Genomic DNA, 72,089 nt, shown 5'->3' on the forward strand with positions numbered 1-72,089 from the left:
TTTCTTAAAGAGAGAAAGAAAATGTTACGTTCTCTAAAAAGAAAAGAAACTGTGACTTTGACAAAGAGAAACATTCTTACAATTTCTATATCATCAAGAAAGCATCAAAGAAAAGTAAGGTAAAGGAGAACAATTGACATGAAAGAACTATACAACGGATCAAGGTAAGTTCTCTTTTACTATATGTGTGAGAATAATGAGAAACATGAAATTCAATATCCTGTATGTTTTCATTTAATTGAAATCATAAAATTTTCTTACACTTACGTCCTTGATGGTTTGAAAATGAAAGATAGATGTTAAACCACGTTTCACACTAGTGTTAAAATATCTAAATTTACCATAAATACTTTAATTAAAACCCAATAATAATAACGTAAAAATTGTTTACATAATCATAAATTATATAATTTTAATTAGTTAGGTTTTGTTATGCTTTTTCATTCGTGTATACTCAATTGTGTGATATTTGTCTTTAAGATTTAATTATATGATTTTTCATTCTATCCCTTCTTTCTCTATGATATATTTTCTATGATATATTTTCTCATTGGTTGGGATAGACTCCACGTAATCATTGTTGGATTGATCTAACTTGGAATTTCAAATTTCTATATTGATAATTAGTGTCATATTTTTTATATATAGAAAAAGACAATATATAATTTATTATAGCTATCTTCAGTCCATTTGCATGAGTGAAATTAAGAAAATTGAAACAAGCATGGTAATACTTGAAAAACCAAAAGTATTACCAAGTCAAAAATTTGATTTACATATAGGAATTTATCAAATAGTGTCAAAATTTGAAGAATTTTCAATCCTATACGTCCCTATCATTTAATTTCTGTGTTTCCTAAAACAGATCGCATCCCTCAAAATGTATATTATGTTTTGAAAAAGACATTGTTTCAATTAGTTATTGACCAAGACAAATATCACAGCTGACTATGGTGTTTTATTCAGGTAAATTGTGTATTTCTTTTTGTTGATTTTAGTGAAATGGGTAAATTTTAAAGATTTCATGTATAGAGGTATATTGTCCTTCCGAAGATTTTTTTATTGTGATAAACTACGTTTACTTTTTTAGTTTTTTTTCTTAGAGAAATAATATTTGAAAGCATTATTCAATTCTTTTATAATTTTTAAATATAAAAGCGTGTTTCAAAGCAAATTTTTGTTATTGTTTTATTTTATTTTAAAGTCATGTTTTAAAGTATGTTTTTTTACTAACAATCTTTTAGGTTGCCCGCAATGGAGTATAAAATTGTTTTTAAACTTCAGTTAAAAAAAGTGATAGAAAAAACGATTTAAAAAAAAAGTAAAAAAAAAATTCAGAAGTATGATTTTAAAATAAAATAAGTAACAAAATTGTATTTAGAAGTATGATTTCTATAAGATAAAATAAAAAGAAGTTATAAATTATAATCTAAAGTATTTTTAGGTAAAACGTAATTTGTTAATGTAAAAGTTATGTTTAAAAGCACGACTTCTTCCGAATATAATTTATTTATGTAGATAAATTTATATTTAAATTTACTCATTCAAATTAGCAACCCATCGGAGTGGATGACATTCTCGGAGAGAATTGAACGATCGAAAAAGAACGATCGAAATGACGACCGACCCTCGGACAATTTCAACCGAAACATTTTGGCGTCCACCATGAAGCTAAACAACATCCCCATGAAACCACGAGAAACCAAACGTGCGCTTGGTCTCGACATCGCTACTTTGGATCAATACCAGGTTTTGCAACAAGAGTAAAAAATTGTAATTATAATATTTGTTTTGAAAGTTCAGACCTACGCTCAAACCTTGTCAGGTTCGAATGACTTTTCATTATAATTTATAAATTATAATATATTATAGCATTTACTTTATTTTGTTTAACTCATATTTTTGTGAGTAAAAAATCCTCCACAGGAAGGTTCAGTTCTATGTTCAACCTTGTTCAACCTTGTTCAACCTTGTGAGGTTCCAATGACTTCTCATTATAATTTATAAATTATAATATATTGAAGCATTTACTTCATTTTGTTTAACTTGTTTTTGTGAGTAAAAATATCTAGGAAGGTTCAATCCCTTACCGCTCGATCAGTTGGACCACCAACGTTTAACCTTGTCAGGTTTCAATGACTCTTCATTACAAAAGAAGATTATAAAATATTAAATATTTTGTTTAAACCATATATGTTTTTGTGAGTTAAAATATTTTGCACAGGAAGGTTCAATCCTTTATCGCTTGGTCGATTGGACCACCAACGTTCAACCTTGTCAGGTTCTAACGTCATCGCATTATAAAAATAAAAAATTGAATATTTTATTTAACGCATATTTTTTGTGAGTGAAAATAACTTCATAGGAAAAAGTTCAAAAAAGAACTTCAGAGAGAACTTCAGACGCCTCCACTCAACGTACGAAGTTCGAAAAAGAGCTCATACTGTTTTCCACTCGGGGAGAAGTTCAAAAAAGAACTTCGGATGTCCCCGCTCAATGTAGGAAGTTCGAAAAAGAACTCCTACCGTTCGCCGCTCGGAGAGAAGTTCGAAAAAGAACTTCGGATGTCCCCGCTCAATGTAGGAAGTTCAAAAAAGAACTCCTACCGTTCGCCGCTCTGGGAGAAGTTCAAAAAATAATTTTGAATGTCCCCGCTCAACGTAGGAGGTTCGAAAAAGAACTTCTACCGTTCGCCGCTCGGGAAGAAGTTCAAAAAAGAACTTCGGATGTCCCCGCTCAACGTAGGAAGTTCGAAAAAGAACTCTTACTATTTGCCGCTCGGGGAGAAGTCCGAAAAAAGAATTTCGAATGTCCTCGCTCAACGTAGGAAGTTCGAAAAAGAACTCCTATTGTTCGCCGCTCGGGGCAAAGTTCAAAAAAGAATTTCGAATGTCATCGCTCAACGTAGGAAGTTCGAAAAAGAACTCATATCGTTCGCCGCTCAAGGAGAAGTTCAAAAAAGAACTTCAGACGCCTCCGCTCAACGTAGGAAGTTCAAAAAAGAACTCCTACCATTCGCCGATCGGAGAGAATTTCAAAAAAGAACTTGAGACACCTATGCGCAACGTAGGAAGTTCAAAAAAGAACTTTAGACGCCTCCGCTCAACGTAGGAAGTTCAAAAAAGAACTTCTACCATTCACTGACCAAAGAGAATTTCAAAAACGAACTTGAGACGCCTCTGCTCAACGTAGGAAGTACAAAAAAGAACTTCAGACGCCTCCGCTCAACGTAGGAAGTTCAAAAAAGAAAGCCTACCATTCGCCGATCAGAGAGAATTTCAAAAAAGAACTTGAGACACCTCTGCTCAACGTAGGAAGTTCAAAAAAGAACTCCTACCATTCGTCGCTCGGAGAAAAGTTCAAAAAAGGACTCCTAGCGCCTATTGCTCAACCTAGGAAACCTTGTCAAGTTCTAATAGCTCTTCATTATAAAAATAAATTGTAAAATATTGAAGCGTTTATTTTATTTTGTTTAACGCATATTTTTGTGAGTTAAATATCTTGTACAGGAAAAAAGTTCTAGAAAAAGAACTCCTATCCGTCACCACTCGGCCTAGAGAAAAAGTTTCAAAAAGAACTCCTAGTGTCTACTGCTCAACCTAGGAAAAAGTTTCAAAGAGAACTCCTAGAGTCTGCCGCTCGGTGCAAAGAGAAATGAAGACTTAAAGCGCGTCAAAAATAGACTCCCTAAATACAACGTATGTGACCTCTCTTAAATTCATAATAATCTCTGCGCACATCTTTCAATAAAGAGCTTGGTTGGGCTTGGGAGACTTATGTACTATATGAAATATACCGATCGAAGTTAGCAAATATTAATGGATCAGATTGTCTTACGCTTTACAAATATACTATATTAATTATTGATTATTGAGTTTGATTGCCTAAAAATATATTGCATTAATAGTTAATTAATGTGTTTGAGTGTCACAAGCCCTATAAATATATAATTGATGTCTAGGTAAAGACATCTTATTCTAACTTGAATCTATTCTAATTAAAATATAAACTTCTTTATGAAACATATCTGACTTGAACGTCGGAGTGTCTCTTACATATCAACAATTCATCGGAGTGGAGTACATTCTCAAAGAGAATTGAACTATCGAAAAATATCAGAGCAAGAAAATACGACCCATCTTCGAACAATTTCAACCGAAACAATATCTTTACTAAAATTTTGGTATTTCATTTTAAGTTGAAAGATAAGGAATAGTTTACGTAATCGACTAACCGAAACAATTTCCATATCCATATTCATGCTTAAACAAATGAATCCAGAATTTGAAATAAAAATGATAGTAGTGTCGAATAATATTCAGACATTTATTTTCCATCACGACCTTGAATCCGGCAGTGTGTGAAGGTGCGAGCAGCTGTAACTAGGAAATGATGAGGTAGTGTAGGACCAGTGAGACTTGTGAGTGTATTGCTTTGTAATTTGGTGAAACAAGATAAACGAAACAAGAGAGCGACAGTCAACTGAAGGAGAGAAACATTATTATGAAAAAATGAATAAATAAATATAAACCAACGAAAAAAAGGAAGTAGGAAATTTACCGAGTGGGGGATGTGGAAAGAAAATTCAAAGAAGAGGAAGAAGTGCAAAATTTTCCACACGGTTTGGCGCTATAAGAGTAAGCAGAAAACGATGCAGAAGTGAGTACAAAGCACAATGGTTGGCAAAATTCGCTTATTGCTTCTTTCACTGTTTTTCTTCTTAATCTCGATCCACGCCAAGCTTGAACTCTACCCCTCAGACTTCAAGGCACTCTTGGCTCTGCGAAAGGATTTCGGAGTCAACGGTCAACTGGACCTAAATGAAGCATGTTACACGGAGGGTGTGTTCTGCGAGCGAAGGCTCTCCACCAAGGAAACCTACGTCCTCCGAATAACCAGGTTGGTCTTCAAATCAAAGCATCTCAAAGGTGTCTTGTCCCCCGCAATAGGACGCCTCACCGAGCTCAAACAACTCCTTCTCTCCCACAACCAACTCGTTGACCGCCTCCCTCCCCAAATCGTTGACTGCCGTAAGCTCGAAATCCTCGACCTTTCCAACAACCTCTTCTCCGGGGAGGTCCCCTCCGAACTCTCCTCTCTCACGCGCCTTCGCGCGTTGGACATATCCTCCAACCAATTCTCCGGCAACCTCAACTTCCTCAAGTACTTCCCCAACCTCGAAACCCTCTCCGTCGCCGACAACCTCTTCACCGGAAGGGTGCCTTCTTCCGTCCGCTCCTTCCGCAACCTCCGCCAATTCAACTTCTCCGGCAACAGCTTCCTCGAACCCTCTCTCCACTCCTCATCAGACCCCGTTCTCTCGAGACGTTTCCTCTTGGACGGTGCGGATGCACCTTCTCCTCCGCCTGCCTCAAGCAAGAGAAACTCCCAAGCCTCTAATGTTTCCCCTGCATCGGCACCTGGTCCTTCACCTAACCATCATAAACACAAGCACACTAAGAGAAAACTCCTGGGGTGGATTCTCGGGTTTTTGGCAGGGGCACTGGCTGGAACCTTATCAGGGTTCGTGTTTTCTCTGTTGTTCAAACTGGCTTTGGCGTTGATCAAAGGAAGAGGAAAGAGAGCGGGTCCTGATATTTTTAGTCCCTTGATTAAGAAAGCAGAGGATTTGGCCTTCTTGGAGAAGGAAGACGGACTCGCTTCGATGGAAGTCATTGGACGCGGTGGCTGTGGAGAGGTTTACAAGGCTGAGTTACCAGGAAGCAATGGCAAAATGATTGCTATAAAGAAAGTTATTCAACCTCCCAAAGATGCTGCTGAATTAGCAGAGGAAGATAGCAAGGCTATGCATAAGAAAATGAGGCAAATTCGGTCTGAGATTAACACTGTGGGACAAATTAGACACCGAAACCTTCTGCCTCTGTTAGCGCATGTTTCTAGGCCTGATTGCCACTACCTCGTTTATGAGTTCATGAAGAATGGTAGCTTGCTGGACTTGCTGCAAAAGGTTCAAAACGGTGAGGGAGAGCTGGATTGGTTGGCACGGCATAGAATCATGCTTGGTGTTGCTGCTGGACTTGAATACCTTCACATGAATCACAGCCCTCGCATCATTCACAGGGATCTCAAGCCTGGAAATATTCTTCTTGATGATGACATGGAAGCACGCATAGCTGATTTTGGACTCGCTAAGGCAATGCCGGATTACAAGACTCACGTAACCACCTCCAAAGTGGCTGGTACTGTGGGGTACATTGCTCCTGAGTATCACCAGATACTTAAGTTCACTGATAAGTGTGACATCTACAGCTTTGGAGTAATCCTTGGGGTGTTGGTGACTGGGAAGCTTCCTTCCGACGAGTTCTTTCAGCATACTGATGAGATTAGCTTGGTCAAGTGGTTGAGGAATATTTTAAGTTCTGAGAATCCCAAGAAGGCTATTGATCCGAAGCTGCTCGAAAATGGGTATGAGGAGCAGATGCTTCTGGTTGCGAAGATTGCATGCTTTTGCACCATGGATGATCCCAAAGAGAGGCCTAACGCAAAGGATGTTAGGTGCATGTTGTCTCAGATCAAACACTGATCAATCTGTTGGATAAGTATGCGTATCATATTTGTGTTAACGTGTGCCTGTTTAAGAATATAGTTCATAGCTGAATCATCAATGTTGGTTCATAAGATAAATAATGAACCCTGTATAATATTGTTTCCTTCACCACTGATTTGCTGAATTTTCAGGAAAAAGAAAGAATAGAAAGAAAAATTCGGCACTGCGATCACCTATCCCGTCTGTGTCACTATTTGCTTGCACTTTGTATTTTTATGGATCCACCCTGAAAATAAAATACTCGTATTTTTGTTACTATTGTTTTTTTTTTCAGTACTGTTATTGATAAGCTAAAAGAGCACTAAAAAAACACCCTTTCTCGTTTGCTATATCTTTGTCAATAGAGCACTAAAAGTTGTAACTTCTGTTTTATCCTGCAAGAATAGGGCAGTGAGGGGGCAACAAATTCAATAAAAAGCAGTTAATAAATTCTCTAAGATGTAAATTTGGACAAAAAAGGTTCACTCTGAACTTATGTAGGCAACCAATCATAATGAGCTTGCCATGATGTAATGCATAATGAAACTTAAATGCATGAATATCCTGAAATGTTTTAAAAGTCTAAAACATCTGTCGAAAAATATCCAGTGAGTGACTAACACATTCTGCCTCTGCAAGACTGCAACAGCATCGGATGACTCAACAATTTTTGTGTCAACAGTTAAGAATATATGCAGCATGCATGTCCAAGTCAATGGACCAGACCTAGTGGCCTGCGACATAATTTACTACGAAAAATGGGTCATTTGTGCAATAATTTAAACGATTGGACAGAGAAAGATTAATGGGCAAAGAATTTAGGTAAAGAAGCATGGCATACCATGTAATAAATCACAGTAACATTGATGATTAATCGTCCAGATCAAGTTCTATAGTTTTTTTCCTTTATTCTTGTGTTTTAACATTTAAAGGACTAAAAAGGGAAGAGAGGAAAAGGGAATTAAGATGAGTTTCTGTTATGGGAAAAGTACGAGCAAAACGAAAGATGTGAAAATAAGAACAATTTTGTTTTGTTTTGTGAAATCCATTTCTATAAAAGGTTTAATAGGTTCGGAGGTCCCTATATTTGTGGGTTCGTTTCAATTGGGTCCTCCAATTTTGAAAGTGATCAATTTGGTCCCTAATTTAACAAAATTGAGTCAATAATATCCTTTCCGTTAAATGCAATGGACGGCATTAACGTTTTAAACATGTGGTATGTTGAAGCATCCTTCAAATAAAACTGTGCAACCTGCAAATAAAAGGATGCCTCAACATGCTACATGTTTAAAAAGTTAACGCCGTCCATTACATTTAACGGAAAGGGTATTATTGACTCAATTTTGTTAAATTAGGGACCAAATTGATCACTTTCAAAATTGGAGGACCCAATTGAAACGAACCCACAAATATAAGGACCTCCGAACCTATTAAACCTCTATAAAACGATGGAGCACTTATTCACGCTCTCTGGTGTTGCTTTTCACTTCACAGGCCAACAATTCTTGTAGCTTATACTGTTGTGATTTCAAACTTAAAAAGACCTGCATTTTATTTTCTTGTGTTTTCTTTTTAAGCATTATGTGTCATGCCATATAATAACTACATTTTTCTATTTGGAAATTTTGAAGCTAGGTTTGTACCTACTCTGCACAATTTAGAAGAAAAATAATTATTTACAATCGATTAATGGTATTTGTACATATCAAACCGAATGGTCAAGACTCTCGATATTGAGTTTGGAATCGATAAGTCAAGACCGAAATAGCATTAGGAGATTAATATGCAAATTATTATGATAAATAAGGTTAAAGAATTATTCGACCATAACTAAACTAGTCAAAGTTCACAATGGGTCTTATAAATAGAAAATGTAGATGAAATATTTAATACTTTTGAACTATCTACATTTATTATATTTTGTAAAACTCAATACTTACTTGAATGTTGAAATATCTTTTGCACGTGACTCACCAGTCTGCGAGAAAGACGAATGAACAAAAACACAAAGGAAAATATTAGTGCAGATTGGACTTTTAAAGAAATACATGGGTTAAGTGTAAACTCAGGCCTACAAGAACATTTTGGCATCCACTGTTGTGTTGAGAAAACAGTTTAATCTCAATGGTGACCACATGAAACATGATGAGCAATGAACTAGTGGTAAAAGAGGTGGAAAAACAATTGGATTAAATGACAATGATAAGAGAACTCAAGAGTGACTTGAAAATCTTGAAGAAGAAAAGTGTAGAGGAATGTCCTTCCTGCTGAAAACGCATATATGAAACAAAAAACAGAAAACCTAATTAGTCGTTGCCTAAGATCGTTCAACAAGGATCGATTGAGATAGCCTAAACAAAGAAGGCGATAGACGAGATGATAGAGGAAAGTAGCTAAGAGGATAGTAGAGAATATCGATCATTTGCTTCGATATTGGTTAACTCGTCTCAATTTTGACATCTATTCATAGACAGGAACATGATGGTACCACTCACCCCAACGAGCAAATCAACATTTTTGTTACTCAAATTAGTTTTTATCTAACGCACGACACCATTTAGTATACAATATTTTTCAAATCCTTAAAAGGCATGGTGTTAGGCTGTACACATTTGCCAGCATGTTTCATAGATTGTTTTGAAACAATCATTCTAAAGTTTTGGGCACGAGTCAACCTTTGACATCGCACTTTTCAAAGAAAGAACTCATTTGCAAAGTTTTCAAAGTTTTAGTTTTCTCTTATTCTTTTTTCCTCTCTATTTTCATTTTGGCCTTTTCATAATTACTGTACTATTTTGTTGCTATATTGTCTATTGTTCAATAATGGAGAGCTAGACCTTTGAAGATCAATTCCCATAATCAAGATCAAACAACACAAATTGAGTTTTTCACTAATCATTTTATGTTATGTGTTTATTCTTTTTCTTCTCTATTCTAATTTTTCTTTTTGTGATATTGATTTGTGTTTTTAATATTAGAATTTAAATTAGAAATCGATTGAAATATTGGAATTTAATTTGTATAAATTGGCTTAATTGATTTAATTGATTAAATTGATCAATTATTTGAACTTGGATGTGAATCTTTAGAGAAATATTATTTTCAAATTCTTTAATTGTTGAATATATGATTGATCCGTTTTAATTCTTTTAATTTCAGTTTTAGACTTCTAAATTCAATTTCTCTTTTGAATTCATAAACCTCCAAATTAATTGAATACAATTAAATATGTGTCTTCTGATGTTGGATTTCATTTGAAAACTCAAACCACATGATAAATACAAATCAACATATCCTATAAGACCAAGGACAACTGCTGCAAAGAGAAATAATTAACTTCATAGATATACTAATTTAGTGTCAAAAGGCCACCTCATATCCCACCATTACCTTAAATAATTATAATTTTTCTTATAATGACGTATTAGAAGATGAGCCAATGGTGGTCATAGTCCATATCACTAATTGGGAAGTTCGGAAAATCATATTAAGGTAACTCAACTGATATGTTGTTTTGGTAACATTTATAAAGAATGACATTCCGCACTACCTCAATAAATATATACAAAGTTATTAATCAGATTTTTTAGGCTAAAGAGTGCATGCTAGAGGATACATATATCTGGTCATCACTTCTGGAAAATATAACGAAAAGAGTCAACATTAGGAGTTCTATGTATATTGGTTGAAGGAGACAAATTCTATAACCTCATGATAACAATCACGTAATTAACCTACTTAACATTATTGTGTGTACTCCTCCCATCATGAAGTTTTATGCCAAGCAAGGGTTGTAATTACTATTACATCAAATCTACCTTGAACCTTTTTAAAAAGACACTATTTGCTACATCATTAGTCTTGTACGGTCTTACCTTTTATTTTAGTTTGGATAAAACTTATCTAGGTCTCATAGGCTAAAGTATATAGTGTATGCTTAGAGAATGGATATAAAATTAATGTTACATAAAAAGCATTTAATGTATATCACTAGTACAAAATGTGCTTTTAAACTCGCACAATAGACCTCTCTTTACATTAAATCACTATCTATTTAGACACGGTGGCAGTTCCGTAATTAACGAGACCTTATAGGTCTCGGTTCAGACTAGACCGGTGCCAAAAAGGGCTACCACTTCAGTTGTGAAAGCAACAGGTGCCTAATTAGCGGTTTCTGACGCGGTTAAGAGAAACCCGAGGTGGAAGGGGTATACTGCATCGGTTGGTAGGAAGGACCGAGGCGTATAAGTCTCTACTACCTCAGGCCCAAGAAGGACCAAGGCATATAAGCCTCTTATTTCCCCAAAATTTTTCCCCAAATTGAACGAAAATCTAGCCCCCTCGCTCTCGCCTCCCCTCGGTCTCGCCTCCCTCCCCTCGGTCTCGCCTCCCTCGTTGTCGCCTCTCTCGCTCCGTCGCTCTCTCAGTCTCGCTCTCTCGCTCCGTCGCTCTCTCTGTCTCGCTCTGAAGACTACTGCTCCAAAATCTCCTACGAATACGTCGCCTCTAGAGGAGCAAGCGGTGGTGGTGCGTCAATGGTGGCGGCGGTGATAGTGGTGGTGGTAGTGGTCAGATTAGGGTTTTTCTGATGTTGATGGTGGTGGTGCGAATTAGGGTTTGATGACGGCGGAGGAGAAGGAGAAGCGGTGGAGGAAAATGCGGAGGGCGGAGGAACGATGCTCATGAGCGCCGCTTCGGGTAGCTGCTTCGGGTTTCAGGCAGCTGTGACTGTCGCTGGAGAGCTTTTGACCGTAGCTGCTTTGGGTTTTGCATTTGGTTTCAGTAGAGTTTTGCATCAGTAGTTTTGCATTTTGTTGAATTGAATCTGAGAATGATCTTTTGAATCTGAGATTTTGTTTTGATTTGTTGAATTGAATCTGAGAATGATCTTTTGAATCTGAGATTTTGTTTTGATTTGTTTTACTTGCTTCCTTTGTACGTTTGTTTGGTCTGGTTTGGTCTGGTTTTGAATCTGAGCATGATCAAGTTCATTGGAGGTGCTGTTAACTTTGTCAAGGAGACCGACCCCGAGACACCAAAATTAAAATTATATGACTGGCCAAAGAAGAAGGAAAAAAAAATAAAAAAGGACCCTACTGCCTCTGTTCAGCCTCCAACCGAGGCAGTAGAGGGAGAGGAACAATTTCGATTCTAATAACCGAGGTCGAATCGTACCATTTTTTGTCTCGTTTCAAAACCGAGGCATAAAGTCTACCACTTTTTACCTCGCCTGAATATGTCTCGGTTCAGGAACCGATGCCAGCGAAAATAACTGGTGCCATTTCCTTTAACTGTACTAGTGTATCTACGAATTAACATGGATAAATGCAACATGAAGAAAAAAAAGACTTATCTTTGTCTCGCAATAACTAGTGGACAAAATGCATCATATAGATTACTAGCTTTGAGTAACTTTTAAAAAATACTTGCTCATTAGACATTGACCTTGAAGAAGTGTTTTTTAAGTAATCTTAATAGTCAAAACATCCTAAAGAGGAAGAACCATAATATACTACAATGCTATAGAGGAAGATGTTTTTAGCTTGTTAGATTTAGTTATAAAAAACTTATATAAGCCCCACTGTGTTAAAAAAGCAATGTAAATTTCTTTGCATTGTATGCTCCAACAATTATAAGATAATAGATTATGTTATAATATGGTAATATTGAATACACAATCTCTTAAAAATATTTTATAACTGCTTACATTTTTATACCAAAAATTTATGATTATTATGTTATTAATATATTATGACATTATATATTAATTAATTAAAATAAAATATGAAAATAATAAATAAAATAAAATAAATGAATTTAACCTTTATATTTTACTAAATATTTTATTTTAATATTTTGAAATATACTTTTTTATTTATTAATATGTGATGATTACATTTTATTTTAGTATAAAATATATTATAACTCTAGTTTATATTTTAAAGATTATTTCTATATCAAATTATTTTTAAAAGAAATTATTTTGTAAATTATTTTTTTAAATATATAAAAAAAATTATTCTATTACATCAATTATATCTGTTATAATATTTCCAATCATTTTCTAATCTCTTTCTTTTGATAGAAACAATATATTTTCATTATTTTTCTCTTCCTTTATTTCTTTCCATTCTCCTCTAGTTCAAACAAAACCTATGGATCCTCAACATAAAATAAAATAAAACTAATATAAAGTATCTATGCTATTAAAGATGTTGTTTCTAATTATATCTAAAACTTTGCTTTGATACTATTAAATTAATCATATTTTATTATGGTAAAACTTTAAACATGAATTAGAAAAAGTGTCCACCTTACTAAAGTTAAGTTTTTCTCCTAATAAAATGCACAATGAATGGTGGTTGTTACCATTACGCTGCTTTCTTTGAGTACTATTTTAGATAATGATAAATATAGATGATAAGCCCGAAAAGAACGTCCTTTCCTTCCTTCTTTTTTATATCTTTGACAAATCAAATTAGTGCTAGTACTCGAACGTGAAAGAGACTCAATATTAAATTCAAAAATATTAAGAAAAAGTTGATAATTTTGCTCTAAGTTTTGAATTTGGACCAAAAATATGAACCCTTTCTGCGTGAACCATCCATGTACTTCTTGATATGTGGGTCTGTGATGAAATTTACCATTACTAGTGATTCATTTGTGCAAAATTCAAACAATTTGGCACATAGAGTTGGTGTATGCAAGAAAACATTCTCCACAGCCAAATGTATTCTTTTTAAAGCATTCCATGTTGGAAGCCCACAAGAGATAAGATCAATTTATAATATATAAGTTTGGTGCAAACCTCACCTTACAAGCCGGTTTTATAGGGTTGAGTTAGGCTTAAAAACTCATTTCTTAATATGGTATCAAAGTCATGGTTATAGCCTATTCTAGTGAGTTATAAGTAGGCATTTCTGTTTCCACCCGTTGTTGGGCCACTATCGAATCACCCAATTTCTACTATCACACACGAGATGTCTATACTTCGTCGTGAAAGGAGTGTGTTAGAAGTCCCACATCGACTAGAGATAAGGCCAATTTATAATATATAAGTGAGGTACAAACCTCACCTTACAAGCCGATTTTGTGGGGTTGAGTTAAGCTTAAAAACTCACTTCTGATAACAGATATATTGTTCGCTCTTGTATTGTGCTGATTGCTCTTGTATTGACTCAATGCACCGCTCGGTTGTGTTGATTCATTACACCATTCGGTTATATTGTTGTGATGATCGCTGTATCTCTTCCTAGAATAATGAAAACTTGATATCTTTCTCTGGCTTCTCTTTTCTCTTTTCTCTTTTCTCTCCTTTATCAGCTTTTTTTTTCCACTATTGCATTGTTATTCTATGATGGTATCAGAAGAAATCTCCGCTATTTTCTGATATTTTGCACTCTTGTTCTTGTTCTTCCTTCCTTCAATGGCAACCACTGAATCACATCCCTCAAGCCAAGATTTTATCCATTCATATATTTACCTTCACCCCAATGAAAACCCTGCCATATTATCCCTTGTATCACCTGTTCTCAACACCACAAACTATCATTCATGGAGCAAATCCTTCATTACGGCTCTTTCTGCCAAGAACAAGGTAGAGTTTGTTCTTGGATCAACTATTCAACTTGCCAACACTAATGCTTCCTTCCTTGTTTGGCTCCGCTGCTATAGTATGGTTATTTCATGGCTCCTGCATTTTGTTTCTCCTTCCATTCGTGAAAGCCTCATATGGATGGATCGTGCTATTGATATATGGAATGACCCGAAGAACCACTTTGCCCAAGGTGATCTTGCTAGAATTTCAACATTACAAATGGAAGCTACCACCCTGTCCCAAGGCGAGCTCTCCGTCATCGACTTGTTCACCAAACTCAGAGTTATTTGGGATGAACTTGACAGTTTCCGCCCAGATCCCGTCTGCATTTGTCAGCACAAATGTTCTTGTACCGTTTCTTCGATTCTTTCTCAACGGAAACATGAAGATTGTGCCATGCAACTTCTACGAGGTTTGAATGATAACTATACCAACATTAAATCTCATATTCTTCTTCTTGATCCTCTTCCTCCCATTTCCAAAAATTGTCACTTGTTATTCAACAAGAACGTCAGTTAGTGACCGACCATGTCACTGCTCCCGTGAAATACACTTTATAATCTAATTTCTCATCCCCACTGAACGGTTCTACTCCTGTTACTTGCACTTATTGCAACCGGGTCGGCCACCAAGAAAGTTATTGCTTCAAAAAACATTGCTTCCCCAGTCAACATCATCATTCGGTCAAAACCGCAAATAACAATACTCGTAAGATCCGCACTTATTGTCATAAAACTGGGCACACCATAGATGTTTGTTTCAAGAAACATGGTTATCCTCTGGTCATAAGCCTTTCAACAACAAGATCAGCCAGATTCACAATGTTGTTTCATCCACTCATGGTGATAATCAACCGAATGACTTGGATTAAGAACGACCTTCTACCGAGACCATTCAACTCACGCCTCAACAATATCAGATTGTCGCAGAATTATTCAAGTAATATGAGCCTAACGGTCCTAATGTGCACATCAATCAAATCGGAACACTCTCCACAAACACTTCTCCAGGTAATATTGTTTCAGCTCTTCAAGTGCATTCTGCTAATACATGGCTTCTTAATTCTGGTGCCACCGACCATGTTTGCATTTCTTTAAAATCTTTTTCTTTCTATCAAAAGATTACTCCTATTCCCATCACTTTACCCAATGGCAAAATTATACATGCTCATTACAAGGGTACCGTTCGGTTAAATCCTAAGTTTTGTCTCTCTAAGGTCCTCTATATACCTGACTTTTCTTTCAATCTTATCTCTGTTTCACAGCTTATCGCAAACCTTAATTGTACATTAATTTTTTCTTCTTATGGCTGCATTATGCAGGACACACAAAGTCAAGAGAAGATTGGTTTGATTAGACACCACAATGGCTTATACCTCTTTGACTCATCTGCTTGTAAACATGATACTAGTTGCAGTCCTTAATTTGCTCTATTCAGAATCCAAATTTATGGCATGCTCGTCTTGGGCACCTTTCAAATGACAGGTTACATCTTTTAAAAAACAAACATGCTTATATAAAAAATGATACTCAGGTTCCTTGTTATGTGTGTCATCGAGCTAAACAAAAGAAACTCCCTTACACTGCTAGTAAATCTCATTCATTGTCTTCTTTTGATTTACTGCACATTGATATATGGGATCCCTGTTAAAAATCACATTCTTACTTTTCTTTGCAATATAGAAACTCAATTCAATAAAAAGGTAAAAACTATACGAACTGACAATGGTGTTGAATTCATTATGCATGATCTTTTTTCCAACAAGGGCATTAATCATCACACTACTTGTGTTGAAACTCTTGAAAAAAATGGTGTTGTCGAATGTAAACACCAACACATCTTAAATATCACTCATGCCTTACTTTTTCACTCACATCTCCCAACTGTTTTCTGGTGTTATGCAGCCCAACATGTTTTTTTGATCAATCAGATGTCCACACATGTCTTACAGAATGATACACCATACGAACGTCTTCATGGATCTCCTTGTGACCTCTCAATGTTGTGTATCTTTGGTTGTCTCTATTATGCCAACACCATTAGTGCTCACAGAAAGAAGTTTGATGATCGTGTTGTCCCTGGTATTTTCTTAGGTTTTAAACAGCACATGAAAGGTTATCTCTTTTTAAATCTCAAAAACCATAAGGTTGATATATCCCGTAATGTTATTTTCCATGAAAATATTTTCCCATATAAAAATACTCATAAAACCGACAACTCTTTATCTCTACCTTTGCCCAATAATTACACCAATAACTATGATGATCTTTTACCGATCGGTTATACTACTGGTGACACTTTATCTAATCCAATTATTCCTTGCACTAATGACATTCCTCATAAGACATCCACAGATATCACTCCAATTGATGATAGTGGTAATGATACTTCTGCTACTATAAGACAGTCTTCTAGACCACGTAAGATTCCTGCTTATTTAAATGATTTTAAAACTAACAGTATTGTTCGCTATCCTATCAAGAATTATCTTAATTATGATCGTCTTTCTACTCATTTTAAGCATACCATTTTATCTATTTCATCTAATATTGAACCAACATCTTATTTTGCTGCTTCAAAACAACCCCAATGGGTTACTACTATGTGTGCTGAGCTTGATGCTCTACAGGCTAATAATACTTGGGTTCTAACCACTTTACCACCTAATGAAACTGCTATTGGTTGTCGATGGGTTTATAAAATCAAATATAACTCTGATGGCTCGGTCGACCGATATAAAGCACGTCTGGTTGCCAAAGGATATAACCAAATTGAAGGGTTAGACTGCTTCGATACTTTTGCACCTGTCGCCAAACTCACTACTGTTCGGCTTCTTCTTGCCATTGATGCTTCCAAGAATTGGTCACTCAAACAATTGGATGTTAACAATGCTTTTCTACATGGTGATCTTCATGAAGATGTCTATATGAAAGTTCCTCCTAGCCTTACCACTTCAACTACAAATCAGGTTGCAAACTGCAAAGGTCTTTATATTGTCTTAAACAAGTTGGCCGACAATGGTATGCTAAGCTACATCATTTCTTACTCTCAAATAATTATACTCGTTCCACTTCTGACAATTCTCTTTTTCTGCAACATGATGATGATTACATTACGGCACTTCTCATTTATGTTGATGATATCATCATAACCGGCAACAATAATGGAGAAATACAACGTATTACCAACGTTCTCCATTCTACCTTTCGTATAAAGAATCTTGGTAATTTAACTTACTTTCTCGGTCTTGAGGTTGCACACAACTCCAAAGGAATCCATCTTAGCCAACGAAAGTATGTTCTGGATCTCCTTACTGAAATTGGCTTGCTTGACTGCTCCCCTGTCCCTACTCCCATGGTTAACAAACAACCACCTTTACCTACCCATCGGTCATTGGATGATGTTGTCGTTGCTTCCTATCGTCGACTCATTGGAAAACTCATATACCTTACCACCACTCGTCCGGATATTACTTTTGTTGTTAATCACCCCAGTCAGTTCATGTATGCTCCAACATATGCTCATCAACAAGCTACTACTCGTATTTTACGATATCTCAAAGGTACACCTGGTGCTGGTATTTTTCTCCCACATAATTCTACCATTCAACTAAAAGCCTTCTGTGATTCTGATTGGGCCACTTGTCCCGATACTCGTTCATCGGTCACTGGATTCGTTGTCTACCTCGGAAGTTCATTCATTTCATGACACTCCAAGAAACAATCGACTGTTTCTCGTAGCTCTTCTGAGGTTGAATATCGCTCGCTAGCCAGCACAGTGTGTGAACTCCAATGGCTCACTTACTTACTTCATGATCTACACGTTCCTTACATTTCTCCTTCTCTTGTCTACTGTGACAATCAATCTGCAATACAAATCGCCTCTAATCAAGTTTTTCATGAACACACAAAGCATATTGATATTGACTGTCATCTTGTTCGTGAAAAGGTTGCTGCTAGATTGATCAAATTACTTCCTATCTTCTCAACCATGCAGATAACTGACATACTAACTAAACCTTTACCTCCTCCTGCTTTTCAACTTTTGCGTTCCAAGCTGGGTCTTCAAAATATTTACGCCCAGCTTAAGGGGGCCTGATAACATATATATCGTTCGCTCTTGTATTGTGTCGATCGCTCTTGTATTGACTCAATGCACCGCTCGGTTGTGTTGATTCATTACACCGTTCGGTTATACTATTGTGACGATCGCTCTTGTATTGACTCAATGCACCGCTCGGTATCACTAACCTAAATCGCTCGGTTGTGTTGATTCATTACACCGATCGGTCTCATTGACCTATACTGCTTGGTTTACCGTTAGGATTATAGTTTCTGTTATTTTGTTTTAGTTTATGTCATTCTGTTTCAGTTTCCTTTCCTATATATTTATTTTTCTGTATCTCTTCCCAAAATAATGAGAATTTGATATCCTTCTCAGCCTACTTTTTTCTGGCTTCTCTTTTCTCTTTTTTCTCCTTTATCAGCTTTCTATTGCATTGTTATTCTATGAACTTCTTAATATTTTCATACCATAATGCCATATAATAAATAGTATTAGTTTACTAGTGCAAAATATATGCAGTGCAAATATATTCTCATTTTTCTTATAAATTATTAATTTAATTTTTAAAATAAATTATATTTAAATAAATAATAATTTATTATGGTAAATCAAAATAACACCTATCACTAACTTCTTAATTTTTTTTCTTTTTCTCTAAATGTAAAAGGATTATTCATGGGAAGAGAGGAAAAGGAAAAAAGTTTGGGTTGTTAGAAGAAAAAGTAGGTGTAAAAAGAAAATGAAAATAAGATTTAATTTTTTATTTTAGGATAAGCAGTGGGGACACTTCTTTAGATTGTGTATTACTTTTCTTTAAGCACACGAACCAAAGCGATGTTTACTGTATAAAAACAAATTTTCTAGCGTTCTGTCATGCCATGTTTGGGAGAGTAATTTTTTTTTTTGGAATATTATAAAAAATTATGAACTATAAATGGACGTGCTTTTGCTTCAAAATAATTTTTTTTTTCTCTGTAACTAAAGCGAGTCCCAAAAGACTCAATGCTCATAAAGCGCGTTATAATTGAAAGACTCCAACAACCATGTCAAATCATTAATTAAGTTAGTTTTTTTATTGTGTTAAATGCTTACTTCGTCTTCTTAGGTGAATTTCTGTTTAATATCCGATTTTAAAAATGAAGACATTGAGTCCCTATGTTATGAAAAGTGTATGAATAAGGTCCTGTCCCTTAAGTTGACAGCAATGACATTAAGTCCATGCTGATGTGGTCATACTTGTTCTCTTCTCTCTTCTGTTGTCCGTTAAATGCTGTTGTCCAGCTTTTTTTTTCTCTTGTTCAGCTTTTTCTTTGATGATTTGTTAAACTTGTTTTTTCCTTTGTGGACCTTATACATATATTTTTTATAACATAGGGACCCAATGACTTCATTTTTAAAACCGGGTACTAAACAAAAATTCACCTCTTAATATGGAGACGAAGTAAGCATTTAGGCCTTTTTTTATGCATGTTGAAACTAATTAATAAAAGAGAAAAACATATCATCAAAGTGATCTCATATAAATTACTCCTTTTTAAAATATTAAAAAAAAGTATAAACTTGTAATATTTAAACCTTAGATCGTAATTTGTGTGTGAAATGATAATACAATTTTAAATATGATAAAAGAAATTATGTCGATTATTATTAATACTTATAATAAGTGATTATAATAAGTGAGACTAATGATAATTTCGAAATAAAATAAAAATTTAATATATTATTTTTAATTTAAAAAAGAGATACTATGATTAGTCATTTAGGTGGCATAATATATTTGATTTTGTTATGCCTTTCCTCTTTTTAGTATTGTTCCTCATCCTTCTTGTTACATCTCACTCTCTTGTTTTTCTCTTCTTTTGTTTCTATTTCTTTTCTCTCCTTATCTAATCTCGTCATTTCGTGCTCTCGTGCTCTTGTTAGTCTCCTTGTAATGCTTTGATCTCGTCAACTTGTTTTCAGTCTTGTGTCGTGGTCTTCTACATTTTTCTCTCATTTAGGGTTTTGGGAAAAAGAGAGAAGGTATTAATGGAACCCTAATCTTTGCTATTGTGATTATTAGCTATATTTTACAGTTTGATTAATTGCAACCATTAACAAAAAATTGCTCCGAACCATTGATTGCACACCATCCTCTCTCTCTTTCGTTTTATATCTATGGGTTCCTTCTTTCTGAGAGTGTGAGAGGCTCCTTCTCCATCATCCCCCATTCACGCAAGTTTCACTTCAAACCAAAAGAATTTATAAGGTACATTCGCATGAGGTATAAACATTTACATAATTTGGATCACTACACACTCATACAACAAACACATATGTCCAACCCAATGGAATCAAGAAAAATCAATACAAAGGCCATAACACAGTTCAATGAATAACACTTAAAGTATTTACTACCTCTATTCCAAGATGACTATCTCTTTGCCTAAGAAACCTGTCAAACATAGCGAGAAGAATAAATATAAAGTATGCTTTTATAAATTCAAATGCAATTATGCATATCCAATTCCATAAACAAGTCTGAAATTGTGAGACAACATGAACAATGCACCCTAACCAACAAAGACAAAGGACAAAACCTAAAACCACCATTTCCACCTACGAATGACAACAAAATAAGCGTGACAACGCTATCAACCAATCTGTGATGCAGACAATGATTCAATTAGCATCCTAAACATTGCTCAACTGAAAATTAAAAAATAACATACCTAAAATGCTACGCCTATTCATTGCACAAAACAACAACGAAATGTTAATGTCATTGCACACAACACAGGGGCTTCAATTTGGGAAAAATCCACACAACATTGAGGATTGAATTTGGACAGATTGCACAAGGGTTTCAATTTGAACAAATTCCATACTAGGGTTTCAATTTGGACAGTTATTATTGACTTGCACAGTAGGGCCTCTCTTTGGATTCCCCCGATCACAGTTGGCTCGACAATAGCAGCCTCTATTCACCATGGCAACATAGGAAAACTCCACTGAAGTTGAAAGCAACGTCCCTCAACAAGTATATCTCAACGACAACATCCTATTTGGACCACCACCCGTTCTCTCACAACAGAACTGTCCTTAAGTGGCCTTAGAGCAATGCAGGTTGAGGACGACCTAGGGGAATTGAGGTTGGCAAAGAGAACAACATTGGAGTTCAATATAAGAACATAATCGGTGAAGGTGAAGGCATAGTCCATCAATGACGAAAATCGAAAGAGGAAATCGCAAAACTCGAAGACAACATCAAAAGGGGTAGGACAAGAGAAATTCACACCTTTTTCCTCCTATTGGCACCAACTACAGCCACCACAAATAAAAACCCAACCACAATTTAGGGTAATCCAGCTTCGTGACAAGCAAGGGTTACGAACAAGGGCAAAGGTGTTCGTGACTGACCTAGGGCACTACACCTAGTGGATGAACTAGGGCAATGGAGTTCAATAACATCAACAACCACCAGAATTTCACGCTGCATGCATCCATGGTCAAGATTCCTCAAAAAGCTTTGGAGAACGAACCATGAAGAAGACGAGGAAAAGAGGAGGGAAAAGAGAAATTGTTTTCCTTTATCATCGAAGAACATACCGAAGGTCAATGATACGTTATTAAGTTAAAATATGATTACCTTACTAACAAAATATTCCTTCAGTAAATACCAATCAAAGTGTCCGTCGATAAAGCACATTTACCGAAAGACAGTGGCCAGTCGGTAATTATCCATCAGTATTCAACGATTTTTTTGTAGTGTCTGTGTAACGGATCTTTCTCGAAGAAGGCGATTAAAGAGGACTCGAAGAAAAGATGAAAAAAATGAATTGATCTTTGAATCTTACGTTGTTTCTCTTGAAGCTTCGATCGTCTAATGTTTTCTTTGTTTAAGAAAAAGTTTTACAACTATATGGATTTCATTGTACTAAAAACATACTCTCATCGAGAGCTTTGATATGTACTTGTTTTTTCTAAAACACTTTTATTGTATTTGTAAATTCTGAAAAGAATCAAAACATTTGGTTGTTTAGTTCAGTTGAGTTAAAAGATCTAGTTAGGAAGACTAGTGTTGACCCAGGAGGATAAACTCGTCTATCCAGTTGGGTAGTTTGTAAACCAAGAATGATAATACTTATTGTAATTTTTTAATGATCAGTGAAACTCCTTAAGTTTGTTTAAGGGAGAATTGGACGTAAATCAGTTTGAGTTAACCGGTATAAGCATAAGCTTGTCTTGTTTAGTTGTGTTCTTAAACACTTTGTTAAACAGTGTTCAAAATCTCAAATGTTTAATACTTATTTGCAAAAAAATTTTAAAAAGTATACTCAACCCCAACCCCACTAGAATTTTTCATGTGTTTCAAACTCAACTCACCAAGAAAGGTCATACTTTTGTATGGACAGAAAAATGTAAACTCAAGAAAAGATTAACTATTTCTCTTGTTTTTAAGAATTACTTGATTCTATTGGATATATTTATGCTTCAAGAATACGACTAGTGTGTGTTCTTATGCAAGATAAAAGGATATATAGTAGCATAAGCAGCTTGTATGAGCACATGAGTGATCTAAAACTAAAACTAAGTGTTATTTTTTTTTTGCATTCAAAGGAGACATTATATTTATAGTGTTATATATTTGAGGTTTTTACGGATGACAATAGTCTCAAATACTTATTTGATTAAAAGAGATTAAATATGAGATAAGGATGATTTTTTTTTTAAATATTATAATTTTGAGTTAATTACTATCAAATAGAAAAATATAGTGCCAAATGTTTTCAAGTAGAAAATCTTTACACGTGTCTTGTTTTTATTTTTCAAAAAGGTTAGTTGTCTGAACTGGTTATATCAGACACATATTTGGATTATATAAACCTGATTCTATTAAATAAATTTATCATAAGTGATTTTTAGTTTTGACCTTTGATTAAGTTACCATAGGACAGTTGAAGTGTCGTGTGAGACAGGTCAAAATAGCAGCAGGCTTCCACGTATTAAACTAACGTAATTTGTTCCAAAAAAAGCTTCCTTACCATGATATTAGGGTGAGACTTTAACATTATATTATGAGCATCCATAGTGTACATATAATCAAATTATATTAATAATAAAACAGTAAATAATATATTATAACAAAAGAAGTATTAATAATATTTGGGTTGAAATAATAATTAGTATAACAATACAATATTAAATGCAATTATAAAAAAATCTATTTGTGATATTTAGTTTGAAATAATAATATTTATAATAAAAAAATTATTCATTAATCAGTGTCACATAAATTTAAAATTTAAAATTAAAATTTATTAAGTTTACAAATACTATAAACACCCTTGACATAATTATGTAATTATTTTTATATGTTGGATACAAACATATAATAGCATCTCCATAACGACCGCAGTCACCGTCGGTATAGAGCCATGATGACCGTAATTTAGAATTATGTGTGGTTTATTAATAACTCATGCTAATTGCTACATCGGATAACGTAATAATCATCCATACCCATTTCAGTGCCTTGGTTTGAACGTTGAGTTAACAATGAGAATGAAGACATGTTACAAGCATCTTAGGCACAGCCGTCTTCAACTTTCTCCATGCATATATAACTGTCGTCTCACAATCCATGGAACATAAACAAACACATTTTTCCAATGGCCGACGTTGTTGTTAGTCTGTTTTCACTAGTCCTGCTTTGCATGGCAGCAGGAGCTCAAGGGAGAAAAACACTTCGTCTGGGCCACCAATGGCTCACATCTTATCCAGTTATTGATGATAATGTTGATGGTATCTGCAAAACTATGGTAGAGACACAAGGTTACACATGTGAAGAACACAAGGTACGTACACATGCTACCGTTCTGTTGAATCTACTTGGTGATGATTGTGAAGGCATTTTGATCAGTGATTGTTTCTGTTGGAGGCAGGTTACAACTCAGGATGGCTACATCCTAAGCCTGCAGAGGATGCCAGCTGGGCGGTCCGGCAAGAAGGCCGATCAACCGCCGGTGCTATTGCAGCATGGCATCTTTAGTGTAAGTTGTGTTAATGCAGAGATAGACACGTAATAGTAGTAGCAAAAAACATTGTTTGTTTTCTATGCCTTTAAAAGTGTAGAACAATGTAACATTTTTGTTCCTGAAAGTAACTAAACTATAAAAGGTTAGGTTGAGAGACTAATATGATTGAATTGTATACTTTAAGGATCAGAGTGGTGATTTACCCTTTTTGAACGTACAGTTAACAGTGATGATTGAAAAGAAATGAGAAAACTAAACAATATAAAGAACATGAAAATCTGAGAAGTGATGTTATAACATTGAGTAATTAACTTGTGAGGTGTGGTGACAGGATGCTTCAACATGGCTGGTGAATTCTCCAGATGAATCATTGGGGTTTATCTTAGCAGATAATGGGTTTGATGTGTGGCTTGCCAATGTTCGTGGGACAAAGTACAGCAACGGCCATAAATCACTTGATACTAATGACCAGGTTCTTTCTCTTATGAGAATAATAGATATATACATATGCATTTCATGTTTCAGACTATGTGATGGATAATTTGCTTTTCTTCATTCTTATGTGTAGGCTTATTGGGATTGGTCTTGGGATGAATTGGCCGATTATGATCTTTCTGCTTTCGTCCAATATGTCTACAACTATACTGGTCAGACAATGCACTATGCAGGTCATTCCTTGGTGAGTTCTTAATTTGTTTCTGTTTTTCTTTTTAGATTCTCTTACGTAATATTGAACATAGTTGTAGTTCCTGTATAATGTTGTAGAGTCTAAAAATGTCATATTTCTAGTTTGTATGAGTTTAACATAATGACCTGAAATTTCAGGGAACCTTAATGGCTTTAGCTGCTTTGTCGCAAGGACAAGGGCTGAACATGTTAAGATCAGCTTCACTTCTTTGCCCAATTGCTCATATGAATCAAATTTCATCACTGGTGACAAAGATTGCAGCTGATACATTTATAGCTAATGTGAGAGATAGAAGATGATTTGTCTTGGAATTAAAATTTCTACTGAATACAATTTGATTGATGAAAATATTTTCCTTTTTCTTAATATGACAGGACATGTACTGGTTAGGAATCCGTGAATTCAATCCAAACGGGTACCAGAAAAAACCTTGATCTTTGAAATTTGCTATCTCTTTTTGCAAAGTGTATGAGTAGTTGCAATGTTTCCTAATGAGCAGGGGGGGTGCTGCATCAAATTTTGTGGAAAACATCTGCAATAAACTGAACTTGAACTGCTCAAACCTAATGTCACTTGTCACAGGTGCTATAAATGTTACTAACTTGACCAGAAAATAAATTCACTTTATGTATATATTATGATTCTGATTCATGAAAATAATTACACTATATTTCTATATTCTTACACTCAAACTTTAGGTCCAAACTGCTGCCTAAATTCATCCATGACTGATGTCTCTTCTGAGCCAACCGCAACCAAGAATTTGATCCACCTATCTCAAAGTAAGTCTATTAGTCGGTAACATTTTTGTTATGTGATTTGATTTTGAAACATTTCTTTTATGCATTCTTGTAAGACCCATTTCAATAAATTTATAGATAAGAACTTGTATGAAAAAATAAGGAAAAACAAAAAAGGAAAAGGAAAAACTCCATAAGTTAAAACTAATTTATTCATAAACTAAAACAAGAATACTTTTACAAATTAACCTTATATAAACTAATTTTAGTTTATAGATTTTTTGTATGAAGACTTGATATTTATAAAAGACAGGCTCCTTGGTTCTACATGAATATGTTGTTGTTGATATTTGTTCCTATTGATTTGGAACAGTGATCAAAACTGGAAAAATAGCAAAATATGATTACGGTGATGAAGGAGATAACATGAAGCACTATGGACAAGCAGTTCCTCCTCTTTATGACATGACAGCCATTCCAAATGAATTCCCTCTTTTTGTGACCTATGGAGGGCAAGACCTGCTATCTGATGTAAATGATGTGCAGGTTTTGCTCAATGACCTCCAACATCATGATGGGAACAAGCTTGTGGTACTGTTCAAAGAAGATTATGCTCACCTTGATTTTGTTAGGGCTGTCAATGCTAACCAAATTATTTATGATCCCATCATAGCTTTCTATAAGGCTAATTGATTTCCTACAACTCTTGTTAATAGTACTTCAAGTCATGTAAAGTTTTTTTTTTTTTTATCATGAAGTTATTTCAAAGTTCAAGAAACTAATTCACTGCGAACATTCAAGTTGTTTAGCTATGATTTTCCATGATAAGTAATTAATTTGTACCAACATCATGTTCACAGCAAATCACTAATCCACTCTTTAGAATGTATAAGAGAGAAAAATAATTTGAATGTGTTTCGTTATGCATTGGAGATAGGTGTATAAGAATAAGTTTGATGTATAATACCATTGTCATTTTCAATGCATAATGCTTTAAGAAAATTCTTACTATATTTACACCTCTATCAAACCTAAGCCTTTTTAATATTTTTATTCAAATTGATTTTCTACTTCAGATTTATATTTTAAAAACATTTTAACAGCCTCGTCTTTTGATTTGAAAAATAAATTTTCGTATATCTGGAAAAGGCATCAGCAAAAGTTATATTATATTTTTTGCCACATTTACTCATTGTGTTTTTAAAATCAGCCAAGTCAGAATGTATCAATTCAAGCAATTCAATGCTTCTGGAAGTGACAGATTAAAAGGTTTCTTTGCATATTTTGCTTCAACACAAATATATAGAACATTCATTTTCATCATACGCATTTATAAGATGCATATTTTTCAATCTTTTGATTGAACCAAACTTCACATGTCCAATCTTTTATGTTTAATAATTTAAAAGATATAATTTAATTATTATTTATGATAAGGTTGTTAGTTTTTATGTTTGTTATTTTAAAAGATATAATGGTGGTAATTAGTAATCAACGGGTAGTGTAAAACTGTTTTACATTATCAAGGAATAATAATTACAGTTTATATATCTATTATGAGAGATTCTCCTTTTTTCCATAGTTATTTTTTAAATTTATTTTCTGAATTAAAATAATTATTTTATTAATTTTATTATTTTTGTAAATGTAACGGTCTTTTTTAATTTGATCAATTTTTTAAAACCTAACTATTTTTTAATTATAAAGTTACCGATAAAATAAATAAAACATATTTACAATAAAATTATAAAAATTATTTATATTTAATTTCATAATTAAATAATTACATCTATTATCTATATATAAAGATTTTTTTTAGTGTTCATATTTTTGTTTTTCTAATTTATCTTGTAAATAAAAATAACTTTAAATTGAGATAATCATTTTTTTTCAATTTTATTAAAGTTTTTCTAAATTAAAATAATTACTTCATCAATTTTATCGTTTTTCACATTTAATCATTTTTTTTATTTTGATTAATTTTTTTTAACTAAGTTGTTAATTATAGAATTAATTATAAAATAAATAAAAATATTTATAATAAAATTACAAATATTATTTATATTTAATTTTATGATTATAATAATAACAATGATAATAATAATTTTTTTACTGATTAAAGATAAACTTGATTTTTAATATAAAAATATATTTGAAAAATATGATAAAGAATTATAGATATATAAAGATAATGATATTGACAAAATATATTTTCTTTTCCGGGGAAAAAAGATAGGGAATTTAAAGAGAATAATAAAAGATGATAGTTAAATTCTATATAAAGGGGAAGAACGAAAATTCTCAAATCCATCGAAGAAGAGATACCTGAAACATTGAACAGTACCCTAAGATTTCAGCATCAAAATCAGGTTCCCACGTTCCAATGTCTTCACGAGCGATTGCTGTTGCGATGCTTCTTTTGGCACTGACGATAACAACTTCAGTGAGCATACCGAGCCCCATAGAGCAGTGCCTGAGGCAACAACTGAATCCAGTGCCTCCACCACCGCTGGATTCGTCCCTTTATGGAGTCTTCGATTTCAATCGTATTGTATGCAAAGACATGTTTCGAGGCGTCAACCATGCGCTGCGGATAACAGGTGAATTGCCTCTGGATTACATCATTGCTCTATGTGATATCTTCGCCGATGACGAACACAAGGTGCAGAGTCACGTCAATCTCATTTTTTATACTCAAGATTATAACACTCTCTCCGGCGGTCGCTCTTGCGCCATCATCCGAACTAGGCAACGCGCCAACCCTCACAACTCCTCTCTCTGGTGAACCAATATCCTATTCGTCTTCAAATTAGGTTTTCTTTTTTTAATTTGTGATAACTCTTTGTTGAAATTGGTACCTCTGTTATTTTTTTTATCTTTAATATTTAATTTACTTTCATTTAGTAATTTTTTATACTGGAAAGTATATGAATTTTGTTTCAGTGATTTAGTTTTTATATATTGAATTAAAGAATTTGATCTCTTCTTGTAAAATGTTAATTATGTAATTCAGATCAAATTTATTAAACTTTCGTCGTTTACGTGATTCAATTTTTAGGTTTTGAAACAAGTTTGTTTCGTATATTCGTGTTAAACTATTATTAATTTGTGCTAACAAATATTCAGATTCGGTTTATTTTCGAATTTGATTCAAACCAGTAGGTATATTTAAACATAGTTGAGTGTCTAAGCTTTTTTCAATGCAACGTTTCAATTTCTTTTCTTAATTTTTCGGTCAGGTTTTTCTTTTTTCTTTCAGTCAGATGATATAGGTTCCTGATTATTTTTTATTTTGAAAAGATTTAACAGGGAGACTAATCTCTGTTAAAGATTTAACAGAAACTTAATAGATAAACAGTTCCTTCAAACCCAAGTCATATTTCAATGAACTTAAATTTTGATGTAACCATTAACTTATGAAATAAGCATCAAATCTTATACATCTATAACTTGTAACTTATTTGTTAAAAATAATATTTATTATTTTGCATAAATTGTCTTCAATTTCAACTTTTTTTTATAATTTAATTATTTTTATTAATTTAAAACTTTTTACATTGTTTCATGTATTTATAATTTTATATCATTAAAATTTTAGATTTTTTTCATATGAATCAAATCAACTGAATTTAAACAATTACAAAATATTTAAAAATGAGTATATATATATATATATATATATATATATATATATATATATATATATATTATATTGGTTATAACTAAATTACGATATCTTATATATTATATTGTAGATATTCAATAACCAACTAAATCATTTATCTATATTTCCTTTTTTTTCACCTTTATTCAAGAATCAAGAAGCTATAATATAAATTAATTTCAGAAAAAAATACTCACTTAATTATTTTTTTCCATGTTCTTGATCAATTGAAAGTCAAACCTCAAAAGTACAATTTTAGCCTTCCGAAAATACTACTCTTTCTCTTTTAAAGAATTGTGCCGTTTTGGATGAAAAGCTAACCAGTTCCTTCTAACATAAACCATTTCCATAAATCTCTACTATAAAAATAATATATTTTAAGAGGGGTTATTTTCCGGCGGTTTTTGAAACCCCAAATAATTTCCGCGGTTTATAAGCTAAACCGTCCCTAACATCTATTTATTTTTTTTAAATAATTTTTCAGGGTAATCACTAGATATTTTCTATTAACCCTAGTTTTCTTCCCGCACGCCTTCCTTCTCGCTTCTCTCTATTAACCCTAGTTTTCTTCCCGCACGCCTTCCTTCTCGCTTCTCGTCTTTGTGGTCTCATTTTCTTTCAATCGTATCCCTTTCCTATGCCGTTTGTTCATCTTCAAGGTATGAAGTTCTTGGGGGCTTGATCTCACTCTGGCAATCAAGCAAGTAAACTTGGAAACAAATCTGTCACTTTCTTCTCACTTTGTCTCACTTTCTCACCGGTTAAATTTGCTCAAATCCACCCTCAGTTCAATAGGTAGGGTTTTCTACCATTTTCTACCGATTCGTCTTTGTTCCTTTTCGTCTAGAGGTTTGTATCGTTTAAAATCCTTCGTAACTTTAATTTCTTCATTTCCACTGACTAGTTCATCTTTTCCACCGTTTAAATTGTTCTCTTCCACGAATCCTTCGAACCTAGGGTTCGTAGTTCGTTTCCCCTTCTTCCGCGGCTTCCACTCGATTTTCACCAGATTCATGGTTTCTCACCAATCCGCCATGACCAGGGGTCATCATGTGGTATCAGAGTCTAGGTTAGGCGCGTCCGCTTGAGCCAAGTGTTTTTCTTCACTTTTCTGTTGTAAATTTGACTTTTAGAATTTTGTTCAACTTGAATTGATTTTGCAACTTAGCAAGGATTGGCTTGTAATTGTTTTGTATAATGGATACTATTTTTATTCATCAAAACTTTTCTGATTTACTTTGGTTACAAATGAACAGAGTCACATTGATAGAAATGTTGATATCACTGTTTCATGTGCTGTTGTGGGTAACAGGTGTGTTCATGCAGATATGTTTCTTTTCTATTGCTTGATAGTACCCTCTTTTATATAAAGAAGAAATTATAGTTTTTCTTATAAAAAGGATCGAAGCAAGTATTATAGTTGTTTTTCCAGGGTGAGTAAATAGAAACGACTAATTTCCTTGTAACAAAATTTACATATTTATTTATCTGCTTTACAGCCCTGCTTCAGATTATGGATTGGTTAAAGTAGATGATAGAGGCCGCATCATTCAATTTTTAGAAAAACCAAAGGGTAATTATAACAACAATGGTAATCCACAATCTAACCTAACTTTTTATCTTCATGCTATCTAGTAATTTTGTTGTGGTTTCTCACTGCTAGAAAGAAAAAGAAAATTATCATCTTCAATTTCAAGAGTTTTTCGTCCTTGTAGGAGTGAAAATCTTTGCATTATAGCATTTTCCCTGAACTTGCTGGACCAAAATAAGCCTTCATTCCTGATGTTTCGTCCTTTTCTTTTTCTTGACATAGTTATTTAATTGTTGTACAATACTTGTTGCCGCCATAGTAATATGTTCTTAATATATATTTATCTGATATGTATTCATATTCCTGTGGTATTCTCGCAGCAAGCAGACACCTCTCTTTTTGGGTCTGTTCATGGATTTTATATTTGCATACTCTGTATTGGGATTTAAATTATGTTTTAAGGAAGAGAGACAACACATTGTTTTAAAAATTGTTATTGTTTGGTTAAATTTTTTATGGGCTCCACTAAATCATCATTTGGGTTCACTTTTTATCAGTGAGAATACTAAAAAAATTTACCCAACAAGAAGAAATGTGTTCAAAAGATAATCTAGCAATAGTTAATGCTTCCTTACGTAATTTAATTTATGCTTCCTTTGTCAAACATGGGTTTGGTTCCACCAGGTTTCAGGTTTCTCAATGTTTCAAAATGGATCATTATGTGAATATAGAGTTGTCAAATTTTTTAATGGATGATTTTGTAGGAGCAGTATCAGTATGATTACCTGACGTTTTATTCTTTCAATGTGCATTTTTTATCCTTAAAGAGGGAAAAAAATCTTACAGGTTCCAAGAACTGTGGGGCATATTTAATATTCTTTCCCGCACACCCTCTCTTTTGGGAGTGGTTGTCGTATGTAGAAACCAAAAGAGGCTTCCCTCTTGGACAAAGGAAAAGACTGGATTCTAATCAGAGTACTATGGTTGCAATTGAAAGAAAGAATGCATGCAACATCTCAAACTTTCATCTTAAATCTCACTCCACAGGTTAATCCGATTCTTTTGGTTTTTTCCCTTTGTCTTGTTTTTTTCTATTTTGAAAGAATGCATGCAGCATCTCAAATTTTTTCTTTACGCTTTTAAAAATAAACTTACAATAAGTTTAATATATCAAACCTCACCAGAGTATAAATTCCTTTAAATTAATAACTGCAATAGAAAAAGAAGAAAAAATAATCATAATAGAAAATTAATCACTTATACTCTAATAAAAATATTGATCACTTAGTATTCTTCACCTTGTACCTTTTCAAATTATATTATTCTATCATTACAATAGTACCCTGATTATAGTTTAATTTTAAAAGAAATTTAAAAAGAAAATCTAATTTGAAAGAGATAATATTTTTACTAAAATGTAAATAGTTCTTTATAGTTTAAATTTTCTATTATTTATCTGTTTAAATACATTTTTTAACTAAGATTTGAATTTTTGGTGTAAAATTGATATTCATCATAGATCACATTCTCTTATTTTTCAGATCCATATTGAATGTTAGGGTTATGACTTTTTGAAAACAAAGAAATTTCATGTAGTTACTGTCAACAGAATAGATGGTGAAAGTAGCAGTAAATGATGTCTGTAAAGGGTATATATTATTGAATAACTATATTACTTTAAATTGTTTTATTTTACATATTATGAATATCTACTGTGTTAGCTAAATTTGATTTGAGTTCATTTTAATCTATTGATTTGTGTTTAACTTTGTTTTGGATCTTATTAATGTTCTGTAAGGTTAGGCATACCAAATGAGCAATGAAATGTCTTGGCATAGCTAGGTTACAAAGTCGAAGGACCCCAAATTTGATTACATTGACATTAACGAGAAACAGAAGGTAATGACTTCTCAAACTTTCTTTCTCTCGCTTCTTTGAATGTTTGTGAATAAATTTGAAATTGATTTCTTTTTAATGTTGTGTAGGTCGTAAATGAATGTGTTGAAGCTGAGAAATGATATATTCATCATATAAATCTTTGGGTCCTACTTCTTTTTTCAGGTTGTGATCCCTTGCATACAAAGAAAAAAGGGTCTCAAGGAAAGTAGCACCAATTGGGCTTGACCTGCCAGTTGCATAGTTGTTTATGCTACTATCTGTCTCAAAGGAGGCTGAAGAGGAAGTGGAAGCTTTTTCTGATGGCTGAACACAGTTTGGAAGTATTGAGGGAACCAAACCAAATGACTGTTTTGCATCAAATGTAAAAGCTTCAAGGTCTAAACTAGTTATACTTTCACATTCATAATTGCAGGTTCCTTTTTCTTTGCCATAGTGGCCAAAGTTGCATGCAATAGAAAAACCTGAAGATGATGCTACATGAATGAGTATTTTCTCGGGTTTCGGAACCAGAGGATGAACTGATACATCTGAGAAATTAGGAAGAGGTTTTCTTGGGTTTTCTTCCCAAACAAATGGAACTGAGACAATTAGTTGGAGGAGTTTGAGGGAAGTGGGCAACTGAAGAGACCTCTGAGAAATTATATATTGTTTCTTTTTTAGTAATGTAATGAACATCTTAGTCATATTTTTAGTATTTTAATTTATTATTGAACATCTTTCTTTTTAATACATGAACAATACAATTAGTTGTATGAACATATAACAATGTAGTTTATTTTATATATAATATTCACTTTTAGTTCATATTATTTCATTATCTTTTCATTAATAAAATTAATTTTATCACAATCCTATTTTATTACAGTCAAAAACCAAAAAAAAAAATTGTACACATTTCCGGCGGTTTTAGAACCTCGGATAGACAAATCCTATAAATAGGGGCGGTTTTAGAAACCCCTGGTTATTTCCGGCGGTTTTAGTAAAACCTACACTACTACCGGCGGTTTTAGTAAAACCCCCACTACTACCGGCGGTTTTTCAAAACCCCCGTTAATTGCGACGGTTTTTTAAAAAACCGTCGGTAATTACTTAGCGACGCAGGTTTTCCCACCGGTTTTCCTAACCGCGGGTAACATATTTTCCGGGGGTTAAAACCGCCGGAAACGGAAAAAATAACCCCCGGTAAAAATCTATTTTTTTGTAGTGTCTCATATGGCTGAGGGATAAAACCCAATTTATTTCGTGTCTTCACGTCCATGTTCAAGTCTTGTTTAGATAAAATTTATACTGCAAAGTATTTTCAATATTCTTCTTAAATATATATATATATATATATATATATATATATATATATATATATATATATATATATATAATACTTTATAAATAATGCTCTATTAACTTAAAACTCTGTTTAGGGATATAAAAAAAATAAAGATAAATTGAAAGTGATAAGCCATTAGAAATTCAAGTATATGGATAATAAAGATGAAAAAGAAAGTTGATTTTACATGGTGAAGAATTTTATATTAGTTTTTTTTGTTAATTTGTGATAAGATTGATAAAATACATTCAATAAAAGTAAATAAATGATGCTTGAAATTATTAGTACAGAACATGTTTAACGTAATTAGATTAAAAAGATTGTATTTATTTATTTTTAAAGTTTAAAAATAAAAATCTATCAAAATTTTTATAAAGAGGAGAATTTCAATTGTACATCAAAATTCATGGACAAAAACATATTTAATCTATATATCAATTTAATTTGGCTAATATTTATAATTGTTATGCCAATTTTGTTATTTAAAAAAAATTAAATTATACAATATTATGTTTTTTTTATTGTTTAGTTGTCTTTTCAATTAATGAATTTGTAGTTAAACTTTACCTTTAGAACGTAGTTTATAATGAGATACTCAATTGTGTTGTAAAAGATATATGTATGAGGATTTATGATTTATGATATCTAGGTGTGTTCATGTTATGTTCTTTGTCAAGTGTTTCTAAAATGAAATAAGTGAAATTTTTAGGAATTGAGCATATATTTATGATAAAAAGAAATTAAGTTCTTCAAAAATTAAGGAGAAATTCACTTGTAAAAGACTTTATAATGTTTAAAACAATAAAAGTTTAAAGAAAATATTGAAATATAATATTATAGAAGTGAGTAAAGAGTATTGAATGAGTACTCTCTCTAGTGGTATTCTATATTTATAGGATTTTTGAATATAGAGAGAGAGAGGATAGTAAGAGATTTTTTTACTTAGAATACCTTTAGAATGATATCAGTAAGTATAGGTATATATTTGAATTATTCATATATGTTATCTTTATTTGCATATTCCTTTTCATGTATTTTGGTGTCAACTCCGCATATCTCCTCACAACTATGCATCTTCATTAGCATCAAAAATAGATAATCATAGTCACACCCAAACAACATAAGGATGAGTTATATAAAAACATCAAACATCATAAACAGGAATATACATCAATCTTAATATATTAACTCACTCAAATCTTACATAACTGTAGTGTCCACTTCCCCTACTTTCCAAGAGCCTTACGAGCAAAGCCCTTTCCTACTTCTCACAAGCCTTGTGGATAGGGTTCGCTTCTCTTGATTTCGGAAGAGCCTTACGAGCGAAGCCCCTTCCTATTCTCACAAGCCTTACGGATAGGGTTCACTTCCCATACTCCCTCAAGCCTTAAGGATAAAGTACATAGGTGTCATTTTTCATCACTCTTCTTAAGAGCTTTCTAGTGAAGTCTACCTCCGATACAGCAACATAGAGCCTTAAGGATAAAGTACATAGGATGTATATCACTCTCCACTACTTTCCAATAGCCTTACCAGTGGAGTCAACACTCAAGTTCACCACTACAGACTAACAAAGTGCACCACATTTCATTGAGTCACCACATACATTCATAACTTTAAACAATCACGTATGAAGTACAAAAGAGAACACCAATATTGTCTAACGGGGAAACCTTGTATGAATTGGTATCGTGCAACGGAATGTTTAAGAGCGTGAAATCGGACACAAAACCAAGAGGAGAGGGGTGAGTTGGTTTTATTAAAAATTCTCATTTTCCCTTTTAAAAATTTCTTCGAACAAATGAAAGTAAAGAGATGCAGAGATAAAAAAAAATCACACAAATGATTTTTATACTGGTTTGAATCAAAAGATTCTACGTCCAATTGTTAATTACTTCAAATTAAGTGATTAACTTTTCACTAAAATCAGTTTGATGTTACAAGATGAATAAAGAACTAAACACTAAGAAAACACATTCCTTCGACACACGAGGGAATAAAGAGCAGGTTCAAAAACTTGGTAGAGAATCGCTATCACCTTAGACACACTAAGACAAGCTTCTCCTTCTTCAAAAACTTGATCACGCAATCACTTAAACACATGAGCTTCGTCAAAACCAATTCTATACTCTCAATAGTTTAGGTAACCTTCAAAAGGTTTAGGAGACTTCTATTTATAGGCCAAGGGTCAGAAAATGAAAATACAACTCCCAACTGCCAAATGTAATCGATTACCAAAAGTGATAGTCAATTATTTTAGGTCGTTATGGGCTTTGAAAAATGTGATAATCGATTGTCCTTAGTGATAATCGATTATTGTCAAATCCTGGACAATTATAACTTTCGGAGATAATCGATTATTTCCGAAACGAATCCTTTTTGAATTTATCTTAAGATAATCGATTATTGTTGAGATAAATCAATACAAATGTAAGTTACATGATATTTAAATGCTTACAATTGAAAGATAAAGCCTAATACAAATGTTTCTAAAAAAGGTGCTTTAATAATGTATGTAGTTGTTCCTTCAAATCTTCAAGTGCATCATCACCAAAATCTCTTCAAAGCATCAATGTTTTTTATTGGTAACAAACCCTTCAATATGAGAAGTAAAATAAAAAAAACCCATAATTAAGTGCCTACAATCAACCAATACATTAAAACAATGATGATCTTAAATTTGAAAAATGAAGAAAGAGAAACATAAAATAAAGCAACCATAAAGGATTGATTTCTCTAACCTCATACCTCCAATTGACGATCACTACAGTCAAACTGAAGAACCATATATATCATGAACCAATTGTCAAAATTTCATCTTGATCCAATGGTAAACAAAGTAGAAATGATCCAATGGTAAACAAAGTAGAAATTGCAATTTACTAAGGTGGCTTGGAAACTAAAACAAAGTGGTGTCCAATGTCCAACACTTATCGCCATCGGCTTAGCATCAAAAAATTGCAACCTAGTGCCCTCAATTACAGTGGTATTGGTGTCCAATGCCACTATGGTGTCGCCCAACAATTCCTAAACAAAGAATTCACTTTCTTAGTAATGTGAAACAGTTCAAGGATGTGGCTCAATGATAACGAGTTGAACAACACTCAACAAAAATCCAAATCATACAATTGACCACGTTAGACCAACTCATTCTTAAACTTACTCAACATTGTATTTTATCTAATCCATAATCATCAAATCCCAATATCAAACACTAAAAATATATACTAAGGTATTAACAATTTACTCCACCAAGCCCATCAAAATTCTCATCAAATCATCAATTCACTAACACTTGTATTTTTAAAATATTTCTTAGCTTTTTCAAGATCATCAACCTTACAAAAACTTATTCATCAACAAAAATTTAATTTCATGTCTCCAAATAAATCACAAATTTACGTTACATACACCAATCAAATTCTAAAAAGTACAATAATCTCAAACTACTTTACAATAATTCACCTAATACTTCGTACTTTAATTATCAATTTTTCTAAAACCCATTATTTTACCAATTAGAAATTTACTTCTAAGGATATCAAACTTTCAAAAAGGTATTTCTCCAACCAAAATATTGCACATAACAACCAAATATAATTGAAAATTTCACTAACTCCTCTAGCACCAACCCATCAAAAATTACACAACCCCAATCAATTTAAAACCATAAAAATTTCATATTTCCATCAATCAACAAGGTAACAAAGGATATTTATTCTTGATCCAACAGATCATCAATCTATGGCAAAAGATATTTATTCTTGAAAGTTATACTTTATTCAACTGTATTAATCTATGCACAACTTGAATTCTCATCCATCTTCTTCACGAGTAGCATTGGTATTTCCCATTACGAGATACTAGGTTTGATGAACTACTTATCTAATAATTCTTCTATGTGTTTCTTCAACTCAAATAACTCTGCAAGAGCTCTTGGTTATAAATTCATAAATAGTGGATATATTATAGGAATCAAATTAATAGAGAAATCATTTTCTTTACTCAGTGGTAACCTACGTACTTCATCTAAAAACACATTTACATACTCCTCCACCATTGAAATGTCCATGATCTGTTATTTGGAATTCCACCATGGATTCATTGCCTAAAACTTAGCTATCCCTTTATAATCACCAACATAACATGCATTATCATTCCACACTCTAACATTCAAACATTTCTCCACACATAATGATGCAATAATAAAAAGGTTAGCTTCCCATACCTTTTTTATAATAATCATGTTTTTCCATCTTCCCGTGATTTCTCCTTTTGTTTTCAATGTTGATCACTAGTGCGCAACTAACCATAGTAACTCTAGTTCCACCAAAGAAATATTTCAATGCTTATCTATAATTTAAAGAGAAATGACAAATTCAAAGCAATAATCTCTACCATAGGTCACACATTAATATCTGCTATAAATATTTTAAAGAAAAAACTAACAAATGTGTTATGTGAGAATTGAACTCATTATTTTTTTTTCCTATCAAGCTTTAGCCAACTAAACTACTATATCCTTTAGTCATATTGTGAACATAATAAATTAAATACATATCCAACACATCATTTATTTATTTTTGTTAAATTAAAATATTTTTACTAGGTCTCATACTTCCTAACCTCTAAGAAAATAATATGGTTATATTATGGATATGTGAGCTTGAGGTTGGATTGTGAAAAAGTTTGAGGTTGGATTTCACAATTGTTGTTTTGGAATTTTGTAACAAGGGTGAATACTATGTGACCTTTTCTAACCGAGCTCTTACTCGGATATTTAATCATTATTAAACGACTGCCAAGTGTTAAGAAGTGGACTTTAAGCCTAACTCAATCCCACAAAATCGGCTTGTATGGTGAGGTTTGCACCCCACTTATCTATTTATATATATATATATATATATATATATATATATATATATATATATATATATATATATATATATATATATATATATATATATATATTATAATTTAGTCTTATCTCTAGTAGATGTGAGACTTCCAACATCCCCCCTTCACGCCGAGGTATAGACATCTCGAGCGTGAGAGTAGAATTAATGGGTGGTTCGATAGTGGCCCGACAACGGGTAGAACAGAATGCCCACATAGAACTCGCTAGGATAGGCTCCAACCTGGCTCGGATACATATTAAGAAGTAGACTTTAAACCTAACTCAACCCCATAAAATCAGCCTGTAAGGTGAGGTTTGCACCCACTTATATATATATATACATATATATATATATATGTATGTATGTATGCATATATATATATATATGTATGTATCTATATATACATATGTATACATGTATATGTATATGTATATTTGTATACATATGTGTATGTATATATATATATATATATACATATATATATATACATACATATATATCTATATATATATATATTATAATTTGGCTTTATCTTTAGTCGATGTGGGACTTCCAACACCAAGGGTGCACATTTCAAAGTGCACTAATGAAGGATATTTAGTGTAATGATGAGTTTTTTACTTTTGAAATAGTTTGGTATTTTTATTCCACCCTGGCCCTGAAACATGACCTTTGCTTATCATGTCGTTGTGCGGGAGTTGACGTATTTTTGCAATGTTTTAACCACTCAGTATTAAAGTGTCACTTGATTATCGTTATTCAACCCTTTTCTTGAGTTTTCTAGGTTTATGATTCCTTCATGCTTCTGGCATTCGTCATTGTGTCAACTTCCTTTCATCACTATTTTGCTTCTTTAGATGCAGAAGAAGCATCCTTTCTTCCCCTGTTATCAATACGGTGGTTTCTCCTGTGTCACCGACAAGGAAAGATATGGTTGGTTCTTCCAAAACGAAGAGCAAAGCTCTTGTTCATGAAGTCTTTATGTTTGTAGTCAAAAAAAGGAATAGTTTTATGTACTTGGGAAAATCACCACCTACCCTCTAGGTTTATAGGAGAATTGTTGAAGAATTTATTATATCATTATATGATAGAGTATATATGAAACTAATTATGGATATTGAAGATTTACCTACAAGTGATTTTTTATATCCTAAAGAATTATAACAATTAATAATAAATGAGGTTGTAGCTAAGTTAGATACAACACCTATTTGGCAACACATTTTTGTTGAGCAGTTTTGTTGAGCAGTTTTGTTGGGTGAGAATAAGGTTTTAGAATATATCTTTAAACATCTAGTAGAAATCCTCATCTTTGATAAACTAAGGGTTTCTTATAAATAGATGAGAGGTAAGGGTCATAAAATATAATAATTTTAAAGGTGAAAACATAAGTGACTTTGTTTTCAAAGAGGAAGGTGTTTAAAGGAGCCAAGTGAAGGGAGGTTTTAGTTGCAATGTTTGAATATTCAGTTAAGAAAAGTTATAATGATTTGGTGTTCATATGATTTTGAAAATGTGTTTTCTATTGAATTGTAAAAAGAAAAACTGTGTTTTTATTTGATGAATGTGTGGTAGAGATGGATTGTGTTTTTGTGAAAACTTGAATTATAAGGGAAGTTATTCTTTGTTTTACATGATTAGGGTTAAAAATGTGACTTTGGAAATTTTGATAATGAAAATCTAGTTTCTTTTGGATTGATGAAGGTGTGGGGTGTAGGTTATATTTCTACAAACATAATTATTATGAAATATATGTCGAGATTTTGTGGTTTTGATGATTAATTTGGGATAGGGTGTTTTAATGGAGTATGCTTGAAATTTGAGAAAGATGATATTTTTAAGTGAGTAATGGGTTGATTTTAACTTGTTCTTTCTAAAGTGATTATAAAAGAAAACTTTGATATTTTATGAATTGTATGAGTATTTTGGATGCATGGATTAACAAGATTTTTTTTTAATCTGTATACTTTTATGTGAATATGTGATTATGATTTGTTCCATGAAGTTGGAGAAGTTGCTTGGAAGAACCATTTGTTTCATTATTTTGGGAGGTTGTAGGACTTTGTGTTAATCTAAGTTTGTTCCATTGGTTAGGGAGGTTGTAAGACTTTCTTTGAGGATGAGTTTGTTCCATTGATAAGAGAAGTTGTAGGACTCAATGTGAGTTTGAGTTTGTTTCATTGTGTTGAAAATAGAATGGCTTAGTTTCAATACCAAGATGGGGGTGAATTGGTGAAACACAAAAATAATGTTTTCTTTAAAATTTTTTCGCAAAGTAGATGCCTTTAAAAGCTTTCTTGAAACGCATGGAAAAAGACTTTGTAGTGCAGCGAAATAAAGTCGAATGCGTGAAAAATAAAGTCGACTGAATGTAACAGAGTAGGGATAGAAAAATCAAGGTTTAATGTCTCTGTAGGTCCTTATTTTGGCTCAGAATCTCAATTAAGTCCCCTTTCTTTTTGCCGTCTCAATTGGATCCTCATTTTTGTAAAATTGGAGCAATTAAAGGCCTGCCGTCAAATTGGACAAACGGCCGTTTAATTGTGCGTTACGTGGCATGGACAGTGTTTTCACTAATCACACGTGGAATTAAAAAAGAGTTTTGTATTAAAAATTTGGATTGAATCAGATTTAGGGAAGGGCAAAGTGGAGAAAATGTAAAAATTTAAGTGCAGCCCCAGGGTCGCGTAAGGGAAAACTCTTTCCCATCTCTAGAAGCTTGAAGCTTCTTCCCTTTCTCCTTTGACGCAAACAGACTCAACATTGGGGGAGAGAATATTCTGCGTTTTCGAACACAGGAAGAGACCTTGTGGAGGGGCATCGGAGGCGCGACGATAACAAATCGATGGAGCAGTAAGGTCGCGGAGACTGCACGAGGACGTTGGTCGGTCCGCTTCGTGGTGCAAGGAGGGAGGGTTCGTTTCGGCATCTCAATGGTCGTTCTCGTGGGTGGTGGGGATCACGTTCTTGGTTGAGTTTCAGATTAGGGTTTTTTAAAAATTGAAATTAGGGATTTGATTCATCTGTTTTCTCTACAGATTGATTCATTTGGGAATTAGGGATTTGATTCATCTAGGAAAGGTCAGGACTTGGGATTGAACCAAGTGACTTATGATGAGTCAACCATGCCATCGTCTGTTTGTTCTTGTACCGGTGTTCTGAAGTAGTGTTACAAGAATTCCATTCATTTGTAATTAGTGGATTATTTGATGATCTTCCACATCATTGCAGCATTTGTGGCTTTAGACTTAGATGGGAACTAGAGATATGAGTACTGGAAGGGGTCCCATCATTCATGCAAATTGCTTATCATCATTCATGCAAATTTCTTATCAGATAACTTGATTTCAAGTGTCCCTGAGATGGCAAGACTTATTACTTGATATTCGTGGACAGAAACGGGATTTTGTTTAAGTTCAATGTAACACACCTTTCACTCACAGCATGATGATGAAACATCATAAAAGCTTGGATGAGGGAGATAAATGCTCCAGAGATTAATTAACAATATAAAAACCAGAGCTTTAACGAATGAAACACGGAACTGCATCTCCTTCGCCTTCCTCGAACTGCATCTCCACCGCCACTCTGGTTGTGTGTGAGAAGGAGAGGGGAAGACCAATTACTGAAGTGGGAATCGTAATGAGTTTTCCCACTGTGCCCTTTTCCTAAAGCTGATTTAACCTCATTTTTTAAAACAAAACTCGTTTTTAATGCCACATGAGATTAGTGAAAGCACCGTCCATGCCACGTAATGCACAATTAAACGGCCGTTTGTCCAATTTGACGGTAGGCCTTTAATTGCTCCAATTTTACAAAAATGAGGACCCAATTGAGACGGCAAAAAGAAAGGGGACTTAATTGAGATTCTGGGCCAAAATAAGGATCTACAGAGACATTAAACCAAAAATCAAACACTGGGTTTTTATACTGGTTCGACCAAGCCTACATCCAGTGTCCTTCCACCACAGCAAGCAAATGCACATAATGATCAAGGTTTTTACAACAAGGCTTTTATAGAGACCTCCACGTCAAAAATATAAAACACCTCTAACCCTCTAATCAAAATATAAGCATACAACAAAAAGACCAGTAGCAAGAATCCCCTCTTCTGCTGTCTACACCCTTTGAGAAACCCCTCAAAGTCAAGAATGTCGCACGCTCTTCTTCCTGTAATCACAACAGGGAATCAACCCAATCTTCAATAGATTGTCAACTCTGATCTTTCAGTAAACACCTCTCTGTGCAGATTTGATCAGCTCTTGGAAAACCCAACAACCTTGCTTATCAAGAAATCACAAATTGATAATCACATGTTCAATCTTTTTTCTTGGAGCATTTCTCGTTTTCTCTAGGTTTCACACTTTCTGCAAAAGATATCAAAATGATTAGAATCACAAAAGCACTTACAGAATTCAAATTCGCGTCAATTTATAGCAATTCGCAACTCTGACCCATTTTAATCGACTTTGCTACTAATGCAATCGAATATAACAAAACAGTTATAACAGTCAGCAGCAATCAGAGCAGTTAATTGAATGGACAATTAATGCAGTCGAATCACAATAAATGCTTGGTCAACATATTTAAAAATATAGCCGTTATAACATTTAATTCAAGCATTAACAAAATTTCAAAACTGTAACAGACTTAGTCGAATGCAGGTTGCATGTAATCTAGTATACAACACAGTTTAAACAAAGTTTTGAAAAACTTTCTCTTTGAAAACCTCACAGCACACTTTGAAAATGGTTTGTGCAAAGACACGAGTTTTAATCGACTTGCTTCATAATGAAGTCGACTTAAAACTGATGTTTTGCCACATATTATAAGTTCAACAAAAGTGTTTGTGGTTTTCCTTTTCTAAAACATATGTCATGCATTCACAGATAAGATCTCATGTAAAACACAGTGAATTGCAACAATGACAGAATCAACACAAACATGTTTTCAAATAATCATAAACATGAAAGCTATGAACGTGTAACATATAAACAACACATAACAACAAATGGTGTTATTAATAATGTTGTCATCATATAAAACCAGAAGTTCCTTGAGATTGTAAGATTTGGCTAAACCAGTGCTCCCCTTATCAACAATCTCAACACATTAGTTGGGGAGATTGTAGATCTCTAAACAAGCCAAAGTTTATTTCAATATTCGGAGAGGCTGTAAGACTTTATCTGAGTTTGAATTTATTCCATTGATTAAGGAGGTTGTATTTCTTTGTGAGCGAATTCTGGTTCTGGGAGAGGAGGGTGTAGTTTTGTGAGAGAGAGTTTGAATGAAATATTTGATTTATTTACTTATTTTATTGGTTTTTGTTTTCATGATCTAAATTTGTTTTTGTTTTTTTTTTTAACTATTGAGTTGGAAGCGAGTTTCATTTTCTAAGTTAGAAATAAGATGTGTGAAAGTGATGTGGAAAACAACTTTAACTAGAAAAGCAAATGTTTTTAAGCTTGTTCGTTATGACTCACCTTTCTTTCTTTGGAGTCTACTTGTGAACTTCGCTATGTTTTACTTTTAATGAAAGAAAGGATTCTTGGAAAAGTTATATTTTTTTCATATGATTTGGAATTTTAAACATCTTATGAGTTTATTTTCAAAATTGAGGTTTTTTCTGTTATACTAGCTTCCCATTTTGTTTGTTTATGTTTATACCTTTCTTTTTTACTTTACACATGACAAGGTGATAATTCAAGTGGTGATGCACACTAGTGAAGGATGAGAGCTAAGATAAGATGAAAACTAAGACATGATGTAAGACATTTGATTATTTTTATTTTGAGATTTTAAATAAAGTGGTGGTAGTTTTAGTTAAGAAGTAATTGTTTTATTATTTGCATTAATCATAAACTCTAGAAAAACAAAAATTTGAGCATTATACTCAATGTTCCCTTTCCTCGAGTATCAAGTTTTAATTTCGATAAATATAGTTGCTAACCAACTTAACCTAAATTGTTAAACTTTTTTAAAAGCCTTCCAAATATTGTGTCAATCCTTTCACGTCTCTTCAATTGCTAATAAATATTTGGCTTAATATCACTTTTGTCCCTATATTCGTCAACATGTCAAACTCATTTTTTTCGAGTGTTCAATGTGGTACCTAATTTTGTAATTTATGTTCAATTTGGTCATTTTCGCACGACATCTAAATCGTTAACGGCTAAGTGTCGACGTGAGCAATCACTGAATTACATGACAGTTATTGGCTTATGTGGCCACTTAAACACATAGTGATGTAGATTTGTGATATTTCTAAACCTTGTAGGACAAAAATAATGGCATCATGTCGGTTGAAAGTTCATTTAAAGATCAGTTCACAAGAATTTACGACAATGCATATGAATTGTTAAGGTGTTTAAGTGTTTCAGAAAACCACTTCCAAATATTACAAATTCACATCACTATGTGTTTAAGTGGCCACGTCAGCTAATAACTACTATGTAATTCATTGATTGCTCACGTCGACACATAGTCGTTAATGATTTAGACGTTGTCAGCAAAAATGATCAAATTGAATATAAAGTACAAAATTAGAGCCACATTGAACACTCGAAAAAAATGAGTCTCACATTAAACAAAATTGACAAATATAGGGATTAAAAGTGGTATTAAATCTAAATATTTCCATATGAAAGATATAATTTCTCTCAAATCAAATATGTAACCTAAATAGGAGACAATTTCACTATTTTCAAAGTCTTATGTTCTTAACTATATATCCTAATATATCTCTATAATCATTCATATACATCTCATTTCAATTATTATAAATTACATTAAATATGTTTTTATTCCTTAATTTTTACTAAAAATTAAAATTAGTCACTCTTGAAAACTTTGAATCAATTCAATCTCTCAACTTTATAAACATGTGAATCTAGTTCTTTTAACATTTCAGATTTTTTTTTTCGGTTAATATAAAAACAGTATAAAGAACTCAAATCCTTTCATGGAATATATTGAAATCCTACAAATAAATTTAACAAAGTTTGATTAAAAAAAAGTTAAATTCACATATGACAAAAGACTAGTTTCCATTTAAAAAAAAAACTAATTCTAATTAATGTCCAAGTATAGTCCAAAACATTATAAAATATTTTTAAGGTTTTAACACTAAACAAATTAACGCATAACTTCTCAAAAAAAAAATAAACAAATTATATAAAACTGAGTAGCAGCAACATCATAATTGTAATTCCATTATTTCTCAAAAATTAAATCTATCAAATAAATTAAAATATGTTAAATTAACATAATTTCATATTTTAAAAATGTCATAGGCTGTTAAAATATGTTCAAGCGAAATCGAGTTAAAAAATCACTTATCGAAAGTAATTATCAAAATTATTGAACAGCAAAAAGTTCAGAAGATGTATATCTTGTAATTTGAGCAAGATAAGTTTCGTCCCTCTGAAAGAGTACACTAAACTATTGCAAACACGAAAATTGGAACGTCGATTTCCTAAACAAATTGAAATAGATAATTTACGACCAGTGATGATATTCCAACAAGCTGCTTTCAAGCAGTAAGATTGCAATAATGCAATTTAATGTTCATAAAAAAATTTCAAAGCACGTCAACAGGTTTTATTTACACCATTGTTATTATAAAGTTATTAATTTTAAGATACTTGGTTCCATCTAAAATGTTAGTTCAATCAAGAAATTTTAATAATGAAAGACTCAGTGCAATTCCTATATCTAAGTTACTTAATCCATTTCCTTTCCCTAAAAGTACAATTCAATTATTTTTCATTCTTATTTTCTAAACACTTTCTTTAAAGTTAACATTTGTGCGTATTTTCACATTTGTTGTTATATTAATCTTTAAACGTAATTATTTACCGTTTTTCAAAAGTACTTCCAAATGTTGAGTAAAATTTTTCAAAAATGACAATAAATAATTAAATTTATAAATAGCCAAATTTTAAAATCTGTAAAATAATAACCATATTAGAAATAAAAGTATTATTATAAAAAATATATACAATATATATAGAGGGATATTAAATTATTATATTTAAAATGAAAATTAATTTTATAAATATTAACTAAAGCTGGCACTGCATATTTTAATTTTAATTTTGTTTTAAATTAACTTTTAACTCCTTTTGCTACGTGATCGGTTCCTAGATTATTTTGTAACCTCTGAATGTAAGAAACAGCCAACAAGACAAGATGAAACTAAATAAGAACAGAAAAAGTTAGGAATCTGAACAGACAACGTTAGCAACAGGTTCTTGTTCACACGCTCCAATCAATAATGTCTTCTTTTTCACCTACAACCCTTTTTCTTTCAGTCATGCTTCTTCTGGTGACGGGAAGTGTGAGGGCGGTGGCCACATCCACGACCGCCACCGTAGAACGCTGCCTGAGACTGCAACTGAATCCCCCTCCTCCGCCACCGGCCAATTCAGAATCCCGTTCACGCTTAGATCTAAATCGCATCATCTGCAGAGACACGTTTCGCTCCGTTGCTATATTCATCCGTGCAACGGGGAAACTGCCACCAGATTACGTGGCGGCGCTCTGTCACATCTTCCACGACAATGAACGAAAAGTTGAACGCCACGTGGCGCGCACGTTCAGGCCTTACGATTTCCACACGCTCCTGGCGGGTCGCACGTGCGCCACCATCCGAAAGAGGCAACACGCGGGCTCACCCTCCCCTTTATCCTCTTCAATGTAACACAGATCAATTGGATACAGCTAGCAATAATTAATCGCTTTGGTGAAGAACAATAAAATTAATATTTCTTTCATTAATCTTTTCAACTTCGATCTGTCATTCCACCAGTGAGTTGTGTGAAATGAATTATTGTTGCTGTTTTCAATGCGTAGTTTTCTATTCCAGTTATTGAATGAATCAATTCGATAACGTGTTCGTGCACCTATCTTTAACAGTGTGTCTTTGAATTTTAATTTTTGCACCTTTTGCATTGAAGATACTCAATCATACCCAGAATTATGCAATTTTCTTGATTTGTTTGGTCAGGTATTTCATGTGATTTTTTTGGTGGGGATGAGGGTGTTCCTGTGATCTAAGATATGTTGTGTGGTAGGGGCGACATGTCGATGTAACCGAACATTTAGGAGATAGGCTTAGAGTGTTGGACACATGTAGTCTTGTTATGGTCCATTTTATATGTATGTTTGATGAAAGGGAAGCCCATGGCCCAGGTGGCACAAGTTCAGGGATAAACGACCTCATTCTTTGTTTCTTCTTAATCACTTTCACGTCTGACTTCCATCACTATGAATGAATACCTTATTCTCATTTAGATGTTGGATTTTCTGGAACCTCTCAACTAATATTTATTTTTTATTAAATTTTATGCTAATATATTTAGTATTCTTTTACTTCTGTTTTTCTTTTAACTCCAATTTGATTCAACTTTATTTAACTTTTTTAACTTAGGTTAGATTGAATATCAGTATATATCATCCAAATAAATAGATAAATAACTACAATAAAGTTAAATAAAATTAATGAATAATTTTTCAAAATTATAATCATATATAGGAAGAATTGTATCCTAATTTAGTTTTTATTATTATTTTTGTATTTGTTTTTCTTGTACTCTCTTCACTTTAAATAGTTTAAGTTTTACAAGCTTAAATACAGTATTTGAACTGCTATTATCCAGAATTTAATTTTTAAATTAGAGTTATAACTGTAACTTAAACAATTGTTTTTTTCAATTTGGTTTGAGTTATTCAATCATAAGGTTGAATTAGATTATGTTTTTTGTTAATTAATATTGTTTCAAATAGATGAATTCTTGTAAGAACTAAGGAGTGAAAATTTTGGGACAGAGAAATGCCTAACTTTATTTTATTTTTTATTTATCTAGCCTCTAGTTCATCTAAAATGGATTGTGTCCTGGAGTATAGGGTTGAAGTTAACTTCCACAAACACTATCTCAATTCAAGCTCTTCAAACAATCTTTTGTTATTGTGTTCTCAACCGTTATTCATCCAACACCATTAGGAGGATACCTCTCAAACATACTTTGGCATCAAAAGTTTGAATTCGATAGTTTAGATATTTAATGCATATTAAATGTTATATTCTTCGTCTTTATCTCAAACATGTGTTTATAAATTTTGGAAATGGCCTTTAATTAATGTTGACCCAACTGAAGCCCATTTGATAACTCACATTTCGTTCTTGTAGACTAACTGTTCGACTAGTTGGTCATAGTCGTACGGTCACGACGATAATTTGTGGTCACATTTGTCGTATGATCGATCAGAAAGACTGTTTGGTATTGAGTTGGTCACATGATGGTATGATAAAAATTAAGATGAATAAAAAGTGTCTGATTTACTCCTTTGCTTAATTTTAACTATAAGAGATGTAGTTACAAAACAATTTTTTTGATTTTATTTCTCTTTTCATTCTCCTTCCTCCCCTCCTTACAAAATGTATTATTATTTTAGAAGTTCGTACTTTAGATGTTATATTACCAAAATTTTGAAAAGGTTATGTAAACTTAGTTTAATAAAATGAAAGTTTATGTAAACTTAAAAAATTTGTATAATCTCGTATGAGTTTACATGATATTAAAAAGTATATTATCTAATATAAGGTATATTTCAATAACCAAACAAAGCAATCTCCTTAGTTGAATATCATAGAAAAAGCATAATTATGTATTGAACATACCATTAGTTCAATCTCCTTATTAATACTAAAATCCATTATAAACATGTTTAAATATACAAATTAAAATTTGGTTTAATAGGTTCGGAGGTCCTTATATTTGTGGGTTCGTTTCAATTGGGTCCTCCAATTTTGAAAGTGATCAATTTGGTCCCTAATTTAACAAAATTGAGTCAATAATACTCTTTCCGTTAAATGTAATGGACGGCGTTAACTTTTTAAACATGTAGCATGTTGAGGCATCCTTTTATTTGCAGGTTGCACAGTTTTATTTGAAGGATGCTTCAACATACCACATGTTTAAAACGTTAATGCCGTCCATTGCATTTAACGGAAAGGGTATTATTGACTCAATTTTGTTAAATTAGGGACCAAATTGATCACTTTCAAAATTGGAGGACCCAATTGAAACGAACCCACAAATATAAGAACCTCCGAACCTATTAAACCTTAAAATTTTATGTCTAAAATACTGTGCTTTCATTTTTTTTAATATTAACAATTTTTTCAAAAATGTTATTTTTAATTGATAAACAAAAATAAAATACGACAAATTAAAATAAATAGATAATAAAAAGAAGACCATATATATTACATACTAATAAACTTTTATGAGCACAAGGGAAGGAGAGAATTACAATAATAGAGAGATTTTATTTTAAGTTTTTTTTTCTATTTCTCTATTTTTTTAATTGAGTGCCTACTACTAATTTAAAAATTATAAGTGATAATTAAAATATACTTCTTTTATTTAGGAGTGTATAAACTCAAGTGTAATAATAATAATAATAATAATAATAATAATAATAATAATAATAATAATGATAAGAATAATGATAATAATAATAATAATAATAATAATAATAATAATAATAATAATAATAATAATAATAATAATAATAATAATAATAATAATAATAATAATAATAATAATAATAATAATAATAATATAATAATAATAATAATAATAATAATAATAATAATAATAATAATAATAATAATAATAATAATAATAATAATAATAATAATAATAATAATAATAATAATAATAATAATAATAATAATAATAATAATAATAATAATAATAATAATAATAATAATAATAATAATAATAATAATAATAATAATAATAATAATAATAATAATAATAATAATAATAATAATAATAATAATAATAATAATAATAATAATAATAATAATAATAATAATAATAATAATAATAATAATAATAATAATAATAATAATAATAATAATAATAATAATAATAATAATAATAATAATAATAATAATAATAATAATAATAATAATAATAATAATAATAATAATAATAATAATAATAATAATAATAATAATAATAATAATAATAATAATAATAATAATAATAATAATAATAATAATAATAATAATAATAATAATAATAATAATAATAATAATAATAATAATAATAATAATAATAATAATAATAATAATAATAATAATAATAATAATAATAATAATAATAATAATAATAATAATAATAATAATAATAATAATAATAATAATAATAATAATAATAATAATAATAATAATAATAATAATAATAATAATAATAATAATAATAATAATAATAATAATAATAATAATAATAATAATAATAATAATAATAATAATAATAATAATAATAATAATAATAATAATAATAATAATAATAATAATAATAATAATAATAATAATAATAATAATAATAATAATAATAATAATAATAATAATAATAATAATAATAATAATAATAATAATAATAATAATAATAATAATAATAATAATAATAATAATAATAATAATAATAATAATAATAATAATAATAATAATAATAATAATAATAATAATAATAATAATAATAATAATAATAATAATAATAATAATAATAATAATAATAATAATAATAATAATAATAATAATAATAATAATAATAATAATAATAATAATAATAATAATAATAATAATAATAATAATAATAATAATAATAATAATAATAATAATAATAATAATAATAATAATAATAATAATAATAATAATAATAATAATAATAATAATAATAATAATAATAATAATAATAATAATAATAATAATAATAATAATAATAATAATAATAATAATAATAATAATAATAATAATAATAATAATAATAATAATAATAATAATAATAATAATAATAATAATAATAATAATAATAATAATAATAATAATAATAATAATAATAATAATAATAATAATAATAATAATAATAATAATAATAATAATAATAATAATAATAATAATAATAATAATAATAATAATAATAATAATAATAATAATAATAATAATAATAATAATAATAATAATAATAATAATAATAATAATAATAATAATAATAATAATAATAATAATAATAATAATAATAATAATAATAATAATAATAATAATAATAATAATAATAATAATAATAATAATAATAATAATAATAATAATAATAATAATAATAATAATAATAATAATAATAATAATAATAATAATAATAATAATAATAATAATAATAATAATAATAATAATAATAATAATAATAATAATAATAATAATAATAATAATAATAATAATAATAATAATAATAATAATAATAATAATAATAATAATAATAATAATAATAATAATAATAATAATAATAATAATAATAATAATAATAATAATAATAATAATAATAATAATAATAATAATAATAATAATAATAATAATAATAATAATAATAATAATAATAATAATAATAATAATAATAATAATAATAATAATAATAATAATAATAATAATAATAATAATAATAATAATAATAATAATAATAATAATAATAATAATAATAATAATAATAATAATAATAATAATAATAATAATAATAATAATAATAATAATAATAATAATAATAATAATAATAATAATAATAATAATAATAATAATAATAATAATAATAATAATAATAATAATAATAATAATAATAATAATAATAATAATAATAATAATAATAATAATAATAATAATAATAATAATAATAATAATAATAATAATAATAATAATAATAATAATAATAATAATAATAATAATAATAATAATAATAATAATAATAATAATAATAATAATAATAATAATAATAATAATAATAATAATAATAATAATAATAATAATAATAATAATAATAATAATAATAATAATAATAATAATAATAATAATAATAATAATAATAATAATAATAATAATAATAATAATAATAATAATAATAATAATAATAATAATAATAATAATAATAATAATAATAATAATAATAATAATAATAATAATAATAATAATAATAATAATAATAATAATAATAATAATAATAATAATAATAATAATAATAATAATAATAATAATAATAATAATAATAATAATAATAATAATAATAATAATAATAATAATAATAATAATAATAATAATAATAATAATAATAATAATAATAATAATAATAATAATAATAATAATAATAATAATAATAATAATAATAATAATAATAATAATAATAATAATAATAATAATAATAATAATAATAATAATAATAATAATAATAATAATAATAATAATAATAATAATAATAATAATAATAATAATAATAATAATAATAATAATAATAATAATAATAATAATAATAATAATAATAATAATAATAATAATAATAATAATAATAATAATAATAATAATAATAATAATAATAATAATAATAATAATAATAATAATAATAATAATAATAATAATAATAATAATAATAATAATAATAATAATAATAATAATAATAATAATAATAATAATAATAATAATAATAATAATAATAATAATAATAATAATAATAATAATAATAATAATAATAATAATAATAATAATAATAATAATAATAATAATAATAATAATAATAATAATAATAATAATAATAATAATAATAATAATAATAATAATAATAATAATAATAATAATAATAATAATAATAATAATAATAATAATAATAATAATAATAATAATAATAATAATAATAATAATAATAATAATAATAATAATAATAATAATAATAATAATAATAATAATAATAATAATAATAATAATAATAATAATAATAATAATTCGATTGTAATTTAACTCACCTAGAGACAATTAAGGTGTCCTACAACAATTATTTTCTCAATAGTTACCTTGCTAAAAATCAAACTTTTTAGATACATCCCATCTCTTTCCTTTGACAAAAGTTGTTGAAGATATTGTTATTATTTATGAGTTTTGTGTATTTTCTCTCCCTTCTCCATATATATTATTCTATTTATAATGAAATAAAAAATATATATTTAAAGAGAGTTGAGAAAGAAGAACCAATTACATAAATAATACACATAAGGAAGTGATTATTACTAATTAAAACTTTATACATTCATGCATCAAAATACATTTGACCTAAATAAACATTAGTTAGGATTGATAAACATGATAACTTTAAGAACCTAAAAGAAAAAACCTCTTATGTCTCTTAAGAAAGAAAATTAATGCATATTCTTTTATTAACATAAAGTTAAAAAACACTTTAATTACTCTTTTATCCATTATATTTGTATGTGTCTAATATTTAAATAATTTACACATAGATGGAAAGAGAAAGAAGTAAAAAGAAAATTCCAACTTTTATAATCAAAGAAGTTTACTATATTTTTTTTTCAAAGACAACCTAAAAAGAATATAAAAAGAAATTAAGGAAGTACATCTTAAGCCATTTAGGGTTTCATGTAAAGTTTGGTTGCAAAATATTTTTACTAAATTTGTTGCTGTGTTCGTTAAAGAAAGAGACAGCCAAATGTTCAAGAAAACTCAAGAGGAAAGTGAATTAAGAAAAGCATAATCATAATAGTTTAATATGAGTTATATATTTAACATATTTTTCTTTGAAATTATGTTTAGTGAAATAATTTTACAAAATTACCTAGAAAGATTCAAATATTTTAGTTTTTTTTTAAATTATTAACTATAATAATAACTAATGAAAGAAAAAAATCATAGATATTAATAATTTTAAAAAGTATTATTTAATTTAAAACATAACTTAACTTATTATTTTTACCATTATAAAAAATAAATAACCAATTTCCTCGTAATATATATATATATATATATATATATATATATATATATATATATATATATATATATATATATAAAAGTAAATAAAAAACATTAAAATATTTAAATAATATATAGATTTTTAGTTATGGAAGTTTATTCATATAGCATCATCTCTTTAGATTTTTCTTTATACTTTTCTATTCAATTTTGATTTCACTCTTCATTTGATTGAAAATCTATGATGATAGGATCGTTATTAGCTAAGAGCTTTACATAATCATATTGTTAAAGAGTCGAAAATATTAAGTTTTCATTTTGTTCTCTTTCATACATTTTAGCTCTTGGGTTGCATGTTAACCCTAGATGACATATGTGACTCAAGATTACTTTTGTTGAATCTTTGTAACTCTATGATTATGATGTTATGTTTAACATTGTAATTGAAATTTTGATTGAATTTTTAGGTGACTCTATGTTATATAGAGATCTAGGGAGCAATAATGAGAGAAAGGAGGTTTGTCTCAAATGAATGAAGTTAATTTTAGTAAATTCATGTTTGACTTTGTCTAATTAATCTTTTGTGTCTTTGAAATTGCTATTGTGTGACCAATTAACTAGTTGATGTGTTGTGAGCTATTTAATTGAGTTGTAGGCTTTCAATTAGATATATAAGTGTGTTATGAAATTTGGGGCCTTTCTATGGTATGGATGCTGAATATGATAATTTAGGTGGAGTTAGATTTTGTAAACACGAAATTGGTATGTTTGTGAACTTGTGTGAAGAATAAGATTGATTTTGGTATGTTTCACATGGCCTAAATTGCAAGATTTTGTTAAACTAATGGGACTAACGAAAACTTCAAAATAATAATAGATAGAGTCAAAGATTTAAGAATATGGAGATTTTGTAATAAACATAAACTTACTCTAAATTAAAATATGATGGGCTAGAAATGTTACCATTAACCATTTTCTAGTTTGTTAGATCTATCTTAATAAAAGATGTGAAGTAAGTTTATAATTGAAAGAAAGAGTAAAGAGAGAACTTAGAGAGAGAAAAGTGATAAAGAAAATAAGTAGAAGAAAGTGTATAGATTGATTTTGTAAAAATACATTCAAAGTCATACCTACAATATTATTCAAAAAAATTGTTATAATATTCTTTAACAATTTGAAAGTTTTGTCAAATACAACTATAAGTAATTAGAATTATTACATGAATATTTTAGTCATAAAAGAATAAAATATACTTAAATTATAACTTCTAAAATTCTTTTTATAACTTGACGAGAGAGAATAATCTTTTTTTGATAAATTTCCTATTAACATAAACTATAAATACTTTTTATTACTAATTGTACCGTATGAACTGACCGGCCCACGTCCACTGATCGGTTAACCGTGTATGGAATCAACCCTAGGAAAAAATGCAAATGCACAAACCAAACGGTAGAAATGCTCAACTCCACGACCGTTTGACATAAGTATCTAACTTGCATATTAGACATGTAAAAACATGTTTAGACGAGATTGGGCCACAATTGGATCAGCCCTAATCAAAGATCCATTGTGTAACTTATAAATACAAAGGTAAGGTAAAGAGGTATGTGATTACATTTATTGAACATTTAAGACTTAATTGTAATAATTGATCATTAATAAAAAAATGACTTGAGCGTCGAAGTACTTTAATATATCACGCTTGAATACACAGGAAAGAAGTGGACAAGCGAAGGAAAGATAAAGACTAAGTAAAAGCAAGAGAAAGAAGTGGACAAGCGAAGGAAAGAGAAAGACTAAGTAAAAGCAAGAGATAAGGTTGAATTGTGAAAGTGTATTTCTCTGCCTTACATATTGAAACACTAATTCTTTTATGTTTGTGTTGAATTTATTAATATTTAGCGCTAATATTAATTTTGTTAAGAAAATAGAAGAATCTACATATATATATATATATATATATATAAATAGAAAAATAAATAAAGTGAACTATTTTATAAAAATAAAAAAATATTTTTTCTACCAAATAATATAAAAAGAGAATAATTTGCTCACTTTAAATAAAATAAAATAAAATAAAATAAATCTTATACAAAATAAAAAAGATGATCACTTTTTTGTTCTGCCAAATACCCTTTAAAGAAATAAAGATAAAAAGGAAAAGGAGTATTTACTACTTTTAAATTTTGAATTTAGTTGTGAAATTGAAGAAAGATAATTAAGAAAAATGGAGAAGGGGTAGTGATAATTTGACTCTTTGCACCAGCCTTGTGAAAAACATCAATGCATACACATGTCAGTCACGCAAAGCCTCGTTTCTTGGCAAAAGTGAAAAGTGAGTTCTTTATCTTACCGCGATCAATGCAACTCTCAGCTTATATACATCTACACTGAGTGTGTGCCTTACTTTTCTGCTACACCAAAGCTCTGCAACACGTTAAAATAAATGCATAAACTGCATTATTTTGCTACAATAAATAAAAATGACCAAACCATGCTCTGTTTGGCAAGTTCAAAATGTGTAGAAAGACAGAGAGACATAAGTTGGGTTGATTTGATTTAATTCTGTGTCGGAATACGACCCTTCCATTCGGTACTATTTTAATTAATCTTATTGGTTTGTCTCAGTACCTTGCATGGTTGTATGTTTGCATGTGACAGCCTAAACATGGCACAGAGCAACAGAAGTATGAAAATGTTGTTGGCCCTGCAGGTGGGGCCCAGAGTCCGAACCTTGAGGCTTCGGATTCTGAGATTGAAGACAATTGGAGGGTTTGATGGACTCCGGTTTACCCCTAAACGAGGTTCTTTGTTGAAAAATTCCCAACAAAGATTCTTCTTAATCCAATTAAATAAAAGAAAAAAGAGAGAGAAAGTGGTATTGTAATTTCCTAGGAAGAATTAATGGTTAAGGAAGATGTTGTGTTAGAATGAAAATTGAAAAAGATAATGTAGTGGTAAATGCATTGGAAAAAGATAGATAGATAGGAAGGCAAAGGAAATCATGGTGATGGAGATAGAGAAGCAGGCCTGAGTTTGACATGAACATGGGACAACCTGTTCTTGCTCCATGAAATGATTTAACTAATTGATACTCTCTACTTTTTTGTTTTTTTACTCAACCCTTCTTCCCCTTTAATTTCTTCCCCTACTCATTCCTTCTCTGCTCCTCTGGTCTCCACCCAAACAAATATTTTTAATTCATTTCCCCTTTTTCTTCTTCATCATTAACCCAACACACCATGCAAATCTTCTTCATGCTCCACTTTATAATTCCATCAAACTAATCAATATAAAAAAATATTACATACTATAATTCAGATTATATTTAAAGATGTCTCATTTATTAGATTTATAGAATAAGGTATTTAAAATATTTTTTTATCTTAGTTCTTTAATAATAGTCCTACGATCAATATTAAAAAACTATAGGGGCCTTATAACCTACATCTGTAGTTTAGACCTTCTCTAGTGCCAATGATCTAACCATTTTGATTGTTATAAATAATGACAATGTCTGTATAATTAAGTGACCATGTGTGATGAAACTACTCACAACAACAAAAATTAAAAAGAATAGCCACTTGACTACGTCTGATGGTAAGAACACATTTGATGAAATTTTTTATTGATAAAATATTGTTTTAATATACACAAACATGAATTTATTGAAAAGAGTTATTTATATATCAAAAAATCAAGTGTTGCTATCTCATCATTTAAAATTGAACTATTTCTTAAGGACCAAAATTTTCAATATTCTAAAAAGTTATTATAGTCTAAAATAAAACAACTTAATAATTGTTTTTTAAATATGCGAAGTTAATTTACGTTTATTTCCAATTAGGAAAAAAATTAAAGGAATTTGAATTTATGAAAAATTGTTTTCAATAGTTTTGGAATATAATTAAATTGATGATCATTTCTAGTTTTTTTGTTCCTTTAAAAAACTGAAAAATAAAATAAAAATTAAAGTAACAAATGTACATAAATATGTGATCCAGTACTCTCTCACTAAAGTTATATCAAATTGTAGTAAGTTAACTAACAACTCATATAAGCATTTTAAATAATATATATTTATTTATTTATAGTTTAATGTGGTGGAAAAATGAAAGGGTTTAATTGGATGATGTTGGAAAATGAAAATAAATAGACCACAAGTGAGAAAGAAAAAACACCAGGCCAAAAGGATAACACGTGGAACTGTACAAGAGACAACTAATTAATAGAAAGATAGGAATGGAATAATAGGAATAATAATATAAGAATGCGACTCCATCATCAGACACTGTTATTTTCCCCCCAAACAAATCAAAAACTAATTAATTACCACCCAAAAATAAATAAATAAATAAGAAATAAATAAATAATTAAATAAATAAATAAAACCCTGCCAGTGAGTGAGGTCAGGTTCATTTCACGCCAAAAAGGTGAAGGTGAATGTGAGAATCGAAGCCACTGAGTGAGTGAGTGAGTTTTTCGAAGGAAGAAGAAGATGGGTGGCGTGACTTCTTCAATGGCGGCGAAGTTGGCGTTTTTCCCTCCGAGTCCGCCGTCGTACAAGCTGGTGAAGGAGGAGGTCACGGGGCTGCTGCTCATGGAGCCTTTCCCACACCGCGAGAACGTGGAGGTTCTCCGCTTCCCCAACCGCCGAGGCACGGAGATCGTCGCCGTCTACGTTCGCCACCCCAACGCTAAGTCCACCGTCCTTTACTCCCACGGCAATGCAGCCGATATTGGTCAGATGTACGAGCTCTTCGTCGAGTTGAGCATCCACCTCCGCATCAATCTCATCGGGTATTTGCTTCACGCTTTCTAGTTCCCTCTCTCTCTCTGGGTTTGGGATGCTTGATTCGGGTCTGGTCGTTGATGTTGATGGGCTTGTTGTTCATTGGTCAGAGATGATGTGTTAACTTGAATCTTATCTGCTAGGATTTGGGGCTGTGAAAATTTCCTCTTGCGGGACCTGGTTGCCTACTGGACTAAATTTATCATTTTTTTGTGGTTCCTGTGTGATTATGTTTGGTAGATCAGGTGAATTTCGGAGTGTGGTATTCGATCGTTTTCAATGTTAATTGTACTCAATTTGTCAGCTAAATGACTGATTGCGGGTTGAGCCTTTCGGAAGGGACTAGTGTAAGTTTGAACCGGATTTTCGTCGAAGGAGATACCTTGTGGGGAAACAAAAAGGAATATGCCGACTGAGTGGGATGAATGTGAATTTGGAATTCTGAATATAGATAGCCTTTTGTTTGAATATTTGCTTTCACTTTCGGATGGGTTTTCTTTACCTTTGGCTGAAGTTTGGTAGAACGCGAGTCAATATGACGTTGGTAATAATCAGCTTAACATGTTCAGTAAATTGATGTGTTCATTAATTATGTTGGAAGTATTTCTTTTGGGTTCTGCTGGAAGTGACAGTCGTTTTTTTTTCTCTCCAATGATAATAAAGTTCGTGTTTTGAACGTTTTGCTCTAGTATTTGAAAATCCCTTTGCTGTTATAAGTGATATTTAGATTGGTTGGTATGGTTGGGTTTTTAGTTTCTGAACTTTCCAAATTGTCATGTCATGTACGATTACAATTCCTCATGCTGCGATTGGTTTACCAGCAGTTCAGGGATTACAGCAACACCTTAATAACCAATGAAAGTGTAAACTGCGTCGATTAATTTAGGAATTCTATCAAAGAAATTTCAGTATTGAGTTGAACATCCAAAAATTGTCCATCAGATGTTAATGTATTGTGTTCAATTTACCCCCGAAACATCAGTCTTTGTTTTCTCTTTTGAGTGTTGCTTTCTTGTTGGTAAAATAATTGATTGCATAAGAGATGTTTTATTGAGCTACAAATGAGGAGGTCACATGACCAGAAATCATGTTTGAGACTGTACTTTATAGATCTTCTCCTTATTGAATTAATCTAAAGGACCTGCCCCCCAAACCAAGAAAATGATAAAAGGTTACTTGAAGTACTATGCATGTTTATCATTTATAGAGTTTATATGTTACTAACGTTTTCAAGCATATCGTATCAAACACATGCAGATATGATTATTCTGGCTATGGACAGTCATCAGGGAAGGTAACTGCTCTACTCTATGTACTTCTTTCTTGTTTATTTTATTCTGTCGTTCTCAGCGGACAGAAGCTTCATGGAAAAACTAATCTGGATATTTTTTACAGCCAAGTGAGCATAATACTTATGCTGACATTGAAGCTGTATATAAGTATCTTGAAGAGAACTATGGTGCTAAGCAGGAAGATATCATCCTTTATGGTCAATCTGTTGGAAGTGGTCCTACTTTGGATCTTGCTTCCCGTTTACCCCGACTAAGGGCTGTTGTTCTCCACAGTCCTATATTATCAGGGTTGAGAGTCATGTACCCTGTGAAACGGACATACTGGTTTGACATTTATAAGGTTAAAATTTTCATTTCTGTTTGCTTGGTGTCATTTGATTTGAAGATTATGATGTGGTGTGTCTGAGCATACTTCCATGTTGTTATATTACAGAACATTGATAAAATTCCATTGGTGAAGTGTCCGGTGCTAGTAATTCATGTAAGTATTCCGTGCTTATTGTGTTGAATTTTCTACTTAACTATTTTTATACAATCATTATTTCACTAGTTACTATTTGCGTAGCCCTTAAGATTGTGCATTGTGTGCTGGCTTGGTGTTCCGAGTGACAAATAGAATCTCTTCTAATACAAACAACTTGCACGTAACTATTTAGCATTTGCCTTTTTGCTGCTGACGTTTGTGATGAAAAATCATGAAATGTGTTAGAATTATTGGTTATTGTGTATGAGTTATGTGTGTTTAAGTTGTGTTTAAGTGTATGTGAGCTGTGAGTGTGTATGTGCTGTATCTGAGTGTGTGAGGTGTGTTCCATTCACTTAATCCTATAAATATAGGATTAAGGAGAAGGGTGTATCAACCAAGTAATATATATTCCATTTTAACTAAATGCATTGATAAATGGGGAACAAGAGTATCACACGAGCTAGTTAACACAAGAAGTAGAAATATGTTCGTTGTTGCTGAATTTTCTGCATAAAATTTGAAGAGAGTCAGCCTTGTTGCCAATATAAACTTTTTGAAACCGTACTTGTGAATATGGTAACTTAGCAAACATTGCTTTACTGTGGTCATAGTTTTGGGTAAAGCATTTCATGTGGCTTTACTAATCTCTGGTCATTCCCATACTCTCTTCAGGGAACTGCTGATGAGGTTGTTGATTGCTCTCATGGCAAGCAGTTGTGGGAGCTGTGTCAACAGAAATACGAACCTTTATGGCTCAAAGGAGGAAATCACTGTAATTTGGAACTCTATCCTGAATACTTACGACATCTCAGAAAATTCATATCCTCGGTGGAAAAGCCACCGTCCCAAAGAGTAAGTTTCAGGAGAAGCGTAGATAGAGTTGAACAATCCAGAGGAAGTACTGATTGCTTTGAAACACCGAGGAAGAGTACCGATCAGAGGGACAAACCAAGGAAAAGCACTGATAGGACAGAAAAGATGAAATTTCATGAATTCAAATTCAATAATACTGAAAAGTTAGAGAAGATAAGAGTCCAATTTGATCAGATGGAGAGGTCCCGAAGAAGCGTAGAGTACAATGATAAATCAAGAAGCATTGAGTTCCAAGATAAATCCAGGAGAAGTGTCGATGTTCAGTTTGAGAGGCCACGGAAGAGCATTGATTGGCTGGATAGAATTCGTGCAAGCTGAAGATCTTGAAGCATAAGTTATATTGGCACTGGGTTTGCTACATGGGAGGAAAAGGTACAAAGATACAACAGACACAGTTACTTACACTGGGGTTTTAACTTAAGGCTTGCAGAATGCATATGCTACTCGTGCAATTTCATACTTTCATTGCAATGTTCATGTAGATTTGGATATGTTGGGACTTGGGATTTGTTATCCTTAGTTTTTTCATTGTTATTATTATTTGCAATTGAAGCGACTCTAACCTTGTTTTAGTCATGAGAAAGGAAATGAACATCATATCAAAAGGTGGCTGTTGCTATGATTTATAAAAATTCAAATGAAGCGAATATCCTTATTTATTTATTTTGCATTCACTCTTATCGCAATTAAGATATGGTTTTAGTTCCAGTTTGGCTTAATTTTGCCGAAGCAGCAAGTTCGCATGAATTTTGACATTATTTCTGTTGCCAAAAGGGAAATTATAAGAAAGAGAAGAGCTCATTGACCATGTCATAAAAGTTTATGTTGTCGCATTGTAATTATTGAGATTCATCAGAAGAAACGTGAAATGCAAGCTACCCCTCAACTTTTGACTGATTTGTTAGAAATAGGCACTTTTTACTTTGAAATCCTCGTTAACTAATGAATCCTATTAACCATCCCTTAGCTTAGATTTTTGTTTTGCTATAATTGGTGTAAGATAATGATAGATTCTTTCAACTAATATAAGTTTTTTTTTTTTTTTATTATGACAGTAGTCCTTCTCTGTCTACAAACATTTTCAACCCATTCTATACTTTGAAAAATAGTTTTTTATCATTTAAATTAACCTTTAGTTCTCAACGTTCTCACATAAATATATATATCAACAAATAAAACCCTAAAAAAAGTTCAGAGTACATATGCGTGACTGAATGATGGTCTACACTTTTTGACCTACACTAATGCACTTTCAAATAATAATAAAAAAACCTAAAAAATACAGTTTAGAAACACTATTGTTTTTGACAGAATAGCACAAATCTGGCATTTTTAATATTTTTTAATACTACACATTTTTGCTGGTCCAACATGTGAGATTAATTTACATTTTTTATTCCTTTTGGAAACTCCCCGAGTTGATGTACAAAATTGAATGGTCAATCATTATTTGTTGTTGATTTATTTTAAACGAGAGGTTTCAATAGCACTATGTGTCTCCATCCAGTTAATTATGCAATGACTTGAGAATTTTATTAAACATTATTTTTTTCAAAAGTTTGAGCTGTAATCTTAATAATCACTCAAATCTTCTTCCACACGGTCATGAGTGTTTGGAGCATCTCCTTACTAATACTCATCAAATATTTTTTCATTAATTACATACATTTAATTTTTTATGATTCCGAATTATAAAGGTATATGTCATGAACTAAGTTTAAATTAAAACTATTTGTTTTAAAAAATATTTTAAGCAATACTATATTTTACCTAGTGCTAAAACTTATAGCGGCCCAAAAGCATAAATTTGTTTTCTTTGTTTAATAGAATCATGACTTAGGTTGAGGGACAAGATATAAATTAGTTTAGAAAACAAAGTCCGACTTCACAATGTTTTTTGGTTTTAATCCTTTTTAAATTCAAGAGTAAAATTATAGTTTTGTTTTATGTTATTTCTTAGCTTTTTTTTTTAACAAATAAAAAAGTGTCCTTAAGATAAACTCATAAATTTGATAATATATTATCTAAGGACATATTAGATTAATTAAGTTAAAGATAAATTTATTTTATCTTATTTATATCTTTTATCTTAGTTGGTTATTAGTTCTTATGTGTTTTTATTATAAATAGAGTACTCTAGGTATATTCTACACATAGCTCTAATTATATTAGACATTTCTTATAAAAATTATGACCATTAGAAAAATAAGACGTAAACTTTGATAGTAAGAAAAAGAGAAAGAGTAAACAAGAGAGTGCAACTACATTGAAAAATATCTTTTGGAGATAAAAAAAAAAAGCCTTATTATTGTTATGATAAACTCATATAACAATTTATTAGTTATCATGTTAAGTTGTTTTTTTTATATAAATTTATTTATTTATTGTTAATAGAATCACAATGTTTGAATCTTAGGTTGAAAGCTGCAGGGTATAGTTTCAATAATAATCAAATTTTGAAATTTGGTTTAAAGAAACACCAAATTTTGAAATCCAGTTCAAAGGAACATCGAATTTCAAAATTTGATTAATAAATTCAACGGATTTAAGATCTCACCGGATTTTGAAATCTAGTTAAGGAAACTCAGGATTTTAAACTTCGGTTTAAGATATCACTAGATTTTGAAATTCGGTTAAGCTTTTTCCCTAGTTCGAAATCCGGTTAAGCTTTCTCCCTAGTTCGAAATACGGTTAAGCTTTCTCTTGGATTCCAAAATCTGGTTAAGATTTCTACCAGATTTTGAAATTTGGTTAAGCTTTCTACCCTGTTATTATTACACAAGTGAGGTATTCTATGTTGATGTCATGTTGTGGGTGTTTATAGTTTAAGATGGAAGATTATTATTTAAGTTTTATGGAATCACAAATAAATTCCAACTTCATATTAGATTTCTCTTCTTCTATATATGAAATGTGCAAGAGAGATTACACAAACAGTTTTACAACTGATCAAAATTTTTTCATATGTGATGAGTTAATTCAATGGGTTTAAAGGATTACTTTTGATCTTAGTTTTGTTATTGTCATTATAAGAATTGATAAAGCTAATGGTTAACTTAGGAGAAAGACGTATGTATTCTTAGGATGTGAAAAAGATGAAAAATATAGGAAATACAAATATGATGTTCAATCTAGTATACATAAAAAAATGCGATTGTTCTTTTAAATTGAGAGGTAAACCAATTTATAATGAAGAAGGATTGATATTGAAGGTAATGTGTAGATATCATAACCATGATTTGTCACAAACTTTTATTGGTCGCCCTTTTACTAGGAGGGTAAAATCCACTGAACATTCATTGCTATTAATATGCCTACTAGTCAAGTAAAGCCTGCAAACATTCTCCTTACTCTTAAAGAAAATAATGAATGTAATGTGACGACAATCAAACAAATATATTATGTAAGATACACATACAAACAATCGTTGACTAGTTCTAGAACTTAATTACAACAACTGTTGATGATGTTAAAACGTAATAAATACATCTACTAGAGTAGATATGTAGACGAATCTAAGGTGGTAAGTGACATTTTTTGGACACACATTGATGCAGTAAAATTGTTGAATGCATTTAATATTGTTTTCTTGATGGATAACGCCTACAAAACCAACAAATATCCTTTGCCATTACTTGAGATAGTTGGAGTCACATCAACAGGGTTATCTTTCTTAGCTACCTTTATATTTTTATTAAGTGAAAGACAAAATAATTTCACTCGGGCACTGGAAAGGCTAAGAGGATTATTTATGACATCTAAGGGTGGTCCATAAGTCATTATTTGTGGTAGAGACCTAGCTTTGATGAATGTCATTGGCATTGAATTCTATGAATGTTATCATCTCCTATGTCACTTCAACATTTAGAAAAATGTGCAGGTTAAGTGAAAAATGTTAGTCGGGATGTTGTCATGAATGTTAACTCATCCTTGCTTGTTTATGTTTGTGCGATGATCGTATAACTCGTGTCGTGTTGTTATATGAAGGAGTTGATTTTACAAATGTTCTAATTGATGAGTAAATCAACTAGGGTTAACGAGTGTTTGGTGGAACTTTTGGGCTTATTGAACAAATTTGTTTATTTAATTATATAATGATTTTATTTGAAAGGTTTAAATTTTGACTATGGTTTAATTAATTCAAATTAAAAGAATAAAATTTTCTTTTTACTTCAATTTGAAAAGGTTTTAAATTTTTAGCTTCGACAAATTAGAATATTTTATAATTTATTCGTAACATCCTAAAAATATTATCACACCTAGGTTTTCAAAAAAATTTGAAATCTTAAAGAGTGAGCTCATCTAGTTTTTTTCCTATTTCTCTATAACTTGTTATTCTATTGTGAATTGTTATTGTTATTGTATTATGAAAATTTTATGTGTTTAGGGTTTATGTAATTTTAATGTAGTTTATGAAAAATAATCTTAAATGATGAATTTATATGTGAGAAGCATATTGAGGTAAATTAGAATCTTAAGATGTTAATTTTTATATGAAAGTAAACTAGATGTTAAATAAAGGTTGGAAATAAAGTTTCGGAGAATAAATTTATATGTTTTAGTTTTTTTTTTTTATGAGCGGTTGAATATTAGGTGTTTTAAAGTATATATTTATGAAGTGTATTGTCCATGTGTAATTTTCTTAAAAGTGGCTTTGGTTTTATACTTCTTTGTTTTTTGTTCATTTAATTTTATAAGAAATGACATCTCCATAACGATTTTGGATTTTATAAGTATGAGTACGAGACGTTATATGCAGATACTTATTGTTTTATAAAATGTAATATATAAATTAACATTTGTATGAAGTGTTCTTGTAAATATTATTTTATTTAGATAAATATTTATGTGATGAATTTTGATATTAGTGTAGTTTATAAAAGTTGAATATGTTCCGTATTTTTTTTATAATAAATGGTAGTATATGTGTTTTCAGAAAATTATATTACAGATAATATCATATTAAATAATATAATTTTTACTTTAAAGTGTAGGATAATTTGGGGTTATTAGATAATTAATGCAGTATTTTATTATGCCATAGTCACGTGATAATATGATCTGTTCCATTAAGTTTTTGAGATGTTTATGAAGTTATGCATAATGTATGAGTAATTTTCGAAGATGAATTTTTTGAGTTGGGGAACGTAAGACCATAAGAAAAATAATTATCTAAAAAGGTGGTGGTGGACGTGAGTGTCAGAATTAAAATAATATAATATAAGTATTATAGAAGTGAAGTATACCATAAATGATTATAGTTTCTGGTTATGGGTTGATGGTCACGGGTTCAATTCTTAGTGTGTGTATAAGATATGTTTTGATTATATTAAATGTTTGTAGTATGTGTATATATTTATATGATTTGTTGTGCATGATTATAACAAAGATAATTGTAATGGCCTATTTGATTTGGTGTGTTTGTTTGAAACTTGTATGTGGTGTGTTTGAACTTAGACCTTTCTATTTTTATGTATATTTATTAGTTAAATCACTAGTACAAAAACAATGTATAATGTCAGTGTTTTTCAACCTTTAACCTTGAACTCGAAGACGACGTCATAATAGGAGATGTTAAATTGACGTCAAATTATACAGGCTGACGTCTTTTTAAGATATAAGATGTTGGCTCATAAGATCAACGTCTCATTTGTGATCATGGTTATTGCTTTTGTTGGATGTAATGGAAGAGATTTGACATCCACTATGACGTGGAATGGACGTGGGTCGTGCCTAGTGGCCGATGTCCCTCTCGTTAAGCCATAGAGTATTTCGCCCAACAGATATTTATTTTGGGTGTGCATTGGAAGGGATTTGACGTCGTGTAGTGTATAGGCCGACGTCAATATGGGTATATTGATGTCGTTTAGTGTATTAGCCGACATTAAGATCATTATTTTTTTAAATTGATTCATTTTTCTTAATTTTACCACACTTAAAAATTAGAAAACCATTTTTTCCAATGTATATATATCTAGAATTCATGTATTCACAGTTGAAACTATATCAAAGCTAAAAACTAAAACTATCAATATCAAAACAAAAAGAACTTAGTAAAGTAAACTATTTTATGACCTAATTCCATCTTTCATTAAGATATCCTCCCCATTCTTGTCTTAGCTTCCTTATTGTGGCATCTATCAATGAAGATGAATTGTTGAACCGCTACAAAATCAAGGAAACTTTACTATTATTTCATTCTAATGTGTAAAGTTCATTGAGATTTGTAAGATTTCAAATGTAAATTATTGTCGTAACAACCGGTACCGATATAGAGTCGCGCAGCGGAATAAAATATAGATAGCGGAAAACGTGTAACGATCACAACACAAGTTAAAATAGTCGGTTTCGAAAATTGATTTTCTTAGCGAACTTTTATCGAACAGTTGATGTGCTAAGAGTTTAGGGATCAAGAAAATCAACACAAAATTTTTATCCTGGCTTGAATCAAAAGATTCTACGTCTAGTCGTTAATCACTATAAATAGTGATTAACCTTTTTCACTAAAAATATAGTTGTACAGATTACAAGATAATGAAATGAGCAAAGAATAGAAAACACCTTCCTTCGACAAACGAACCAGAAGAGTGCAACAAGTAACTTCCTTCCACAAACGAACCGGAAGAGCTTCCTTCGACGCACGAACCGGAAGCAACAGCTCTGCCAACTTGAAGAGAACCGCTCCGTCCTTTGACACACAAAGCGCGAGCTTCTCCTATTCACAAGACCAGGCAAGATCACTCTATCACTTTGAGAACTTCCTCAGACAAACTGTATTCTCAAAATGGCATAGATTCTTTTCACTCACAGAGAGCTTCCCTTAGGCACAAAGCTCTAATACTCTCAAATGAAAAGTTCTTTCTAAGAGCTGTGAAGACCTCTATTTATAAGCCTAGTTTCGTGCAGGGTCAACAACTGAAAAGACATCTCCCAACTGCCACTGATAATCGATTATCATAAGTGATAATCGATTATTTGTGTCCGTTATGGGGTTTTCAAAAAAGTGATAATCGATTATCCTGAGCAATAATCGATTATTCCAGAGACTTGGACAGAATTAAATGAAACATTGATAATCGATTATTCTGTGTAATAATCGATTATTTGCGCGAGCAACTCTCTTCTAAATTGGCTCGTGATAATCGATTATTCCTCTTGATAATCAATTATTTGTGCAATGACTCACTAAATACGAAAACTTCTAAGAGTTTTTACATCATCACATTTTATCCTATACATTTGTTTCTACAAAATGCGTTTAACAAAGATGCATTTAGAGTCTTCAATTCTTCAGCTTTTATCATCATCAAAATTTCACAGTAGCTTCAAGATACCAATGCTCCTCATTGGTAACAATTATTATCACAGTCCAATCTTCTTTGACTCTTGCTTTGGTGATTGTCTTCATCCATGACATGATATAATACCCGCATGCCTAAGAATCTATTTGCTTATTACACTAAACATGGGAAAGAAAATAGGCAAATATGATTATTTAAATTCAACTACGAAAATTATTAAGTTAAAGATAAATGACAATTAAACAAGTTACATGCACCATAGTTGTATTATTGAAATGTTTAACATTCTTTCTCCACCAAAGACCTCCAATGTATCATTTAGAGCAATATACAATAACACATGACACTGAAAGCCAAATACTTTTAATTCCAATATAGCTCTACCGGTCCTTTATTCAACGTGTGTAATTTCTTCATCAATATGGTTAGAGGATCATCATCATATTCTGCTGCCTCATCAACTTCATGGCTCACATGTTCAGCCATTGGTTGTTTGTTAGGACGATAGAACTAAAAGACAAATTTATAAAAGTTAGGAATAATTTATTTATAACTTGAAGATAAAAATACTAAGAATAACAATATAATATTGTTGGTGGGCCAAATTATGGCATGATCACAACCTTAGGCCAAGTTATAAATGTGCCTAAGGCCTCCCCATGAATTGGATTTCAAATGTTGGCACAGGTACTCGAGCGTGGGGGTCTTTGACTTCATCAATCGTGACATGTGCGTGATTGGGCAATAAAGGAGCACCATGAATGGTCTGTCCTCCTGCAATCTGTCGTCCAACGGCCATTAAGCGTGGAGGATCCTCATACACCGAAAGTGATCACATCATTATTAGGTCCACGAGCTAGTCTCAATAGATTTTCAGAAACATTTGGAGTTGTGTAAACCTTTTTCTTAAACCAAGTTAAGAAGGATTTGTTATGTTTATGAAGTGCACACATTTCACTCATACGCGGGTGTGTAGACTTTATTTCATCAATGTGTTGTGAAATGCAAGTAATAACATCCTTTGTGTTGTTTAAGATGAACAAATGAGCTTGATTAACTTCTTTTCTACTAACACTTTCAATCTTCACTCCTCGAACTCCCTTACCTTTACATTTTCCTTCATGTTTATTCTTTGGAAGTCCTATTGATTCACAACTTGACATATAACTTGAGCAGAATTCAATGGTTTCCTCTGTAATGTAGCGCTCTATAATCGAAGCTTTCGGTCTTAATTGATTCTTAACATATCCCTTTAAGATCTTCATGTAGCTCTCAACTAGGTACATCCACCTCAAGAAAACTGACCCACATATTCAAATTTCTCTCACTAGATGAACAATCAAACGAACCATGATATCAAGACATGAGGGTAAGAAATATATTTCCAATTGGCACAATACTCTAATGTCCTCATTTTGTAAATCATCTAACTGTTGAGGATCAACAACTTTCTTGCAAATGACATTAAAACAAACTCAAACATGTGAGAATACCTCTAACAAAAACATGTAATATGCCTCGTATAACTACGGATAAAAGGTTTTGAAGACAAGACAATCGTAAAACTTTAAACCAACTAACTTTAAATCTTGCATAGACACAAGACTACTAATATTTGATGAATAACTTTTTGGAACCTTCACACTATGTAAACATTGAAAAATAATTTGTTTTTCTTTTTCGAAGGAGTGTGACAAGCTGGAGGAAGATATGTATGTCTTCCAATGGATTGCGGATGTAACTTAGAACAAATTTCCAAGTTAGCCAAGTCTTGTCGTGTTTTGACTCCATCTTTTGTCTTTCCTTTTATGTTTAGTAAAGTCCCGACAACACTATCACATACATTTTTAAAACGTGCATCACGTCTATACAATGTCGTACATCAAGTTTACACCAATATGGAAGATTAAAGAATATTGATCGCTTCTTCCAAATGTTTTTCTCAATGGTCTTCTTTTTAGTTTTTCCAAAAACAACATCAATGTTCTTCACTTGTTGTATACTTCTTTCCCATTGCGAGGACTAGACACAACATCATCTTTAGAGCTTCCACATAACGTTTTTTTAATCTACGGTAAGGGTTCGTGAAGGGAATCTTTGGTGTCTTGTATACACAGTTTTGTACCCATACTTCAATTGAAGATAACTAATATTTTCTTCACAAATCAGTCAAGCAAAATGACCTTTAACATTGTAACCACTCAAGTTTCCATATGTTGGGAAATCATTTATTGTGAAAAACAACATTTCACACGAACGAAAGTTTTTTTCTAAATTTGAATCGAAGACCTCAATGCCCTCTTTCGACAACATTTTTAAATCATCAATTAACGATTTTAGATACACATCAATTTCATTTCTAGGTTGTCTAGGACCCGATATCATCATAGATAACATCATAGATAACATCATATATTTTCTCTTCATGCATAACATAGGACATAGATTGTAAATCATCAGCAGAACTAGCCATGAACTATGTTTGCTACTTAAATTGCCGTAAGGATTCATACCATCGGTAGCAAGTACAAGTCTTAAGTTTTTTGGCTCTACACTAAATTCTGGAAACATTTCATCAATC

At 30.9% G+C, this 72,089-nt stretch overlaps 3 protein-coding genes and 1 pseudogene across 4 annotated transcripts; 3 read left to right on the forward strand and 1 right to left on the reverse strand.

Moving 5' to 3' along the window:
• The first annotated feature begins 4,575 nt into the window (after nucleotides 1-4,575).
• Nucleotides 4,576-6,823, forward strand: SOBIR1 (Leucine-rich repeat protein kinase family protein). Its single transcript, XM_047303415.2, has one exon. It carries the CDS (start codon nucleotides 4,676-4,678, stop codon nucleotides 6,542-6,544), a length of 1,869 nt encoding a protein of 622 aa, XP_047159371.2. The 5' UTR covers nucleotides 4,576-4,675; the 3' UTR covers nucleotides 6,545-6,823.
• Nucleotides 6,824-23,860: 17,037 nt separating this feature from the next.
• Nucleotides 23,861-26,423, forward strand: LOC124829837 (triacylglycerol lipase 2-like). 2 transcript variants are annotated; one of them, XM_047303414.2, is made up of 9 exons: nucleotides 23,861-24,046; nucleotides 24,134-24,241; nucleotides 24,558-24,698; nucleotides 24,795-24,905; nucleotides 25,052-25,195; nucleotides 25,289-25,329; nucleotides 25,411-25,496; nucleotides 25,613-25,696; nucleotides 26,028-26,423. In XM_047303414.2, exons 1-9 carry the CDS (start codon nucleotides 23,861-23,863, stop codon nucleotides 26,345-26,347), a joined length of 1,221 nt encoding a protein of 406 aa, XP_047159370.1. In that variant the 3' UTR covers nucleotides 26,348-26,423. The 2 variants fall into 2 exon arrangements, with proteins under 2 accessions (XP_047159370.1, XP_087964215.1); XM_088108089.1 differs by having other exon boundaries at nucleotides 25,414-25,496.
• Nucleotides 26,424-32,820: 6,397 nt separating this feature from the next.
• LOC148203484 (uncharacterized) lies at nucleotides 32,821-38,328 on the reverse strand (annotated as a pseudogene).
• A 20,835-nt stretch (nucleotides 38,329-59,163) lies between these two features.
• On the forward strand, nucleotides 59,164-62,870 carry LOC124829353 (uncharacterized). The gene is made up of 5 exons (XM_047302848.2): nucleotides 59,164-59,584; nucleotides 60,834-60,870; nucleotides 60,972-61,208; nucleotides 61,302-61,349; nucleotides 62,007-62,870. Exons 1-5 carry the CDS (start codon nucleotides 59,283-59,285, stop codon nucleotides 62,523-62,525), a joined length of 1,143 nt encoding a protein of 380 aa, XP_047158804.1. The 5' UTR covers nucleotides 59,164-59,282; the 3' UTR covers nucleotides 62,526-62,870.
• Nucleotides 62,871-72,089: the final 9,219 nt, after the last annotated feature.

The sequence above is a fragment of the Vigna umbellata genome, chromosome 2 (genome assembly GCF_029865625.1).
Source record: "Vigna umbellata cultivar VRB3 chromosome 2, Vumbellata_1.0, whole genome shotgun sequence".
Lineage (NCBI taxonomy): Eukaryota > Viridiplantae > Streptophyta > Magnoliopsida > Fabales > Fabaceae > Vigna > Vigna umbellata.

What these genes read in the sequence shown, in the direction of transcription:
- SOBIR1 (XM_047303415.2), top strand. Translation starts at nt 4,676, where the DNA reads ATGGTTGGCAAAATTCGCTTATTGCTTCTTTCACTGTTTTTCTTCTTA.
- LOC124829837 (XM_047303414.2), top strand. Translation starts at nt 23,861, where the DNA reads ATGGCCGACGTTGTTGTTAGTCTGTTTTCACTAGTCCTGCTTTGCATG. An exon ending in TGCAGCATGGCATCTTTAGT is followed by an intron (nt 24,242 to 24,557) that starts GTAAGTTGTGTT and finishes GTGTGGTGACAG; the next exon opens with GATGCTTCAACATGGCTGGT. An exon ending in TTTGATCCACCTATCTCAAA is followed by an intron (nt 25,697 to 26,027) that starts GTAAGTCTATTA and finishes GATTTGGAACAG; the next exon opens with TGATCAAAACTGGAAAAATA.
- LOC124829353 (XM_047302848.2), top strand. Translation starts at nt 59,283, where the DNA reads ATGGGTGGCGTGACTTCTTCAATGGCGGCGAAGTTGGCGTTTTTCCCT. An exon ending in ACTGGTTTGACATTTATAAG is followed by an intron (nt 61,209 to 61,301) that starts GTTAAAATTTTC and finishes GTTATATTACAG; the next exon opens with AACATTGATAAAATTCCATT. An exon ending in GTCCGGTGCTAGTAATTCAT is followed by an intron (nt 61,350 to 62,006) that starts GTAAGTATTCCG and finishes TACTCTCTTCAG; the next exon opens with GGAACTGCTGATGAGGTTGT.